Below are 72089 nucleotides of genomic sequence, written 5' to 3' on the forward strand. Positions count from 1 at the left end.
TCTGTCTCTCTCTGAGGAAAACATTTCATTGTCACTGCAACAGAAGAAAATACTAGGCATTCTGAGGACAAACTGATTCATGATTTGCTGATTTTCAACAAATTATACTTCTTTTATTTTGAATATTGTGAATCGACGTCACCAAGTTGAAGGACAAGCCTGAACAATCATCCTCAGTGGTCCCCATTTAAGTTCAAGAAGCTTCCTAGCTTCATAAAAATTAATATAAAAATACAGAAAATTTCAGAAAAGTTTACCGACTTTGATCTTTCTTATCCGATGTATTTGCTTTCTGACTCAGATGTTCTTTAAATAATTGGGCTCTCCCATGGGTGTCTGAAGGTCTAGTGGCTTTCTTCCGTGTTTGTGACTACTTCAAATCAAGCCTCACAGTCACTATCTCAATGTCTCCCACATGAGGCACAAAAAGAAGGAGACCTAACACATTAGAACATTGCATGATGATTTCTGACATTCATTTCCCAATTTGTGGGTAACTTTTTTCCAGATTTGAGTAAATTTTTTAAAAAGACAAATATATATTTTTCTATCTAGAAACAGTCTAATCAAACTTTTCACAGTATTCCCACAATCCTAAAATTCAGCTTCAGCATTTATTGATCTTACTAGACCTCAAAATGTCCCTGTTAGTTTCTAAAACCAAAAAGTTGAAGAAGTAGGATTGAAAATAAATAAATAAATAAATAAATGTGAATGACCACGTATGGATCGCATATTCATCAGACATTGAATAATCACTTACTTTTAGTAAAACAAACTCCAGCGGCAATGATAGGGAAATTATTCCTGCCACGATAAAAATATGATGCCATTTTATGACGCAAATTTTTCCAGAGTTGGCAACATTCTTTTTTTATTTTTAACACTTTCCTTACTCTTTTTCCTCATTTCCACTTGGCAGTGGTCCTGAATGCTGAAAGCTTAAACTCCAAAGGGTACATGTATACTTAGCCCAGAATCAACCTGAACTCAGTGTCCAGCCAAGGGCTGATTCTCTCTTACACATGAAGACACTCAAATCCCCAAGTTCCTGCATTCCTCCCTTACCGTGTAAAATTAACTTGGTGGAGAATGGACAGCTATGTTTATTCCTCTAACACAACCCAGATTTGAAAAGCCCTTTCACTGAGAGCGCTGAAAATGTTATGCAGCTTAATAATAAAAAGAAAACAAGGAGAAAATATGGTATTTGTGGGTCTCATACTGACTTTTATAAAGAAGTTGGAAATTATCATTTTAAAAAATAAACGAATCAAAGTGTTTTGCATGTTTAAAAAAAAGCACTCTTTATGCAATTAAATCTCACCATAGGTTAAATGTCTACTGCTTCTTTAGCTATTATGTGAAGCTGGACTTATTTATATCTTATACACTTATTTTAAACCAATATATTAAACTAAAGTAGGTTCTAGATCTGTGCTAATTTTAAAAAGTCAAAAAATGTCCAGAGTAAAAAGAAGACAATTTCATAGATTCCCTGTGAGGAATATTCCCCTTACAAGGCTGTGTTACAGAGCAAAAGAAAAATTGGGAATTGAGCAATGGTCTTCTGAGGTCATTAATTGCGTTAGCTACTTGAAAAATATACAGTTAATGGAGTCTGGTTTTTCTTTAATAGCAATACTTGGGGGCCAGAAATATCCAGGTATCAACGTTTTTCTTTGCTGTACATGTAAGCCTACACTGAAAACATTCTAATTAGGGATCTGTCTTGCTCCTTTGCGCCACAGGTAAATGTCTCAAAAAAAAAAAAAATCCAAAAGAGTTCCTTTGCTGCCCTTTCTCTCTTCCAAGCTGGACAACCTGTTTCCCTCACAAGTTCCTTCAACTGCCCTCACAGATGTTACCAGTAACCAACTTGTTACTAAATTTGTGAGCACCTCACAGGCTGTCCCTTCCCCTCATCACTTGTCCCACAAGCCTGCACAAGTATGACCTTCTCCAAGAAGGCTTACCCAACCCATGCCCCACCAGCGACCTTGGGCGTTCCATCTTCTGTCCTCCTGGAGCACCTCTGAATGCTCTAAGAGAATTTCCATGCAGCAAGGTGCCCATTTACTTGTCTCCCCCACCTCCCCACTGACTATGAGCCCTGCCAGTACAGGTTTTAGCCTTATTTATCTTGATACCCACATCGCCTACCCAGTGTCTAAACCTTGGCTGGCCAACTGTGCTCTCGTTCCAATCTCAGGAAACAGAGCAGCAAGTCCTGAATGCTGCATGGCGGTTACCTCTCACGGCATTAAGATAGAGAGGTTTTGCCTAATGTCTTTCCAAGCAAAGTTCTCATCCACACACTCCTCATTCCGAGCCAAGAGGATCCTGTTTCAGACCGCCGTGTCATCAAATATCCCACAGCTCTGTTTGTACCCGAAATGGAGCCACACGGAAATGAGGTGCGTGGTGGTTAGGGCAGAGGAAGGACCGCCGAAGCCTAGGAAGTTTCCAAAATGAATCCACTCTTCCTGCCTCCTTCCCCTTCTCTATGCTTTTTCATCATTTTCAGAAGCACTGACACCTCCTAGCCATCTAATCAAGACAAAGCTTTTATGCGGTAATTAAAATACAGCTCATCTTCAAGGGGAACAGAAAAACAAAGGCTGAAACAATTAGCTGACTGCGCCAAACAGCATGGTTCGCTCCCCCCCTACTTCTCCCTCCTTCCTCCAGTTGCTTGCTTTTAAGTATTTTCACAGGAAGGAAAACTTCATTTTGCTGAAAGGTGAGAAACTGAACAGACACTTAGACTAGGAAATAGTTTAATTGAATTTCATATGAAAAATGCTTAGGACTGTTTAAGACAAACGTCAGGTTCCCTGCTCGACTGGCATGGCATTAGGCAAGAAAGGGAATCAGAGATACTTGCTAATCTGTTGTGGTCAGGTTAGAGCAGAATATTGCATTAGCATGCAAAAGGACGCAGGCCAGCAATACAGGGAGAGACAAGTCTTCCCAGAATAAAGACTGCAGCGTAGAGACAGGTAAATTGTACTAGTAATAACTCAGAAGGTGGAAAATGAACTTGTGCCTCGTAAGGCTGTGTGGGCCTTGATTACATTAGCGCTACTGGTGATATTATGCAGTATATTCATTTTTATTGTATTAGTTTTTGAATAGTCTGTAAAAGGCCAGTGTTTTATTTGGCACCCTGAGCCACCTGTCTTTCCTACAACATCCCCTACCAGCACGTTCAAGCATTAGCATTCAGGTTTTCTGAAATCTTTTAACCATTGATGGCTGCCAGCAGTCAAATTAAATTCAAAGGGTTTAGTATAGCTCCAGGTTTTAGCTATATAATTTACTAAGAATGCCCAAAGCAGTTGCAATCTAATTTGCAGTTCAGCAATGAATACCATTTCCTAAAGAAAACTACCTGAGATTTCCTTTTGAGGCTCCGGAAAAAAAAAAATACACTTGTGACACCTGTGTGTCTTCCTTCTGGCATCAACTCAAAAAACCAACCTGCCAAGCGAACACTGTACCTTGTGCAAGGGGGCACAGGAAAAAGGAACCATGGGAATGGATTTGTTTTTACTGCCAGGTTATCTGAACCAATACAGCCACCCTCTATTTCTTTTTAATATTTAGATATTTTTTCAACATCTTCTAAGTCTGATATTACTGCAATATCCATCAGAGCTTCCCTAGCAACCGGCATGGACTTTACCAAAATCTTGGCTCTCTGATAAATGATTAATAGACAGACAGACAGATCGATGATAGGTACCAATACAGAAAAACCCAGACTTGATCATTTCATAACTCGTTGGTCTATTTCCCGTGGCAGACCAGAGTGTCGATTCCTAATCTTAGTGCTCATTTCATTTCTGTCACTTACTCTGGAAGCACCACTGTCTCTATTTCATCCTTATAGAAGGGAAAGAAAGCAGATAGTTACTGTTCATAGTCTACAGCTAACATATAGAATTATTTTATCTTATAAAAATGTAGCTCTCTCTTACCTGAGATTAAGGCATGAGGAATCCTTGAAAAGTGTTTTGGGAATCTTCTGTGAAAGCCGAAAATATAAAATGTTATTTAACTTTTATTTTTAAATCTAATCTCTCTTCCTGCTATATAGGAATTCCGATTCCTAGTGTCAAGGTGATAATGACAAAGCGGGTAAGAGAAATTGCAGCTAACAGTTGCCAGGTGAAATCTAAAATCTTACAAGCATTCCCTATCACAGAGACAGCACTCACCAGTGAAGGAGGCTGGAAATAAAATCACCAGGCTGAATTAATTTAGTTAACAAATGCCATAATTTGGAAGCCTGTTAGAAAAGCCAGAGGTGCTAGCTATACACACACAGCGTTAATCACTCACCATCGAGCCAACTTGAGGTAACTAGAAATCAAGCCATTAAGGTATAAACCGGAAAAAAACAAGTTTGTAATGACTCAAACGATCTAAATCTAGCTGTTGATCTCCCCTTTCATTTTCCACTCAATAGGCCCCCTTATATACCTTACAATAAACTCTATAGTTTGTAAAATTTGAAAATACTAATGGAGAGGCATTTTTAATGTTTTTAAAGCCTATCAAAATCTCAGCAGTTGAAAGGGAACAGAGGCATCCCAAAACAAGGAGCAGAAGCTAAGACCGTATGGGCACCTGCCCCCAGGTCACACCTCCCATTGCTAAGCCCTCTCCCCCACACAGACTCTGAAGGATGCCTCAAGTATCCCAAAATGTGGCAGAATGTTCAACGAAAGAGAATGCCACAATATTTTGATTTTTCATTTCTATTACCATGGGATACAAAACATAACCTATTGAATAAAAATGAAAATGAATCTGTTTTTCAAGCATCACCTTGCTCCTCAGTCCTCATGGAACAGATCTCCACCCACTTCAGCTAACAACAAGAACCTGTATTTGTTTGTAGAGCCCCAGACAGAAAATTAATGTAGTCAGCTGTTCACTTTCCAATTAATTTAGTGAAGCGGCAACTAAATAATCCAATTCTATCAAGTCTGAACATAAAACTATCAGCTGCACAGCACTTAGAAAACAGGAGAAGGAAGAAAAGTAACTAGCATTTTCAAATGCCCTCTACATCAGGCACTTTGCTAGGCCCTTGCTCCTATTTTTTTATTTTCATCCTCACAGGAACACCGAAAGGAAGGAACTCTTATTTCCATTTTACATAAACTCCCCTTACATACAAAATTTAAATAACTTGCCCCATGATCATGGAATGAGTGTGTGGTAACACTGGGACGGTGCCCAAGGTCTCTCTGACTCCTTGAGTTAAAACGGAAATAAATGAATGAAAAAATCATGATGACACTTTTTGTATGATTACGCACTGGATGTCTCTGTGCTTAATATTTTTAATAATTCTGCTTATTTTTAAGTATTAAATTGGCTTTGCTGCTACCTTCCTGTTCTCTTATTCTGGGGCAGAATTATTTACTTCTTCAGAAACAAGAAGTTCATCTGCACCTTCCCCTTCCTTCATCTGCACCTTTCCTTTCTTCCCCGACTTGCTTATATATCCCCCAAAGATCCAGGCAGGCAAGAGGACAAAGAGTATGACTTGATGGGAATTAATGAATTGTGTTTAATGAAAAATTAATTCTGAATACAGATTGTTACACTTTAAGGATACTTAGCGTGTGCATTTGTGATTAGAATAACTTTACAGAGGATTAAGGCCCAATAAAACCCCACAAGATGTACAGTGTATGTGTCAGACATCTAAAAATTCTTGAGAAAGCAATTATGCTGAGTGCCGTCTAATAATAAATCCAAATGGACAGCTCTGATACGAACGGCGTACCCTGACAACACTACCCCCACCTGACTCTGCCTTGCAATCTTTGCTAGACTCTCTGCAAAAGAACAGATGTTCTGCTTTGGGTTGAGAAATCAACAGTTACCATTCATATGTTCCAAAAATTCAAGGGCCTAGTGCTGCTGTTTTAAGGATGCTAATTAATTCTAGCCCTTATGCTCCAATATTCTTGCAGTTTCAATCAACCGCATTCTCGCAGGACTTTGGGCCCAGCATCTCCTTTGAAAGCCTATAGGGAAAAGCAACTAGGAAATGTACACTTCACGGACCCAGGGGGAAAAAAAAGGATTAATCTGATATGCTCTGATTTCGTCTATTTCTCATAATGTTCTCATGCCTGCCCTCTCTGTTGTATTGATTTGAACAGGTAGGCACAGCCCGGATGACAAATATAATTGAAATCAAACCTGGAGATGCCTTTGGTAATACTTTTTCCATTTATTTACCCCTGAAACACAGAAACACAGACTAATTTTGGAAGCTGCATAGAAAGAGCTATTTACTGAATCTGTTTCTGGGTTTGTTTGTTTGTTTTTATGTCTAGTGTTGACTGTGCATCATATCCAGCTCGGAGCATGGTACAAATGCAGGTTCCTGGGCTTCAAAGCACACAGATCTGCGGATCTGTGAGAGTTCTGGGGTATCCACAATCTTTAAATAAATGCCCTATTCTGAAGCAGATGAGCCTGGGACCTCAGGAAATGCTGTGTTCATCCACATGCACCCCGGAACACGGATGTTAACAATCGGTGTGACCTTTGCCCCAGATGGAAGCGCTCAAGCAAAAACGAGGGTATAAAGATCCCACTCCATTTACTTTAACAGATGCTGCTCTGCTCCCGCCCCCACAGACATCCTTCACAACAGAGCTTCCCATAGTGTCCTGGGGTTTGAATCACCTGCGGTGATGACAATCCCTGGGACCTCGGATGGAGTCTAGTGACTCGCATTTTTAACAAGCATGCCAAGCAAATGTCACGCATCCTAAAGTCTGCTGCACCACTCCATAACACCAAAGCAAGTATCAGGAGAAGAGCCTTAGCTGAGGCGCCAGCCAGACCTGGGTTGGAATCCCAGATATTTTACGTGTAACTGACATGGGCAAGTTCCTGCACCTTCACTTAATCTCTGGGGGGTTTTAGTTACCTCTCTGTAAATTTGGGATGATATGTCACCTTCCAAATTGTTGGGAGAATTAAGTATGATCGTGTATGTCAAGAGGGAGGACACAGAGTGCGACTCTGAAAACAGCAGGAGCGAGGGGTTTCACATTTGTGTGGTGCCCACTCATCTGAGGAACAAGGTCTGTCACCCTTTTCCAACAGTTATTTGCATGCGTTGGTACGAAAGATTCTTTTGGTGTTTTGCTGAAGGAGAGCAAGGAATGATTTTTTGTTTTAGGAGACTTTGGGAGGGGTCTGGGGAAAGAAGAGGGAGAAATGAAGAATACAGGGAAGATGATAAAGAATAAAGAACCTGTCCCCATCATGCCACTTGTCTTCATATTGTACTCAAGTCAGGGAGGACAGAGTCTGAAGGAGCGGGGTTTTTTTCAAGATTTTATTTATTTTGGAGTGCCAGGGTGGCTCAGTCAGTTAAGCAGCTACCTTCGGCTCAGGTCATGATCTCAGGGTCCTGAGATCAAGCCCCTGCATCGGGCTCCCTGCTCAGTGGAGAGCCTGCTTCTCCCTCTCTCTCTGCCGGCTGCTCTGCCTGCTTGTGCTCTCTCTCTATCTCTCTGTCAAATAAATAAATAAAATCTTTTTAAAAAATAAAAAGATTTTATTTGTTTATTTGAGAGAGAGAGACAACACTAGCGGGGTCAAGGGCAGAGGGAGAAGTAGGCTCCCTGCTGAGCAAAGATCCTGATGCCGGATTCCATCCCGGGGCTTTGGGATCTTGATCTGAGCCGAAGGCAGACACTTAACTGACTAAAGCCACCCAGGCACCCTGAGAAAGCTGTTTTCTAAAGAGACTTTTGTGACCCTATCCCCAGGTTGTGATGTTTAAGGGCCCAAGAGAGGCAAAACAATGAAGAGAACCATTCTCCATTTCTGTGTAGAATTCATTGACACTCAGAAGCCCAAAGATGGGCATCATTAGAAGAAGCAAAAGACAGCTCTGGGCATCAGCATCCGTGGCCTCACAGCTGCCACCATTACAAGTGGCAATGAAGAGACCCCCTTGGGTGGCTTTGAGGGCTGAGGGTGAGGGGATCACCCCAGAAAGCAAGAAAACAGTCAGTCGTGCTGCTTAATTCCTAAAGCTAAAAATTTGGTTGTCAGTACACACCCGACCACTCGGGAACCCCCCACACACCTGGAGAGGTCTGTATGGGGAAGCTCAGTGCCCTGCGGGGGCGGTCAGGGCCGGGAGCAGGAGCTCCGGGTCTTGCTATCACCTGCCTTGCTTCGCCTCCACAGATGGGTGAGTAGATAGAGTAACAATTTTCATTATAAATGCCCATTATCAGTCCCAAGGGGGGCTGGTCTACCAACAGCAGAGAGAAATAAATGTGTTTTTTTTTTCCTCTGCCAGAATTAAATGTCAAATTAAAAGCTTAAATGGTGGTAACTCTGGTTTCTGCATGGGCTTAGTTATCACTGGCCTCAAAGAAACTATCTTAACCTATATATGATACAGTCTCCTCACCTGTGAATTAGCCTACTTGACAGAGACGTTCGAGGCTTAATACCTGAAGATAAAAATGGCTCAAGCCGATTTAGAGAAAGCATCTAAAAGAGTCCAAAATGAAGGGTTTGGTCTCTATCTGATGCTCAAATAGCACAGCCATCTGATTTATATTGTATTCAGATGGGTAGTAGGAAGGATACAGAAACTCTGCGAGTTTGCTCTGCCAAGAACGAGCCAAGCGACCTTGAGCAACTCCTTTACACTCTGTGAGCCTCCCTTTCCTCCTCCGTAAAGGCAAGAGTTCTATTTTGTCCTCAGGGTTCAAGGTAGAAGACATCAGGTCTTGAGAAGAGCAACTAAAAATATGATCTCCTTGTGCCGCCAAGGGAGTTACATCACCCCACACTTACAAGAATCCAAATGTTGACTGAGATCTTCTGTAAGCAAAAAGAAACACTGAAAAGCCTTGTCAGGCATTCTGTAGTCAGTTGGTAATGCAGATTGAATGTGTCTATCTTGAGCACACCCAGATGTTTATACCATTTGGATGCGTGTTAAAAAGTTAATGTTTCCCTTAATGAGATGCACCCAGGCCCCTTCCTGGCACTAGAGCCACAGTAAAGAGTGGAGGAACGGGGTAGCATAGCGTAGTGAGAATGACATACGGTAGTCACCAGCTTGTTGATGACACTGGTCATTTGAGTTCAGTCCTCTGTGTTCATTCATTAGTTTGTCAACAAATATTTACTGTGTGACTTTCCTAAGTGAGGCACTGTGCAGAGATGTGGGAAATGTAAAGGTGTTATCCTGGCCTTCCCTGAGTGTGAAATCTTGTTTGAAGGGAGAGGTATCCAAGCAATTATAAAACCAGATAGTTGATGACAAATGTCTCACGATTCTAGGCAGTAAGTATCATTCATGCAGTGCGTTCTAAATTTATTCAATGCCTTCTTTCAGCTGAATGAGGCATCAACTGTAGATGGAGCACTCCAAGGTTTTTCCAATGAAAGAGAAATTTGAGCTGGATAGAATGGATGAATGTGGAGAGAGGAATGAACTGGAGGACGCTTGTGCTAGGAAGGGAAATTAGCATAAACAAAGGCACTGAGGTGGGAAATCCCAAAGCCACCAGAACAAAGCAGGTGAAATCCCACACTGTTGTTCAGTGTGGGAATTTCGACAGGTCCCTACTCACTATTTCCATGCCTCCCAAGGAGGAGGATCCTATCAGATCGATGATTATAAAGAGTTCCCTGACACCAAGTGCTTGTTTCTTTAGCCAGTATTACTCATTTCATTAACTTAAGTGGTTAGTTGCCAGACAACAGTCTAGAGATCGTAGATCCAATCTTTCAACTAACACAAGAAAAAAAGAGAAAAAAACAACTTCTCATTTTTGCTCACATCCCTAGTAAGAATAGAACAATGGGTCGCCCCCACCGCCCTCTCAGCTTCGGTGGACCTTCTGCCTCTAGTGAAGCCATCAGGACATGTCAGGAGCAAGAGCAGTAAAAAGCCAAACCATGGGGCTTCCCAGTGGAAGACAGATTGACATATCCGGATGGAGCAATATGTCATCGTTCTGCTGAGCCCGTAAGAAATGTTGCTAACCATTGGCCATGGGTGATACCATATCCCTACTATGAACTGTCTTTGCAAATTACAAAGACCTTTAAAATGACATTAGCAGCTACTGGGGCTAGAAATAAACTCAGGATTAACACCAACCAGAAATGTAAATATTAAGATAAGCGAATATGTTCCCTGAAAGAGACAGCTTTCAGACTATACATCTAGCCATACCCTCCCTCCCAACTGAGTTGAATTCATCGTATTTAGTAAGTGGGAGCCTAAAATAATCCTCATTATTTTATATATTTTTCAGTAGTTTGAGTACTCTAAATTATACAAAGCTTTTTACAAATAAATGATCTCCCAGTGAACTTCTGTGACACGGCAGGTCTGTCATTTTAAAGTTTTGTATTTGTTCCTTCACCTTACGCATTCTACCCTCTGACAAGTTTCTCTCAATTGGTAGTTTCTATTCATATTTCAACATATTAGTATAACAAATTTAAATAAAATCCTCCACTTGTATCATTAATTAGCATTTGGCAATGGGCCTGATTATATGCCCTTGGCAGCAAAATGATTTAAGTACCTAAAAGGTTATTTTTATCATTTATTAAGAATGCCTGTTAGCAAACTATTACCGCCAACTTCTCAACACAGGGACTGTGCAGACTAGCATGGATCCTAACGCACCTCTCCAGGTGCTGAGGAGTAACTGACAGTCAGTGTGGTCAGTTTTTCTAACAAAATAGGAAGGTCTGTGTGAATAAAAGGGCATTTAAATGATGAAAATTTTTCTAAGTTGAAAGGATTTACAATAATTTTGTTAATCTGTGCTGGAATTTCAGAAAACAAAGTTTTCTCCTTATCATCAATAGTCTAGTAAACTATGCACAGGGATTTTGTTTGTTTGTTTTATTTCATTTTATTTTATTTGTTTATTTGACAGACAGTGAGAGAGGGAACACAAGCAGGGGAGTGAGAGAGGGAGGAGTGGGCTTCCTGCCAAGTAGGGAATACGATGCGGGGCTCCATCCCAGGGCCCTGGGATCATGACCTGAGCTGAAGGCAGATGCTTAAGGACTGAGCCACCCAGGTGCCCCCACAGGAATTTATTTAACCAGCAGAAGTCCTTGTCTGGGCTCTTCTAACTAAGAAGCTGAATGGACTTCTTCAAACACCTTGACTGAACATGAACTGCAAGAAACCTGGAAAATGTTTGCTTTATAATCATGAACTCTCATTCCTAGGTCTCCTGCTCACTACGTATTTCCAGCAACTAGCCCAGTGTCTGGATTATAATGAAAGCCCAATAAATATCTGGTGATGCAGGGGCGCCTGGGGGTTCAGTCTTGATTTTGGTTCAGGTCTCGATCTTGGGGTCCTAGAATCGAGCCCCGCATCTGGCTCCCCAAAGAGTCTGCTTGAGATTCTCTCTCTCCCTCTCCCTTGGCCCCTCCCCCCACTGGCTCTCACTCTCTCTAAATACGTAAATAAACAAAATCTTTTTTTTTTTAATCAGTTCCATAACAAAGGGAAGAATATCAATTTACTGTATGCCTCTTAAGAGAGAGAATGACTTAAAAATGAAGTGAATTGGGGCACCTGGGTGGCTCAGTCAGTTGAGCTTCTGACTCTTGATTTCAGCTCAGGCTATGGTTTCAGGGTTGTGCCACTGAACCCTTGCTGTGCTCCATGCTGAGCATGGAGCCTGCTTGAGATTCTCTCCCTCTCTCTCTCTCTCCCTCTGCCCACTGCCCTATGTTTTCTCTCTCTCTCTCACTCCAGAAAAATAAATAAATAAGTAAATAAAAAATGAGGTGAATTGCCATAAGTTTGCCCTTGTTTGTGATTTCATTTAAACATGAGTTACAGCTGTAAGGCCTGAACAGTATGGAGGATACATTTTTGGAACAAGCAATGTAGTGAATCATGGAAAATCTGCCATGCTGACAGTGTATTTTCAAGATCTACAAATTAATATGCGTCCTGTATAAAATGAAAAAAATATCCATTTGCTGTGATTCTGCAGGCACAGTGTTTTGTGTTTTTTTCTGACCCATCAGGGAGAATTAGAAACAATGTTCCATGAAGACAATGCTTTGGTCACTAGAATAAAGAACCTGAGTGTTGTAAATAGAGAATTTGATTTACCATATACTCTTCTGGGCTGTGGGCATATAAGTATTTCTTAAGCAAAGAGATTTAAGACAGATAGACTTTCTACAGGGAGCTTACAATCTGGTTGTCTTCAATAAGAATCTTAGAATGGAGAAAAGGAAAATAGGGATGTGAAGAGAAATCTATGTTTCAAGGAAACCTTCAGGAAAGAAAGAGAACCTAGAAACTTCCAAGATAGGCCAGAAGGAGAAACTATGTACTAGAATGCATTTAACACCTGGCAGAGCCTCAGACTCCAGGGGGAAAATAAAATGTAATCCACCTCCACCTTCAGTCAGAGGTATACTGTCATTCAATTCTAGCAAAAAAGAAAAAAAAAAATCCAAATATGGAAGGAAATGAAAATAGGCCTGTGCCTTATTGTGAATAAAATATTCATCAGTCAAACAAATTCATAATCAGAAGCGGGCTACTTTTCAAATATAACTCAACAGTGAATGAGGTGAATTTTAGATCATGTGTGTGAAAGAGGCTTGAAATAACTCCCCGAATAACAACACTAGGTCTTGTAAACACAGACAATACACTCTTCCCTGTATTGGGTCCCCTTCATCTTGGGAATTGCCTGTCTCATTAGTCGCAGGTTCTTAGTTTTCTTAAGTTTCTTTAGGGCTGCTGAAAATAAACAGTTCAGGCAAGGCAAAAACAGCAGACTAATAGGCTGACTTGTGTAAGCTCACTCTGCGATAAAAGCAGAAAAGACGGAGAAGGGCGCTAATTCCACGTGCCAGATGCTGTATTAAGTACATTATATGTGTTATCTCTTTTCATCCTTCCAACAACCCCGAAAATTAGTATTAATAGGAATATCATTTCTATTTGTGGAGATAAAAGACTTAAGAACCACAGAGATTTATAGTCCTCACAATGCTAGCCATGCGTGGAAGGGGGATATGAACACAGGTCAGTTGGGCTAAAAATATGTGTTCACCCAACTAACCACACAGCACCCTTTAAAAAGTGAAAAGTTCAATAAAACCACCACATATGCTCCTTCGAGGCTACAAATATGCATTCAATCTTGTATCACCTTCACCGTGCCTAACTGAAGGAGTGCTCCCAGCGCCCACCACTTGGTTGCCCCTACAACCCATACTTGAGAAGTAATTTTCATACATCCGCATCATGGTCTTTGGGGATATCTTTTTGGTAGCTCTCCTGTAAGGCTAATATTACATGTTTTATAGATATGACATTTGTCTGAGGTCAGTCACCTCCACCAACAACAACAACACAACAACAGTTGTATCTTATGTCGCGGCCGGCACGACAAATCGACCAGGGTCGAGAGGGTAAGAGGATGCTGAAAAGAAATTAAAAGACAAAGAGATGGGGGCAGGAGGAGCACCAAGGAGGATGTCCAATAGTGCCAATTTTATTCAAGGCAACAAGGCATTACATAGCTAACAGAAACAATCATAAGAAAGGATCTATTTTTAGCTGATTACTAAAGAGTTTGCAACATGCACAGAAAATCCTTCAAGCTTTCCCATTATCTATTTCCCAAGCACCAATAGCAGACCCTCTAGCGCCAGATGTACTGACTTCAAGGCCACTCAAGACATAGTTTATGTAAGCACAGCACAGTCTTACGGTGGTGTAGTCTATAGACTGTGCAAGGACAGCAAGGACCAGCCAAGAATTTCTGACCCCTACCAAATCGTTTCTATCTGACTAGCAAATGTGTGGGAAGTCATGTAGGTGAACGCACAACACATAGCACAGACCCTTTCTCAGTGCTACTCGACTTTATCTACCTAAGCCTTTTGTTCGGCTATTCAGCCTTTAAAGGAGGCACAAGTCAGGGCCTGGTTTGGTTCTCGTCTCAAGCCTTACCGTGGCCTCCCACAATCTTATTATTCTCTACAGCCCCTGACATAGTGCCTTGCAAATAATTGGTAGTAAATGGTTGCTGAATTGAACTGAAATATACGAAGGACATTGTCCTAAATTATAGGATAAGGCAGCAGAGTCCACATTGTCTTTGATTCAGATCATTATTGAGCATCAGCTGTATGCCCAATGACATTGTATTTCATGAGAAATACATGTATGACACTGTATTTCATACATTCGTGGCATTTAGTTTTTCTACAACATCTTTTTTTTGTAAACATAGAATGTATTATTTGTTTCAGTGATGCAGGTCTGTGAATCATCAGTCTTACACAATTCACAGCACTCACCATAGCCCATACCCTCCCCAGTGTCGATTTCTACAACATCGTTTCAATAGTAAATGGGACCCCATCATTCATACTACCATTATGGTTCCCTATAACAGGGGACATAATGGCATTTGATACCTTTTTTCTTTAAAGATTTTATTTATTTATTTGACAGAGATCACAAGTAGGCAGAGAGGCAGGCAGAGAGAGAGAGAGAGGAGAAAGCAGCTCCCCATGGAGTGGAGAGCCTGATGTGGGGCTCAATCCCAGGACCCTGGGATCATGACTTGAGCCGAAGGCAGAGGCTTTAACCCACTGAGCCACCCAGGCGCCCCGGCATTTGATATCTTTAAATTTTGCCATTTAGAGCTATAAGTCAGTACCACAGATGAATCCAGGAAGTCTTTCCATGTGACATTCCCCCCACCACCCCATCGGGAAAGTGGAAGCGTGAACATTTTATCCCAGAATCTTTTCAATTACAAAAATTCAATTCTTGGGTTATGTGGGGGCATTACAGGTTTAGAGGAAAGGGAAATCTAAAACAGTAACAAGATGCTTTGTGATTTATTCCCTACCACGCTCCGATTTCCTCTCCACAGTCTATGGGAATTCTGAGAACCACGGTCCCTGAATAATTCAGTCCACCAGTTTCCCATCCTTCTCCCTTCTTTCCCACGTGGGCACTGCAATGTGGCCATTATGGTTGTTACGACAAACAGATCCTTGGGGACATAATTAAGGAGGCAGGAGATGCTTTCATCAAAGGGCAGTTCATCTGCTGTGGCTCTACTGCTGCTCATGCAGGTTAACTACTCTGTAGTCCTTTCGTGTCCCAGAGTCAATCTGTGTTTAAAGGATGGAGGTGAATGGGCAGCACGGGGTAGTTTATCTTTGCTGCCTCCTCATTTATGATTGCATTGCTCTCTCACACGGCACTACCTCAGCTGATCAAAATCAGGGACCACATATCACCAGAGTCATTGGGATGAAAGGCAAAATACATTCTTTGTTCAATCTACATAAGAGTATTCAAAATAATCATGGCAATAGATCTGATGGAAATGCCCAGACATCGAAATGGCTTATCCCAGAGCAAGAATTACTGTCTTCTCTTTTTGCTAGCTTCCCATGGCAGTTGGAGACATCTTTGCAATATATGATTATTCTCAATTATCAGCTCAGCCTGTAAAATTGTGTCAGTTCACACACTCTGCCTGCAATCAACACATCTGTGCTTGATTTCAAGCAGGGAATGGCCAGTTATCAGCAGGAGAGGCTCAATTCCATTCCACTTCCTGACATAAGGCCATAACCCTTTGAGAGACTTCGGCATAAAGAAGTGCTAGTAAAATAGTGTTCATCCGCATTGTGGATGAACTCTCTGTCCCTCCTAAAACTCAACATGATCAAAATTTACAAGGTATCTAGCATGTTCCTATAGGGTCAAAGTGAGAAGCTGGCAAAACAGAACAGAAGAGACAGAGGGTGGGTAAGACCTCAGGGAGCTGGGCTAGAAGAGATGCGACTCCGGAAGAAATCCCGAAGATTTCTCAAAATCCCAGAAATCAAACAAGAACAAAATGTGAAAGCAGAAAGTTTTTCCCCCATTGAAAGACATGAAAAGTTAATCAACATAAATGTGACAGTCCAGGACCCTTAACCCAGAAAACCTGAAGCAAAAATCTGTGCCAGGAAGACAGATGGAATTCATCATTCCTTTCAGTTTCCTGAAATACACAGAGCTTTGCAAACTGTCCCTCTGAACTATGAGAGTAAAATCATTTAGCACAGTCATTAAAAGCAAGAGCCATAACATGTATAACAACCATGTGTAGATGACATAATTCCACTGAAAAATACCCAGGACATCTCAAACTTTGCTGGCAGACTGAATGGCAACAACAAAACACTGTACAGGGTTTCCACATAATGCTGGAAAGCTGCCTATCTCATCTAAGGCTACTGAGAAAACACTCTCCGCCCCAACTTTGCATCATCTGATAAGCACGTGGTGGGGAACGACTTAGTAGAGAAGGGCAATCCCTGTACCAAGAGAATAGACATAGGTCTCGTTACAACAGTAGAGGTGGAGGGGTACAGAGGGCAGTGGGGGAGGGGGTGGTCTGAGTGGCTTATCCATTTTGAGAACAAGCTATGGTTTTTTTAGGGGTCTCCGGTATCAAACATTTTTGCTGCAATAAAATGTTGTCTCTGAACAAGTCATTCCAGCACACAACAGCGGGAACTAACAAAGCCTGGAGTCCAGAGGAGGCCACCTGGACTGTTATATTATCTGTGACCAGTGGCCAGTGTTGCTATGACAACTTTTCAAAGTAGCCTTACCGAGGACCAAAAAAAAAAAAAAAAAAAAAAAAGGAAAGCAAAACAAAACCGAACCTCCCAGCACAGATTATGCCTACCGGACATGAAAGAGCTGGTCAATTCAGTGAAGGGTAAATGGTCAGGACAGCTCTTAAGCATTACTTAGAAGCCCTCCACCCTCAATTTTAAAAATTGTCTGAAACCTTCACTTATATTGTCATGAAAGTATATAGAAGTTTCTTTATATACCTTAATACGATAATTACATAGGACCCCAAAAGGTTGCCCTTTCTGATTCCTATGATCGAATGTAATTTTCTCTGTCCCAGTACAAGTATCTCACATTGCAGGAGATTTTTATAGCCCACTTGATATTCAAGCCCCAAGAGAGAAGACCTTTGATGCACAGAACAAGTGGGAAAGGGAAGTGAGAAAGTCCCTATACCACAGTGACTCCATGGTCAAGGACAGGCGATCAAAATAAGACAGATGATAAAGGACTTTTCCTCCTTTTCCAATTCTACTAAGAAAAAAAATTACTTCCCTTAGTAATTATTTATTTTCCCGTTTCCACACATGGTTCTCATGATAATTGCTAACTTTGTGAAATGTTAGAACACTGACACTTATGTAAAGCAAAGTGCCTTTTGACATTTATGAAGTGCTGATTCTCTATAAATATAGAAAAGTGGTAATCATCACAAGAACTACTCAATGGAATAGATCAATAGTGAAGACAAATACTCTTCTTTCATTGAAATTCAGAAGGCAAAAAATAGGCCATTTTTTATCTCTTTGATAAACTAGTTCTTTCTGTGACTTGCCAAATAAGATTTAAGATCAGAGCTATGACACAGACACGGGAAATTTTAGGAAGAAAGGAATCATAGGTCAACTTGGTCTTTTTCCTCTCCTCGTATAGATCTATATATAGATATATGTGTGCAAGCACCTCTGGAGACAGATAGTGGCGACTATACTGTCATTCATTCACCTTATGATCTCTTATTAAAAAAAAAAAACACCGATTGTGGGTAGCTTGTAACACAAAATAAGCAACGATATCTATCACAAAATTGCTGGAAAAGCAGATAAGCTTCGAAGTGTGATTCAGGGAATATTAAGTGTAAATTGTGCTTTCCTTTTCCAGTGACATTTCTTTTTTCCTCACAACCACAGAACAGGGCTGTGGAAGGCACAATGTCCATTGACACCTCCTTGCAGAGCACACGTAGCCCAGGTCACAAGCTTCTCAAAGGGCCGAAGGTGGACATTTATGCTGATTGGCCTGTTCCAGTCTCATTACGCTAGCCTGCAATCGGAGTGCCATCCAAATATCTATAACCAGAAAGCAAGCGCTATACCCGCAGAGGCTGTGCCCATCTGGTGAACTCAACTTGAATGCTGAGCTAACCTCTGACAGATCTAGTGTGGCTCTCTGACACCTCCTTCCACCACCTTTCAGCATATTTTAATAGTTAAAGGGATCAGGGATCTGATCACTCTCCATAAGGTTCCTATTCCCCCATGAGTGATATAGGCTTCTGAAAACATGTCAAGTGGCATCATTCATTTATTGAACAAATATTTATGGGCAACCTATGCTGCTGGTGTCTATGAGAGTGTGTGGTAAGGTTGTCAAGAACGTGGACTTTGGAGCCGGGCTGCCTGATTCAAATCTTGGCTCTGCCATTTGCTAGGCAGGGTGATCTTAGGCAAGGTAATACTTGACCAGTCTGTGCCTCAATCTCCTCATCTGTGAAATGGGGATAATAGTAGTGCCTACTTCATATGGATCCTGTGAAGATGAAGGAGTTAATTCATGTGCAGCATCTTGATAGTGCCTTGTAGACACTGGTATCAACTCTTATGACTTACCAAACAAACGCTGATGTCCAATAATATGGTGAATTAGGAGCTCGTGGTTTCATATTCCTCATCTGGCTGGTTCCATATGACTTCTGCTCATCACCAAAGAAATAAATCAAGTAGGGCATTCTTCTATTTTTTTTCCGCTTTGCTTAAGGTGCCCAACTAAGTGTTTAATAAACTGTTTAATAAACTGTCTCAGTGTTTCCAAAGCTATTTACTGTGACTAATCTCATAGTCCATCAGGAAAAATGGGGGGGGGGGGAGTAATTTGCTCCAACTTCAAAAAAGAAATACTCTAATCTTTCCATTTATTATTATTATTTACCATTTATTATTTACTGTATGCTAGACATTATTTCAAGCACTTTATAAACCTTACCTCTTTTTTAAAATTTTATTTATGTATTTGAGAGACAGAGAGAGAAAGTGACAGCACAAGCAGGGAGAAGCAGACTCCCCGCTAAGCAGGGGACCCCCTGCTCCCGACGCAGGACTCAATCTCCGGACCCTAGGATCATGACCTGAGTCAAAGGCAGATGCTTAACTGACTGAGCCACTCAGGCGCCCTAAACTTCACATCTTTTAATTCTGACAACAATCCCATAAAGTGGGTGTTAGTTGCCCCAATTTATAGGTGAGGAAAGTGAAGTTGATTAAGGACTATGTACTTCACCTAAAACCACATATGTAATAGAGTAACACTAGTATCATAACAAACCCTCAAATCTCAGTGGTTTGCCAAAATACAGCACTGTTGCTCATGTTGCTTATGCTGCAACATGATGCAACGGTGGCAGGAGAAGTGGGAGGGTATAAGTGTCGGGTGCAGGAAGTCAACCTCAGAAGGACCCAGGCAGCTTCTATCATCTCAGTTCTCTTCCAGCCCATCCCCCCACCGTGGCACTCCCCTGTCTCCCCTCCCATCCACCCCACCCAACCCCACCCCTGCCTTCTCCATTCAGCTGGCAGAGGGGGATGGGGAGTGGGGATCACAGATGGAAGGGTGCACATCTGGCCCATGCCTGAAAGAGGACAAGCCCTGCTCCAGGTGTTCTCATTCTAGTAGCCAGAACTCAGTCACATGGCCACCACTGGGCTACAAGGAAGGCTTAGAAATGTGACCACCTGTGTGCTTGTCCTCACACTGCCAGTTCCTGAGCCAGACCCACGGGGCTCCAGAGCCCATATTCTTGCCCACTACGAAAGTCACATCTGCAGAGAATTCCCTGCCTCACTCTGCCAGCTGACTGACTTCTCAACAGATTATAATGCTAATGTACTCAATCTAAACTCATACTTATAAAAATAAATTTTTTAAGTTTTATATATATCTAGTTGTATATAGCTATTTACCTGATGTGGTTTATTTAATTTCATCAAGAAAACGATGAAGGGGCAGCTGGTTGGCTCAGTTGGTTAAGCAGCAAACTCTTGGTTTCAGCTCAGGTCGTGATCTCAAGGTTGTGAGATCAAGCCCCACCATTGTCACCCCCATCTACTCCCCACCTCAGCTACCAGCACCCTCCCCGCCCCTGCTCGAGGCTCCCCCTGCTCGGGCTCTCTCTCTCCTTAAATGAATAAATAAAATCTTTAGAAAGAAAACAGTGAAGAATACTCTATGACTTATTTACGTACCTTAATCTCTCACCAGCCTTTCCAGAAACAAAGACCATCTCTGACTGAAACAGTATGACTTCCACAGGGATTCCAAATTATTGCTATCTATTCAAAGTCCATGTCAAATATTACTACTATTAAATTTAAACTTGTGACATATGAGATTCCAATTATGTGTATGATGTTTGCTTAATCATCTTAACAACCATACCATTGGATTATTATTTTTTAAATAAGGAAATAAAAAGACACATCGATGACTCATCTTATCAATAAGTAATAAACATTATGAGAGGACTTTAAAACAATATCTGAAATCTGGTATGTTGATGCTACACTCAAAAAAAAAGATATTGATGACAAACAGCAAAGATCATTATAGTGAATGCAGAGCTGCACAATAATTAAACATTGGGGAAGGCTTGGGCATATACAAAATAGAACCATAAAAGTCTTACAAACAGCCCATATATAATGTAAGAGCCTTGAATCTGATTGGTTAATTCTTCTACTTGAGCATCACACTATTGAAAACCAATTCAAGGGGCACCTGGGTGGCTCAGTGGGTTAAGCCGCTGCCTTCGGCTCAGGTCATGATCTCAGGATCCTGGGATCGAGCCCCACATCGGGCTCTCTGCTCAGCAGGGAGCCTGCTTCCTCCTCTCTCTGCCTGCTTGTGATCTCTCTCTGTCAGATAAATAAATAAAATCTTAAAAAAAAAAAAAAGAAAACCAATTCAAGAAACTTAATCCCTAACGATAGAAGGCGTTGTGTTCAACTATTGGAAAACTTCTATCAGTATCCTTATTTCCATTTCCCAAATACTTTCAGCTTTCTACTTTCCCAGTAAAGGATAGGAATCATTTCTCTATCCTCTTCGAGTTTGGCATGACCATATGAGTTGCTTTGCTTTATAAAATGTGAGTAAAAGTGACAATTGTCAGGTCCAGGCAAAAGATTTAAGAACAAGTACCTGCTTTTGTTACAATCCCATTTTCCTGCTGTGGTGGATTAAAATAGTCATAAATTCTCTGTGGTTGCATCAATCAAAAAGTGGGCTCTTCTACCCTATGACCCAGCAATTGCACTACTGGGTATTTACCCTAAAGATACAAACGTAGTGATCCGAAGGGGCATGTGCACCCGAATGTTTATAGCAGCAATGTCCACAATAGCTAAACTATGGAAAGAACCTAGATGTCCATCAACAGATGAATGGATAAAGAAGATGTGGTATATATATATACAATGGAATACTATGCAGCCATCAAAAGAAATGAAATCTTGCCATTTGCGATGACGTGGATGGAACTAGAGGGTATCATGCTTAGCGAAATAAGTCAATTGGAGAAAAACAACTATCATATGATCTCCCCGATATGAAGAAGTAGAGATGCAATGTGGGGGGATTGGGGGGTAGGAAAAGAATAAATGAAACAAGATGGGATCGGGAGGGAGACAAACCCTAAGAGACTCTTAATCTCGCAGAAAAAACTGAGGGTTGCTGGGAGGAGGGGATCGGGAGAGGGTGGTGGGGTTATAGACATTGTGGGGAGTGTGTGCTGTGGTGAGTGCTGTGAAGTGTGGAAACCTGGTGATTCACAGACCTGTACCCCTGGGTCTAAAAATACATTATATGTTTATAAAAAAAAATAAAGAATTTTTTTAAAAATTGGGCTCTTCCCCTCCTTTTGAATCTGAGCTGGCTCTATGACTTGCTTTGACCAACAGAAAGTGGCGAACGTGACCATGTGAGCACTATCCACAAAATAAATATTTGCCTCTCATTCTTTCTTGGAACAATCTTGCCATGTAAACAAGCCCAGGCTAGAGCCTTGGAGATTAAAATCTGGGTGGTAAAAGAGATCCAGCCCCACACATGTGACTAAGGCCACCTGGCAGCAGCCAGTCCCCAGCCAAGCCACCACCTAACAGCAGCTGCACAAGTGATCCCAGGCAAGAACAGCAGAACTGTCCAGCTAAGCACAACCCAAGGCACAAAACGGTGAGCAAGTACATAGTTGTTTATGTTTTGGAGTTGTTTGTTACCCAGCGGTAGGTAAGCTAAGACCCCATCCCAGGCAACTGGAGAAGCAGATACTGATCTTCCTTCAGCCTGGAGCTCTGGGTGAGGAATACAGAGCCGAAGCCCTTAAAATGTATAAAAGGAGTAAGAGATAAGACTTTGTCATTTAAGCCACTGCAATTTTGAAGTTGTCTTTCTTTCCCTACAGCATAACCTATCCAAATCCTGACTGATTCAGAAATCAGTACCAACAAGTAGAATTCTGCTCTACCAGAAGAACACTTAACTGTAAGGTCAGGGAGAGGACAGAAAGGAAACCATTATCAGAATCTCCAAGGATAACCATCTCTAGCACATGGTGGCACAATATTTAGTAAACTCTCCGCCTGTAAAAACTCAGAAGGCAACAATGTGCCAGATGAATACAGTAGCTTAAGGAAGAGTGACGAGGACGTGGGACACTGAGCACTAAATTGTTTGTAGTTGATTGCAATTGATTGTAGTTGATTGTTATCAAAGCATGTCCTGACTAATACAGACTATGAGACATTCTTAACACTGAAGTAGCATCTGTCAGCACTGAAAGAAGAAAGACACCAAGTCACTGCTTTACTTTGGCCTACAGAGAAATGTTCACCAGCAAAGTGAACAAAAGATACTGAATGGGGACATAAAGCATTTGGCTCTGGAAAACTGTGAAAAGGAAATAACACCCAAACCTTCAAAACAACCTGACTTTCTTAACTTAAAACATCTCGTAGAAATAATAGGGCTCCAAATAGGGAGAAGCCCAGAGATTGGGATTTTCTTCCCTTTTTTATATTCTTATGCCCTGGCTATTGAAAGTTCTTTGTTATAAGTGACAACAATGGAGAAAACACAACTCAAAAAAAAGAAGGAATTAATGAATGTTTAAGACTGGTACAATGAAATATACGGTTAGGGTGTTACGTAGAATATAACTCAAAAGAGATAGTTTCATTTTTTTTATTTGAATTTAGTGTTAGTTTAAATAAATGTGATTTTTTTTTTGTAATAACTAGAGAACATAGAGGAGCTCTAAAAATTTACAGTGATTCTTAGACCTACCCAAGCTTTCTCTGATATTTTTATAGACCTGACCTCCACTCAACCTTTTCTCCTTCTGGAACTGCAACCACCATACTTGAAGTGTGCAAAAGAGGACTTAGATATCAGCAGGAACTCCAGGTGGGGGAGTGAGATTTAAGTGCAATTGATATCAGGCATCAGATAAATCTCAACCAAGGGAATGAGTCTGTCCCTTCTCAAGCAGCAGGCTTAAACATGCCCAGATCTGGGATTGATAGATGTGTGCCGCTGTTTCACATACACCAAGGTGACCCCATTCACTCAGCCTGCCATAGCAATGATTCTTGAATAAATGTCCCCAACTGAGAAAGAAGTGCAAAAAGTGAATCTAACAAGCCAGACTCATCATCAGAATCAACATCCCTGAGCTCCAATGACTGAACCAAGCCAGCCAGCCCTGGGGAGCCCAGGACTTCATCAGTCCCACTTCATGCAGCAACAAATAGGAGTTACCTCCCTCTCAAAAGCCCTGCTGATTCTCATGGAAATGGGCATCCCAATATTAACACCAGCTGGGCAGCTAATAAAGCAAATATCAGTTATCCAAGAAGGCCGTTAGTACTGGCTACCAGTGGGGAAAGGGGCCCAGGATAAAACAAATAAACCCAGGGAGGAAAAATGTAAAACTTCAGAAGAAATATGAGCAGAATGGGTAATGCTAAACTATTTGGTCATTTAACTGGGAAAGAGTTGAACACAAGCTTAGTGAAATTTGAAAAGTAGTGTATTTATGATTCAAAGACACATTTTTTCCCAGCAAAATGGCACCAGCACAGAATCTTAACTTTCCCATTGAATGCAGATTGGAAAATACCTTTTATTTTTTTCAACAGCATTTGCTGCAGGCTGAATCACTGTCCTCTCATTAATAATACCGGTAGTGGAATCATATGGGACTTACTTATGCTATGCGGTTATCAACTTGTGAAGTATCTGATTCTGTTATTTACATAGCCTATAGAGATTTAATGCTATAATAATTTTCTGGCACTTTGATTCTCTCCATAGGTGAGTTTAAATATAAATACACAGGCAATCCCTACCTCCACCTCCATGTTCAAGAATATGGTAGTAGTGTGCAAAGTGAAGGCAGGGGGGTTGCTCAGTGAAAAAAAAAAAAAATGGACTTCTCCATTGTTATTCCTAGGGAAAGACTATGGCTTTCTGTCAAAAGGCCCTTGAAACCCATAAAAAAGGGGTAAGTTTCCTTGAACAGATTTTTGTTTCATTTCGTGTTTTCACAGATTTTTTTTTCCTTCCAGCTTTAAGGAGATATAATTGACATATAATATTGTGTCAGTCTAAGATACAGAATGTAATGATTTGATGTATGTATATGTTGCAAAATGATTACCACAATAAGGTTAGTTAACACATCCATCACCTCAAAACAGATTTTAAACATATTTACCCACACAAAAAGAACTTAATGAAAAATCAGACACTTTGAAGAGTTTTGATCAGGAAGGGATGCTGTACTTTGTCAAATGCTTTTTCAGCATCTATCGAGAATATCATATGGTTCTGAAGAAGTGGAGATGCAACATGGGGGGCTAAGGGGGTAGGAGAAGAATAAATGAAACAAGATGGGATTGGGAGGGAGACAAACCATAAGTGACTCTTAATCTCACAAAACAAACTGAGGGTTGCTGGGGGGAGGGGTGTTGGGAGAGAGGGTGGGGTTATGGACATTGGGGAGGGTATGTGCTATGGTGAGTGCAGTGAAGTGTGTAAACCTGGCGATTCACAGACCTGTACCCCTGGGGATAAAAATATATGTTTATAAAAAATAAAAAAATTAATTAAAAAATAAATAAATAAATAAAATTTTAAAAAATCAGACAAAACCATTTTAAGTATCAAACCAAATAATGTGACAATCTTTTAATTTGTTAGTTTGATATTATCTAGGCACAGACTATGAGAATGATAAAATATCAAAGGCATTTTTTTTTCTTGCCCTATATTTGGGCTCTGTGTTCTTCATACCTTGGTTGATACCAATTCAACAATTTCAATAGACACATTTTCAACCCAGAGTCCTTCATGTTATCACTGGTAAAAGAACCACTCCTACCATCTGAACTAATCTCTGCAGCCTCCTGTCCCACACATACTCTTACAGAGCCCCCCTCATTCACCTGTGATCCCGCCTCACTAGACTATCTGATGTTTCCCAAACATGCCATTTCTTCTCACACCTGTCCCTGCTGGTTCCCACACTTTCAGTCGTCTTCCCACTCTTTAATGTAGAGCAATCTTAATCAGGCCCAGTACCAGTAACTCAACACAATTTCCTTTAACAACACCTGGCCGAAGGAATAGCACTCTCCACTCCATCCTTAAAAATGCTGTTGGGGCGCCTGGGTGGCTCAGTGGGTTAAAGCCTCTGCCTTTGGCTTGGGTCATGATCCCAGGGTCCTGGGATCGAGCCCCACATCAGGCTCTCTGCTCAGCAAGGAGCCTGCTTCCCTCTCTCTCTCTCTGCCTGCCTCTCTGCCTACTTGTGATCTCTGTCTGTCAAAATAAATAAATAAAAATTTTTAAAAATGCTGTTCCTATAGCTACTCTAGAACCTACTCTAAAACCATGTGCTCCTTAAGAACAGATCATTCTTTAGCCATCATCCTATCCTCATCATCTGAGAGAGTACTATGTTAGTTATCTACTGCTTCCTAAAAATTATCCCACAACTTAGTGACTGACTTAAAGTATAATTCATTATTCCACAGTTTCTGTGACTCAGGAATCTTGTCATGACTTAGCTGAGTCTTCCAGCTCTGGATCTTTCACAGGCTGTAATCAAGGTGCTGGCAGGGGCCATAGTCTCATTTGAGGGCCAGCTGGGAGTGGACTTGCTTTCCAAACTCACTCCGGTGGTTGTTGGCAAGATTCAGTTCCAGGTCAGCTGTTGACTGGAAGTCTTCTTCAGTTTCTGACCACCTGGGCCTCTCCATAGAGCGGCTCACAAAATGGCAGCTGGTTTCACCAGCGCAAACAAATGAGAAGAGGAAAGGATGCCAGCAAGAGACAGAGGGCTAGCAAGACAGAAGTTAGAAGTTTTTTGTCATGGTAGCAACATCCCAACAGTTGTGCCATGTTCTCTTTATTATGAGTGAGTCATTAGGTCCAGCTCACACTCAAGGGGAGTGTGCTACACAAGGGTATGAATACAAGAGTTGGGATCATTGAAACTTTTGTCAGAAGCTACCTCCCATAAATGTTTTACACAGTAAGATTTCAGCCAGGGTTTATTTATGAAAGTAGAAAAGAAATGAGATGCTATCTTCAAATTACTTTTATGGTCAATTCCATGAACTTTTAAGGTTACATAATAATAAATAATTACACTGGTCTGTTAGCTGATGGGTTTTATTTCTGTCCACACGCATTTTTTTTTTTTTTAAAGAGAGAGAGAGTGTGTTCACGAGCTGGTGCAGGGGAGGGATGGGAGCAGAGAGAGAATCCTAAGGCAGGCTCCTCATCCAGCACGGAGCCCAATGACAGGCTCAATCTCACAACCCTCAGATCAGCAACCTGAGCAGAAATTAAAATTCAGACACTCGACCAACTGAGCCACCCAGGTGCCTCTCAGTCCATGCTTTTAAGAGATTCAAAAATTTAGAATTCTCGTGTAAGTGGGGTGGGAAAGTGTAAAAATATTCTACTATGTCTTTTTATAGCTTACAATAGAAATAGTCAATGCAAAAAAAAAAAAAGTGTGTGTGTGTGATGTGTCCAATAAAAGAAACCCTGTCTGCTAATATTGAACAAATTGGTATAAAAAAGAAGAGCTTATAGGTAACCACTTTACCTTATGGATGGTCTGCATTAGCACAGCAAGGAAAGGGGAATCATGTCTCTGCATCATGAATAATGTATGCAGCATACTGCGCAAAGCAATCTCTCCTTAATTGCTAGCATCTCTTTCACCAATAGAAATATCAGAGACAGGAAACTCATAGAAAAAGTAACCAGACTTGTGGTTACAGGTGTGGACAGTGGGGCAAATAGGAAATTGGAAAAAGGTGGGCAAAAGGTACAAACTTCCAGTTATAAGATAAGTGGTAGGGAATACAAGGTACACCATGATGACCAGAGCTAACACTGCTATAGGATATATAGGAAAGTTGTTAGGAGACTACATCTTGTGAGTTTTCATCACAAGGAGAACTTTTTTTTCTCTTATCCTTTTTCCTTTTTTTTTTTATCATAACTGTATGAGAAGATCGATGTTCACTGAAACTATTTTTTTAAGTATGAGTGATTTTTTTCTAAGATTTCATTTATTTATTTGAAAGAGAGAGAAAGGGGCGCCTGGGTGACTCAGTAGGTTAAAGCCTCTGCCTTCGGCTCAGGTCGTGATCCCAGGGTCCTGGGATCAAGCCCCACATCAGGCTCTCTGCAGGGAGCCTGCTTCCCTTCTCCTCTCTCTGCCTGCCTCTCTGCCTACCTGTGATCTCTCTGTCAAATAAATAAATAAAATCTTTAAAAAAAAAAAAAGAAAGAAAGAAAGAGAGAGAGAGAAAGAGAGCACACATGAGTTGGGGGAGGGAGCAGGGAGCCCAATGCAGGGCTTGAACCCAGGACCCTGGGATCATGACCTGAGCTGAAGGCAGCTTAATGGACTGAGCTTAATGGTCTTAATGGACTTAGTCACCCTTAAGGGAATGAGCCACCCAGGCACCTACACTGAAACTATTTTGGTACTCACTCCAATGTACATGTAAATCAAACCATTAGATTGTACATTTTAAACTTATACAGTGATATATGTCTGTGATTTGCCCATAAAACTGGAAAAAGGAGAAATATCAGAGATAAAACTCAAGGACTCGATAAGCACATATTTTGTTATACTTGGAAGAATTTGAGGCCAAGGAATATCACCCAGGTATTAACTATGTTTGTACTAAGGGCGCTTAGCTGGCTCAGCTGCCTGAGCAACTGACTCTTGGTTTCAACTCAAGTAATGATCTATGGGTTTTGAGATTGAACCCCGCATCAGGCTCCAGGCTCAGTGCAAACTCTCCTTGAGGATTCTCTCTTTCCTTGTCCATCTGCCCCTCTTGCCTCTCTAAAATAAATAAATGTTTTTTTTAAAGAAAACTATGCTTGTACCTTCTCAATATCACAACTATAAGACAGAGTTTGGTAGAAGGACAACATAATGCCAGCAGTGTTGCTGTATTACATCAGAACATGAACAGAGCATGGCCATCTAGAATCCATTGGCTTAAGTGGTCAAACACCAAGAGGGTTTCAAAGATAAAAAGGCAATCATTCCTACGGTATTTTTCTGTACAAAGCATGAACTAAGACCATTTTGCTATAATTCAGCAATCCTTTAACTTGCTAGAAGAACAAAAAATATATCCCTTTCAATTCCAATCAGATGATAAGTATACTTCTATTTATTTCCAGTTGTATGACAAAGAAGGTACTTAATTAAAAATACCTAAGACTCTGAGACATTAAAACCAAGGCTACTTGTACCTGCCATAGATATGATTTAAAATTGTAGGGAAGATTCCATGCCCCTAATGGTTCTCCCACACTTCTAAAAATTTCTACTTCATCCTTATGCTTCCCAAATTCCATTTATTTTGAGTAGAGCTTTGTAAATCCATAAATCTCCTGAAATTGTATAATTTTTTTGCGGGCTTGTGACATTTTCCTGAGGAAAGTGTCTAGGGCTCTCATAAGATTCCCCCAAGGGTCACTGAGCGCACTAAAACTAAGGCATTGGACACTTCTCTGGTTAACAAGCTCTTCAAATGCAAATTACCCTTGGAAGTAAATGGTGCTTTTTGCATAAATAGTTCCCAAAGACTGGTCAGCATTTGGCATATGCAAGCAGAAATGTTTCCCCATCTTTTATTTATTTATTTATTTATTTATTTGAGCGAGCGAGCGAGAGAGAGAGAGAGTATGGGCTGGGGAAAGAGCAGAGGGAGAGGCAGAAACAGACTACCCCCTGAGCAGGGAGTCCAATACCGAGCTCAATCCTGGGACTCCAGGATCATGACCTGAGCTGAAGGCAGGTGCTTAACCTACTAAGCCACCCAGGCACTCCAATGTTTATCCTCTTAGTTATATTTCCGATGACTCCAGGTTGGCTGAATAAGGCCCTCAGGTTCATAGACCTATTTGCCAGCAGATCCTGCATGGTGCTCACACTATAATCTCTTTTCAGAAAATTTGCTAACCAGACACCCTGCTCACGGCTTAATTTCTCAGGTTTCTCACCAGTTCTGCAAAGAGAAGTTGTGCAAAAGGACTGGGCTACTTGAAGACTGTGGTCCCTGGGCTTCTTTTACAGTTCACCCAGAACATTTCCTACTGAATGAACAAATTAAAAAGAAAACGTATGGATTTGTCAAGTTCTTCCAAGTGAAATTTGGTATTTGACAATGAGTATGCTTTCAAAAAAAAAAAAAAAAATTCCAGCTCATGTTAAACAACCTTGGTCTGTTCATACAGCTTGTGCAGTTGACCATTTTACATATAAAATGGTAAAATAAAAATGAATGTTGTCATATTACTTAATTCGATCTTCTAAACATATATCCCATTTAAAAAATATGTGTCACGGGCATTTGGATGGTTCAGTTGGTTAAGCATCCGACTCTTGGTTTTGGCTCAGGTCATGATCTCAGGGTCACAGGATCCCCTGCATCGGGCTCCAAGTTCAGCAGGGAATCTGCTGGACATTCTCTCTCCCTTTCCATCTCCCTCTACCCCTCCCCCTGCTTGCACGCTCTCTCTCTCAAATAAATAAATAAATCATTAAAATATATATACATATGTCATCATGAAGTTGCCAATTGTCCTGTATTAGGCTAAAATACCTTCTATTATAAGACTATACGTAACAAAATTTAAAGGTATTAAGCTGTCCTTTATTTTACTAAATTATTGTTATAGAAACTGAAAGGGAAGATGACAATTCAAAACTTTTTAAATTTCCCTAATTGGCAAAATTCAAAAGCTTAGCATTGAATTATACCATAATGTGAATTTACTTAACAACTTGATTTCCTACTCAGAGAGCTAAGTGCACTAGGGAAGAAAGCAGAAAGCAAGAAGAGAAAGGATAAACAGAAATAGGGTTGTTTTGAGGGTTAGAACCCTGAGGTGGGACTCTCTGGTGATGTCTAGGGAGGTCAAGGGCATTGCAAGGATGTAGGGATGTGGGTGCCAAAAGGGAAGCTGCAAGTCCCTCAAAACAAATTCTGTCACTTTTGTTATGTTACCAAAGAGGTTCCCTGGTCATCAGGGTATATTGGCGGTAATCACTACCTAACAAAGATAAAAGCCCTTCATGGCAAAGACATTTTGAAAGGTGTTGTATTTTATATAAATCTAAAAGTTGTATTCAGAAAAGATCATTTGACCTATTTATTTATAAAAACTTTTAAAATAATATTTTTTAATTTTTACTTTTGTAGCTCTATTGTTCTGGAGACATTTTAATAGCTATAGAAAAACAGAGATGTTGCTTAAGCACAGTCAAATCTAACAGAAACTAAAGAGCTTGCCTTCAGAGTTTGCTTGGGCCTAGAGACATGGCCACTTGCATGGAAAGTCCCCAAAGATACAGTCCCTGCCATTCTTTTTTTTTTTTTTAAGATTTTATTTATTTATTTGACAGAGAGAGATCACAGGTAGACAGAGAGGCAGGCAGAGAGAGAGAGAGAGAGGGAAGCAGGCTCCCCGTTGAGCAGAGAGCCCCATGCGGGACTCGATCCCAGGACCCGAGATCATGACCTGAGCTGAAGGCAGCGGCTCAACCCACTGAGCCACCCAGGCGCCCCCCGTCCCTGCCATTCTGAAGATTGTCTCAACCATCCCTTCACTCCTTCAGTGAAGAGTTATTTAGACTGGATCTTTCCACACCATACAATTCAACGGACTCGTATTCACCAGCTAAACAAGGATATTGGGTCTTTAAATAACAAAAGCCACATTTATATTAGGAGGAAAATATATTTTTACATTTCTAAAAGGCTTGGCAGAAGCCTGGATTTTGGTTTTTTGGTTTTTTGTGTTTTTTTTTAAGACTCGTGACCATCAGTCTGGGAAGTGACTGGTCACCCAGTGGCCTGCTATTGAAATCTCTCTGGGACACTCAGTACCTTTGGTTTACAACAAAGAAAGGCTCATTCTGTCACTACATAAAAGGATCTTCTAATAAAAAAGCATCTTACCTGTCTCAAAGGAATATTGGAACAATGAATTAGATAATACCCTCAAAAAATACATTTAAACAGTGCTGTAGAAATAGAAGATGCTATCTTATTGCTACTTTTTTATAGACGATGTTACTTATTTTTCTTGAAAAAGCTACCTTTTCATCAGGAAAAGTCAAAAAGCAAATATACTTAAAATGACCACTTTATGGACTTAAAAATGTATTTGTGGCTAGATGGACATTTCCCTCCTCCCTTCCTGCCCTCCAAGGCCAAGCAACCCCATGGGACCTGAGATTTCTGTAGTCACAGTTGGGAGAAGAACTGAGACAGGCAATAGCACATATAAGCAGAAAACAGCTGAGAAACAAACTACAGAAACTTATCAGAAGAGGAGACCTTTGACAGCATGGAATTCAAACTCCGTGCTATCCTAGTGAGAGGCTTGAACCCAGAAAAGTTAAGCAACATTCTGAACATTTTGCAGCCAGTTAGGAGCAGAGTCGTGGTAGTTCTTTAACACATCACCTAATGGCTGGAAGGAGAAAAGACAGTCTACACTACCTGTTTCAGCATTCCCACAGTCCCAGAACCTGTCTCAAGCTCAAGTTCACCAAGAGGGCACCCAAGCCCTGGGACTCTACTGCATGGGGGCTAGGCTAGCAGTTAGGACAGACCCTCAAGCCTAGTGACCTGGGCTCCTCCCTAACCCCACTCTACTCCCCAGGCAGGTAAGCTAAGGCAAATCCTTCCTCCAAGCTTAATTTCCCTCAGCTGTAAAAGTAGATCTCATCAGTAGGTACTCACCATAGGGTCGTGGAGAGGATTAAATGAGACTACAAAGACAGTGTTTAGCACAGTGTCTAATGATAATTGTTGCCTTTAATGTCTGTAGATAGCAAAATTAAATGAGGATTAAATGAGAAAATGTGCATAAAGTGCTCAGCAGGGTGCCTGACACCATAATAAGTGTTCAACAAATACTGGGAGGTATTATTGCTTCATACACCCACGTGAGCATTCACTTCACACATGCTCGTTGAGCCCTTCCGGAGTGCCAGGAACTATGCCATATCCTGGGGATTCCACTTCTCGAGCTCAACTTGCTCACAGTCAAAGGCAAGAGACAGACGTGTTCGAATAAATGCTCTGCATCAGGGGTGGGCAAACAAAGCCCATGGGCCAAATCGACTCCGTTTTTGGCATGGTCCATGAGCTGAGAACCATTTTTACATTTTTAAATATTTGGAGAAAAAATGAAATAAAGAAGAATATTTCATAACATATGAGGAATACATGAAATCCAAATTTCTGGGTCCATCATTAAGTTTTATTGGAGCACAGCCATACTCATTCATTTAGATATTGTCTATTATGGCTAACACCCTCTCACAGCCAAGGCGAATAGTTGCAACAGAGACCATATGGCTGGCGAAACCTAAAATGTTTCCTATCTGACCCTTTACAGAAAAACTTGCCAACCCCTGCCCTATATCCTGGTAAAGAATACAATATAGATGTGCAGTGAACGGTGCTATAGAAGCACGTGGTAGGGGATCAGGGCCCCTCCTCACTCCATCTGGGAACTTGTTAAAGCTTCACTAAGGAGCTGAATCTTAAAAAATGAGTATAGGTTTTCCAGGTGAAAACTTAGAGTCATGGCCAGCAAGGAAAGTGCCAGGAAAATAGTGCTTCTTTAAGCCAATCCTGACCTCACTGTCCTAGCAACATCCACAAATGCCATCACTATCCATCCTATGCAGGGTTTTAGCTATCTAGTAATCTCCACAACATTGTCCTAGATGCCAGAACAATTCTCTTCTCTCAGAAACATCACATAGAACTTTTCATCCCTCTGAGGTTTTCAACTTTCTGATGGAAATGAGATTTAATGGCCTCATTAGGAACATGTTCCTTCCTTGTGTCGACGTCCGGGCTCATTAGCAGGTGTCACAGGACTAATCTGTAACTGCGACTGGTTCTCACAACTGGTGTGAAAACCACACTGGGTAACGAAGTTTTAAACTGAGATGTGCTCCGTGGAGAAAAAAGAGAAAAAAGAAAACCAACAGCAAAGGGCAGGACTTAGCAGGTGCACCAAAATAACAAGGGGTAATGTGGGAAAAGCAGGCCAAGGGATGTGAAAGTCTTCTGATTTGTGGGCCAGAAAGTGAGCAGCACTGACAACTAGAGACATTCCCGAAACTTGAGACCTGGAGAAACAATGGCAAACATACAAGTGACTTCGGTCGCCAGGGCCTATGACACGGCCCTGGCTTCCCTCAGTGAAGTCATTCGAAGGCTCTGCTCTTGTCAACTCAGAGGTTTCCATAACCTTGAAGTCATGTAACAGAAACTAAGAGAGATAGACTCCAACCAAATGTGAAATGCATACTGGAAAAAAAGAAAAGAAAAGAAAAACAGAAGCAGAAACAAACAAAAAGCCCACGTATCAGTTTACCTTGTCCTCTCTGACTTAGAAGTAAGTAGAAGTTAATGATTGGGTGACAGCCCAGGGTAGCTCTACTCCCCAGTTCTTCCCACTTCCATACAATGCACATGAGTTCACCCCAGCTCTGCCAGGAAGCCCCAGGGCAGCCATAAGCATTATTCCATTCTTCCACCCAACTTCCCACCCAACCTTCATCTATCCAACAGCATATTGTTGGAGAGCCTCTATGAGGCAGGCACACCAGCACTGGTGATACTATAGGAAATAAGACAGGAGTCCTCCCTGTTTGCATGGAGCTTTCTGCAGAGCATGGATGACAGAGTGATTGTCAATGAATTGAATGTTCTAGAATGAGACAATCAAAGGACCTAATAGAGCCAAGCTGGGCAGGGTTTACAGTGAGGAAAAGGGAGAAAGGACAACTTTTCTCTGTGGACGGTTCTTTAGAAGTAGCTAAGCAGCATGATTTGTAACCATTATTTGGTAGTGTCAATTAAACAAATCTGGCTTTCGTTTATAGCCACAAGGGCAGGGGGGCTGTGTCAAGGAGACAAATCCAAGCCCCACAACAGTACTCAAACCACTCCCCCTGCTCCTGACTCACGCCTTCACATCTGGCTCTCTCCTCACTTAAGACAGGCGCTTTCCCAGAAGTCTCCATGGCACCCTGCAAATAGACTTCAGTGGGCATCCCACCAGGTCAGTGGAAATGCCCAGACCCATCTACACGCCAGCAGGGGACACTGCTTGTGTTCTATCCTAGGAAGCTACAGAGCCTCTGATAAAACAAATGGAAAACTTCCATCTGTCCAGTCCCAGGTTCATTAGCTATGGTTGGACATATCTAAACCATGCATGTATAAACCAGTACAAACCTATCCCAACAACAGGCATACAAATCTCACTTACTGAGTGACCCAGGATGCAAAGAAATTGTGCGGTTTGGATTACTGGGATAAAGATTGAAGCCACTGCATATTTATGTCCCCCAAACAATATTCACACATAAATCAAGCTCTATCATTTTGTAGAAATGCTTTCAGCTACAAAGCCCCTCACTGTTGCATTCTTCACTCACAAACTGTGTATTTTCTTAAATACAGAGACAAAGACAGCAAACCATTCAACTACACAGGGAAATATTCTTAATACAACTAGTATTCTCTACGCTGCCAAACTCTAATGAAGTCAGAGAGGAAATATTCTTCCTTTGCCTCCCATTGAAAGAATGAGCATAAGTTTGAGAAAAGATGAGTGACCCACTTAGAACCTCTCTCACAATAGCCATCGAACAAGCTGCCTGCTTTTTTGTAAGGAATGGCCACCTATAAATCTCTTTCCATAGAAATGAGTAATACTGTTTTTTTAATATTTATATGTGTGCCCAAAGTATACAAGACCTTATATAATAAATAATACTGTGCCAAACAAACAGTGAAGTCTCTGCTCTAAGGATCTTTACAATCAAACATGTAAATAAAACAAGCAGGAAAACTTCAGATGGAGTTGGAAATGGGAATTGAAAGTGGAATGCTTCAGTCATTATGGGGGCTCCTTCTGGTTTCAAGATTATACAAGGAGCAACAGTTGTAGAAAGAAGAAAGAAGAAAAGTATGAAAAAGAGAAAAGAGACAGTGACCAGTGGGAAAGTGAAATGTCTCTCTTCCCGGCCTCCATCACTCGGGCTATTGTTCAACAGAAACTCCTTCACTAGGTGACCCAGAGCAAAGAGACTGGAGCAAAGGAGAGGTGTTTCAGGTGGGGGTTGAGAGCGGAGTCTCAGAGATAAGACTGGGTTGCAATCCTGGCTCTCACAGGGTGTGTGTTTTGGATCAAGGTCATTAATCACCTCCATAAGCCTCAGTTTCCTTATCCGTTAAACAGAGGAGCAATAGTGCAGTATAGTACTTGGACTTACAGGGGTTCAGGAAGATTAAATGAAATAATAGAGAAAGTGCAGTGCCCAATATACAAAAAAGTTCTAAATAAATTTCATCTATGTGATTTTTATTTTACATAAATACATTTGTTTTCATCTTGAAGGAAGAAAGGAAGTAGTTGAATGGTGTGGTGGTGAAGCACTGGCTGGCATCTGAAAGACCTCATGTTGGGCTTCAGCACAGGCAAGTCATCTAACCACTCTAGAGCCAGTTTCCTGTAGAAGGGAAATATGTTGGACTAAACTATCTTAGAGCTCCCTTATATCCCTAAAATAACTCCATAATTCTGAGATTAAAACCAGTAAGTTCCTATACCACATTTCTTCCAAAATGCCAGGCACCATATGGGCTCTCTTGTTCTCTCTAATCTGGATTCAGTGTCGCCACAAATCAAATCATGTCTCTTAAGACATAACTGATGAATTTAGACTAGAGTGTGGGTGTTTGTCCTGTTTCCCCAACGAGAACTAGAAGAAGGGGGTCAATCTCTTTCTTCTTATACTTCAACATCAGTCACAAGAAGACCAGGCTCTCTTGGTTCCAAAAGCCAACTGACTTTGACCCTGCTCCAGGGATGAGATGGCAACCATTACCTTCTTCTTTGGCGGGTGGGGGGGGGGGGATGCTCCATGAGCTGGAATTATGGCAATATATCCAGTTTACTTTGTGACATTTTCGCAAATTTGATACCACTGAAATAAAAAATACAATGCTTACTCGGAACAATAAAATGAGGTTGGAACTGCATGAGTAGTCACAAAAAAAGGAATCATGGAAATGTATCTTTTCTAGGAAAATATCTAACAATGGGTGCTCTCTGAAGCTGGGGGTTGTGTTTCTGAGTGGCATATATGCAATTTCAAGATATCGCTTGACTCATGTTTCTCATAATCATCAATGTAATACTCTGGCTCCTTGGTAAGAGTTAGATATCGTTTCATTTCCTTACTGTTTCACAAGCATTTTGAAATCCTGTAACAAAGGTGATATGAAACGGATGTATGAGATTTATCTTAAAATCCAATTGTGTTTAGTAATAATACTCCTTATAGAAATCCCCCTTGTATAAGACCCTATGTGATATATTTATATAGCAATATACAGTCGCCACTCCATGATGTGAGAGATTACCTAAGCTGTGAGTGTTAATGTTACCCTCCTCTCCCTTTCCTCTGGCTACTTGAGTCCCTTTTGAACATAGCTCATTTCTATGTAATCCACATCCCTTTGTTGAATGTGCTCCTTCTCTCCCATATAAATTAAATTAAATTCCCTAACAGCTAAAGACGGAACACAAACCAAGAGAAAACAGACTCTGTGTGTCTCCGCTGTGCTTATAATAATAAATGTTGATTTTTGTTCGGCTTCAGTTACTGAAGAATAGCCCCAACTTCTGAGAAAATACAAAAATAGTTCTATCATACTATATTAGCTTATAACGACAAGCTAATTGGTTGGCAGGATATTGGTAAGGTAAGTCCAAAAATCTGGGTTCCCATCCTAGCCCCACCACCTACTCTATGTATCTGAGGCCCCATGGCTCATCAGTAAAATGAGAGATGGGATACTCCCCTTACAGGACCATTATGAGAGTTAAATAAAGTAATTTAGATCAATGAGAGAACACTATGCAAATATTAGCTGTGATTCTATAATTTAATCAATGTCATCTCAAATCCTTTGTGGAAAGAGGTAGAATGGTTAAACAGAAATGATAGATGGAAGGATAGATGGAAAAATAGATAGAGACGGAACTTAATAATAATTCCCAATACATGTATGATATTTTGTCATCACAAACTGAACTTTAAAAGTCATGGACCCTCTGCACACAGTTGTACAATGTGTGGCCTGTCCCCCGGCACCCTTCCAGCTGAGAGGCTGAGTGTGGGGACCCAGCCCACACTTGCTCACATGGGACACATCCTGATGCAGGACTGTGTCTCCCCCAAGGTACGGACACCTGTTTCTAATTTTCACAAAGCTCTCCTGTGTACCAGCAGGGAACCTGACAAGAATTATTGTATGAAATCCTCAGACAATTCCGAGAGATACTATTGCTACTCTCTTACAAATTAGAAACCTGAGACGGAAAGAACTGAAATGAACTGCCCAATTGCCCAAAGGATTGAAGCAAGAATCAAGATCTTCCAGCCCTTTAGCCAGTGCGATGTCTAGCACACAATGGAAACCTAAGAGCAAAGGAACTCCCACTTAAGTGAGGAGAGGACATATATAAAGTTGGACAAGACATTACAGACTCCATCACAGAGGTTAAACTTCTCTGCTTATTTCCATCAACAGATCCTAAATCCATAAATGGAAAGAAATCATGTCAAGAAACTGTAACACAAATCGGGAACAGACAGACACAAACTCCACCCCATACAACACAAACACACGATGCTTTCCATCAAAATGCTTTTAATGCAATTAAAGGGAAGTGTTAATAGGAACTATGATGGAAACACAGTATGATGTGTTTTCTAATTTGTGTCTATAAACTGATGGAGGATTCAGATGAATGCTCCCAAGTTGGGGTGGGATGGGGCCTCAGACCTGACAGGATCAGAGTTTGGGAGGGTGACCTTGAGGTGTGCACTTTAGAACTCTTCATGGCGACTCTGTCAGAGCACACTGGCTGACATGGATCACCAAAGGTATGGCGAGCAGCTACCATTCCTGCATCCTGCGGGTGAAAACAAGCAGAAAAGATCCAAGAAGTGCAAGCTGAAAGTTGAACAGAGCAGATCAAAGCCTGTAAACTGAAGAAATGATATCAAGGAGCTATTGATGGAGGCAAATGATCAAGGGTCCAGAAAGAATGAGAACAAGGAATGGCGTGTGAGTAAGGGGGATGTCTGAACAAGCAGCAAGAAAAAAAAGAAGAAGAAGGTGAGCCCTCCATGTTCTTACACATATTTTACTGTGGATGAACTAGTTTCATTTAAATGATCAAGGTCAGAAGGGACAAGAGGACCTAAGCTCTGGAGCTCTGGAAGGCCAAAGAGTGAATAAAATTAAATGTGGATATGGATAAATCTTCAGGCCAATGCTATGAAAGAGTCCTTAGGGGGTATGGGATCTTCCAAAGCTAAGGTGAATGGAGTTGGGAAGTAGAAAAATTATAGGAACATATATAAAAGGGGAGATCTAACACACAGCAGAGTAGCAGTCATTCACCCATCTGTTCATTCAACACACTTCACTGGGTACCCATTAATAGTATGCAGTAATAGTAGTAGCTAACACACAGCACTTCTTCGGGGCCACACATTATTCTAGGGACTTTCAAACTATTTAACTCTTGCTCCTTTCTGTCATCATAGAGAAGGAAACTGAGGCACGGAGAGGCTAAATAGTTGGGCTGGAGTCACTCAGCTAGTGAATGGTGTGAGCAGGGTTTAAAGCCAGGCTCTCTGGATCCAGAGCTCATGCTCACGTCCTTACCTGTGATAACCTGCTACATTCTGACTCCCTGCTGGCTTTCAAAGCTGGGCAAGGCCTGCCTCCTTTTGTTATAGGCATTGACCATCCAGTCAATAAATAGGAACACGGAGGACAAAGTCCTATGTAAATCTCCAGTCAGTCACAATTTTCCTGGGTAGACCCAGATTTCCTTCTCCTCATTTGGGTCCCAACTGTGGAGACTTTGCCCATTACAGGAGCCTAAGAGCAGTATAAATCAGTATTCATCACTCCTCTACCCATCTAATAATGGATTTGAATGATGCACATATAGTTTGAGCTCTTAGCAGGCATTTGGAATTTATTTCTGGTTTACCTGAAATCCTTTCTTGAAAAAGGAAGTCTAGGACATCCTATAGATTGCCAGTAAATAAATATAAGCCTCTACCTGGGAACGGTTGAAGTTTTATGTAAGATGATCTCGGCAAAAGTTAAATGGACTTTAAGAAGAAACTCTGAATAGTCTTATGTTAAAAAGCTTTTTTTATGAGCTGAACACACTGTAGGCATACTACTAAGAAGAGGAACACAGGTTCCAGAAAACTGTGCAGGACAACTCAGAGACACTCAAACTGTTTTGCTTCAGAACCCCACATCACTGTTTCACGGACAGGCTCTGTGTCTTCTGACTTCAGCGCATACAGAGTACCCTTGAAAAAATAGCCCTTCACCCCTCATGCCTGTGTATGTGTAGCCCACAGATGTCATAAAGGACCATTCACAGATCTTAAATGCTCTTTAAATAAACTGTTCCAGTTATTACTGCTACATAACAAAGCACCCTAAAACGCAGAGGCGTAAAGCAACAAGCAAAGCTTCTTTTTGCTCATAAGTAGGCAACCAGAGCAGGACTCAGTGAGGAACCCTGGTTGGATTCTTCATCTCTGCTAGGGGATCTCTCTAGTATGTCAGTTCAAGGTCAGCTCAAGGCTACCAAGGCCCATGTCCCAAGAAAGAGAGCCAAGGGAAAGCTGTATTGTCTTTTATGGCCTTGCCCCAGAAGTCCTGCAGCCTTACTTCCTCCATATTCTATTAATCAAGGCAGGCAGTCACAGCACCAACTTTAAGGGGGTTGGGGGGAGGGGGAGATAGACTACACCTCTTGTATGGAAGTGACGAGGAAAATCACATGGGATGGAAAAGATCATACCTGTGATTTTTGCTGGAGTCTACCCTATGAACCCACAGGAAGAATTTGTTTCAGATCCTACACCAGGAATTAATGTGATACTACCCAAGAAAATGTTGGCTGAGCTTATGAAGCTGTGGATCTTGTTTCTCTTTTTTCCATTGGCTTCCAGAAAACTCAGAGACAAATATGTTGCCTTCCTCTAGCCAGACCTCCTGGCAAGCTTCATACATAATAACTTACCTTGTCTTCATTTTTGTTTTCCTACCATTATTCTCCTTTGGCTCCAATTTTCCTCACTTTTAAAACACCCTGTTGTTGTGTACATATTTTGCTAGGCTGCCTTAAACAAAGTGAGATATAAATTTTAAAATATTCTAAAAAACCAGAGAATCCACACAATAGGAAATAAATCTAGCTTTAAAAAAAGACACCAAAGGAGTATATACCTCACTAATAAACAAAGAAGTGCACATTAAAACAAGGCTTCATTTTTTTACTTATAATTTAATGTGGATCCAAGCTTAGTGTTTAGTCCTTTACTAATACTATGAATTATTAAACTGACTTTCTTTCCTGTAGTCAGGGTTAGAGGTCAGGGTATCAATACTTTGACCATATATCAGGTAAATCTCATATAATTTATTGTCCTAACCCTACCAGAATCATGTGGAGTTGGGAGGGAGAATGATGCAAGTTTCTCTAACGGTTGCCAATGCTTTATATGTACCTGAGAGAAACGTGAACTTGCACAACAGTTTTCACAAAATAATTTGGTGATATTTATCAAGTACCATAAATCTTGAGTAAGAGCTTTTTTTTCTATAACAATAAGGAAATAATCCAGGTTCTGGGAAATCTGTATTACACAAAAGGACAAAGGCATTTCCTATACGCATTAGGACATCATCCAGTTTTGTTTTGTTTTGTTTTACTGTGGTAAAATATACACACATAAAATTTACTATTTTAACAATTTTTAAGTGTACTCATCAGTAGCATCAAATACATTCACATTGTTAGGCAACAACTAACCATCTCCAGAACTTCTTCATCATTCTCAACATAAACTCTGTACCCATTAAACAATAACTCTCCATTACTTCCTCCCCCCAGCCCCTGGTAACAGCCATTCTACTTTCTATCTCTATACATCCGACTATTCTAGGTACTTCATATATGTGGAATGGCACAATGTTTGTAGTTTTGTGTCTGGTTTACTTCAAATAGCCTGATGTTTCTAGATTCATCCATATTGTAGCATGCATCGTCAGAACGTCATTCCTTTTTTATGCTAATATTCCATTGTATGTATATACCACATTTCATCCATCCATTTGTTCATTCTGAATGCTAGTATACAAATACCTGCTCAAGTCCCTACTTTCAGTTCTTTGGGGTGTATACTTAGAAGTGGAATTGGCTTTGGTTTGTTTTATTTCAATGAATAATTAGAAGGAATCATCATGTATAACAAATAAGGGAACTGCTAACTAAATTATGGTACATATTCTTAATATCTGTCTTCTTTCAAAATGAGGACTCTGGAGACATCGCAAGTTGCTTCCAGCCTGCCTTCCGGAGACCCTTGTTCTCTAATCCCTACACCTGCCTCCATCACAGAACAGGTCCCACCATCTTAGAGTTCCCTTGAGTGTTTCCCCTAGTAAGTCTCTGTCAAGACAGAGATTTTCTCTTCCATCTCTGGTCTCAGTTCTTCAATAACTGGCACATAATACAAGCTTGAGTAGTGTTGATTGGATGAAAGGTAGATTAGCTAGAAATGGGAGGTCAGAAATTACCTCATGGTAAATATGATTCAGACATTTACCAGTTGATTGTGAAAACCTTATCAAGGACATGAACCTGGACCCTAATTTGGAGAATACAAACTGAAAATCTTAGAAATGATAGGAAAATCTTAGAAGTGTGACTCTACTTAACATCTGAAAGCACTAAAGTGGGTTGCTTTATTTTAGCATTTAATATACAAAGAGAGAGAGAAAGAGTGAGATTCTTGAAAGATCTGGAATCTTTTAGGAGGGCCAGGAGACTCGTTCTCACCCAGAAGCATTCACATATACACATTACTCTTTCCTGTCTATTCCAATGAATGTGCACACAAATATACACACCTATATCCAATGATAATAAATGTGTCCAACATTCTAAAATGCCAGAGCTACTAGAGATTTAATAGCCATAATATATCTAACCCACTCTTAAGTCTTAAAGAAGTAAATTGACTTTTAGTAGTATATATCAGTAAATCCCAAGTCTTATTCAATCTAGATCCTCCCTTTTTTCATTTAATAGCCCATCTTCTTGAATATTGAGTCAGGCCTTTATTTAATGTCACTTCTTCCAAGAAGGCTTCCCTGATCCACCCACCTCCCCAAGCACACCCACCAGTCTTCTTCAATGGATTGATTTACTCTTCATGTCCTTGATTATCCCCTGACATGTCATGTATTTAATCTTTCTTTTGTTTCTATCCTGTCCCTTGTTTTAGAAGGTATACTCCTTGAAGGCAAAAGCTTTTATTTTTATTATTTTTTTATTTTATCCTAGGTGCCTAAAGCAGCATCTGGAATATAATAACAATTCAATAAAAATTTGTTAAATGACCATATATAAAGCTAAACTTAAAAATCAGGAACTAAATTATGTATACAACACACACATACACACACACACACACACACACACTTATGTGTAAATACACCAATAGTTAATAGTAACATCAAAATTGTAACATTGGTGGGATGCCACTGGTTTCTTCTGTATTCTAATGCTGTAATGTAGTTACATTACTTTTAACCATGGGCTATGTACCTGGGCAGGGTATTTCCAGAGTGGGCAGTTTGCTACCAAGAATTCTCATGTTAGAACTTTGGTAAATGCACAGCACTCTAGAATCTTTTCTTCAACTTTGTAATCTCAAATAGTTGATCTTTTTCACAACCTGAGAGATCACTCCTCTATGGAACACCCATTAACCTTGCCTTCAAGAGACTAATATATAAACCCAAAGGCAACTTATGTCTTTAAGAAATTTAACTGCCAGAGGAATCGTACTGTATCTCATTGATTTGGTGATTATAGAATCAGATCAATAATATTTGGTTTTAAGATTCTGATGTTTAATGTGATTGATTGTTCTTTGTGGGGTCAGGGAGAGGAAGCCTGTTGGCCAAGTGATCCCCTCCTAGTCAGAGCTGGGATGTAGAGCAGAGTGTCTCTGTGACTTTGCCAGCTTCCATTACTGACCATCTACTTCCTTTTCTGATTGCCATGTGTTTTCTTATAACATGTTAATACAGCTTAACCCACAATAGCTTTTTGACAAGCTAATAGAGCCAGTTTTCTTGTACTTTCTGTTTCTGGATCTGAGCAATATCTGTAGTTAAGTCATGTTTTGCATATATCCAATGTCATTACTATGCTTTGATTTTATAGATAATTCCCAGAGACTGAGGAGTACCTTCTTTTCACTGTTGCCTACATTAGATTTATAAAAAATAATTTCTAAAATGAGGAAGGCAAATAATCCACATTATAAGAAGTTCCTTTTTTTATCATGTTTTTAAAAATAGAAATGTTTCACAGTCCAAGTGTCCATCAAATGATGAGCAGATAAAGAAGAGGTGGTGTATATATACACAATGGAATATTGCTCGGCCATAAAAAAAGAATGAAATCTTGCCACTTGCAACAATGTGGATGGAGGTAGAGAGTATTATGCTAAGCGAAATAAGTCAGTCAGAGAAAGACAAATACCACATGATTTCACTCATGTGGAATTTAAGAAACAAAACAAACAAGCAAAGAGAAAGTGAGAGAGAGAGCAACAAATCAACAGACTCTTAACTATAGAGAATGAACTGCAGGGTACCAGAAAGGAGGTGGGTGGGGGGTGGATGAAATAGGTGGTAGAGATTAAGAAGGACACTGGTGTTGAGCACCAGGTGTCATATGGAAGTGTGGAATCACTAATATTGTACACCTGAAAGTCATATTACACTAATATTACACTAACTGGAATTAAAATTAAAACTTTTTAAAATATGCATAAGTGCTTCAGAACTTATAACAGGGTCCCAGCTTGAATCTGAATATGTTCTCCTCAAATTTAGTCTATCTGGACATTGCAAAAGGACTAGCAATGCAGGCTCACCAGTGATCTCATTTAATGATGACCAATGTCTTTCCTAGGAAAGAACTCATCCTCAGGATAATGTCAATGGTCTGGACTGGAAGGAAGACATGAATGAGAACATAGCATGTGACTGTCACTCAGACTTTCCTCCAGCCCTACCCGTGGCAGGTTGCACCCATAGAAACCAAAACACTTCTCTTTCTGAAGCTTCCATGTGACCTCTAGACTGTGACATAGCAGCAACATTGGCACTAGTGGTGTCCAGGTGGTGGCAGCTCTGTGCACATTATCTCCATGGAGGGTGACAGCTTCAAAGCCTACATATCAAGGGCATCGAGGTCAGTATCCTCATTGCCAGGCATTGAACATTGGCAGCTGTGGTACTTGAGGTGGGCACTGGTGTCATGGCTGAGTGTGGCATCCACAGTAACTGGAGTCATCATTACAGAGAGTCAGGAGAGAAGATGTTTCTGAAGGCTACATGACAGAGATTTCTTAGAGATCTTTAGACTAGGTCACCAAAACTGAGAGAGTTGAACTTTCTGTGGACCAAGCAAGAACAGATACACAGAAACATTGCTCTGTGACTATTGTTTTAGCCTCCTTTACCAAGGTAGATGTAGCCTGGGAAATTCGGATAACACACTTAGAAGTTCCATCTCAGTTGGATAGCATCATTTCACTTATGGAAAATGACTCATTCTCAGATGATAGAAGACCAAGTAATCACTATTATTCCTATTAACATCAAGCTATATCTATCTACTAAAAACAGTTATTTCAAAATTTGGGAAAATTTATTTTAAAAATGCTTAGTACAAATGACATAAACATCCTTCCTGCCACTCAAAAAGAACATTAATATTTTGTCATATGTGCTCTAAACCTTTCTCTATTAAGAAAAAGCATTACTGTCAAAGATATTGTCCCCTACACTCTCTTCTCCAATGCCTTTCCCATCCCTCACCTTCTGTCCCAACAGGAAACAATGGACGCAATTTCTAAATACACAACAAATAATATAACACATTATTTATGGATACAGAAATACAAAGCAAAAGTATAAAGACAATGAACAGATATACACCAAGGTGAAATTCTAAAATAAGGGATGGGAACAGAATGCTTTACTCTTCCTATAAATACTGCAAAGTGTAAAGAAACTCATTTCTTTTTAATTCAAGGAAAAGTAATCAAGGACAGTCGAACACTTTATAGAAAAGTATTGCACAGCCATAATCTCACTCCTCCTTTTCAGCTGAGTATGAGAACATGATAGAAGGAAATTGGGAGCTGGGAACCAGAGATAAAATACTTTCTTCCTTCGGCAATTCTTCCTTTTCAGAACCTGGAAGAGGAGGAGACCAGGAGACACCTGTAGTCAATAGAGCAGTGAGTAGCTGGAGGCACCATGACACCAGCCAAGCCTAAAGGATAAAGCAAATCCCAGGGCATGGCTTTTGATTCCAAGCCAAGAAATTCAAGGTCATCTACAAAAGGCATTCTAATCGAGGCCAACATGTGTCTGATTACCATAAACAGGTATATCAGTAAAGTTAGTTAAAACGTTACCCAGTTTTTCCATAATCTTTCCATAGTCTTTATTTGCTTTAAGAGTGGCTACTAAGCTTCAGTTAAGCACAGTAGTCGTTAAAAGTATTGAATAAGGTTTTCAGTTGAAGAGTAAAAATATACAAATTGGGGATTATATATCAGGGGTCAGATTTCTAATTAAACAAGAAGATTAAGCCTTTTATCTCTTCCTAAAACCCAACGAATATTAATATTAAAGGAATAAAAATATATTAACTCTTGTGTTTTCAGAGCATGGGTAAGGGCTTGGCAACTGACCCTAGAGTGAGAAGAGAGAAGGCAAGTCTCCCAGCAAGCAAATCGCAGAAAACAAGATAGCGGAGAAGAGCAGAGGAGAAGTATCAGTATAGCTCTGGAAACTAGAAAAGAGGTGACCTTGTGGTAACTGAGTTAGTTAAAGAGAAAGGGCTGGAAAGTACCATAGTGGAGAATATGGGGCAAAGACAAAAAGTACTATCTCTTCACACCATAGGATTCCAGAAAGAGTCAAGATTTGGAAGTGCCAGGAGACAAGGCTGACTGATAAATTAAACTCCAATCTTTTTCGTTGGAGTAGATAATCATTTAGGACCTAGATGTGGGAGCCAGACAACTGAAGATCAAAATGTCACCTTTAAAGGAGACTCCTGGATTGCATCCTGGACCAGAAGGATGTGTGGAAAAGCTGATGAAATTCAAATAAGGTCTGTGGATTGGTTTACTGTATTGTGCTGTGAATCTCCTGCTCTCTATCTTTGTACCATGGTTAATAAAACATTAACACAGGGGGAAGCTTGACCAAGGCTATATGGGAACTCTCTACTATTTTGGCAACCTGGCCATAAGTCTAAAAATGACTTCAAAACTTAAATGTTTTTTAAATGCCTCTTTTATTACTGATAAATCTCTTATTAGAAAATACAGGCTATTCTGCCTGAATCAGATGAATGAGTTAATTCCAATCCTGAACAAGATCTGCCCAATCACAATCATGGGCAATGAAGTGCCAATTCCAGCCCCACCACAGGGTAAACCAGCAGGCCCTAAGCTGACCTATGGCTGAAAGCCAATGAGAAAGCACACTCTATACAAGAGCAAACTTTAAATTTAAGATTTTAGATTTTAGGATCACCTAAAAGAAAGGAAAGAGGAAAAGACTGTTTGCCTACTTTTCCCCTACTGTACAATTAAGTCACTCTTGTTGCCTTGGGAGAAGCAAAGGAGGGAGAAGGAAGAACCCAGGAGTATTATTCTAATGCAGTAATCTCAGACTTTTGGGTCTCAAGACACTTTCACACTATAAAAAATTATTGAAGACCTGGAAGAACTTTTGTTCATGTTGGTATTATATATATAAATATAGATACAGAGATATTTACTATAAAGCTGGTACTTACTTATTAATTTATTTAAATAATAATAGTAAAACCAGCACATATTAACAAAAATAACATATTTTGTGAAAGATAATTCTATATCCCAAAACAAACAAAAAAAATACAGTGAGAAGAATGGCTTTATTGCACATTTTTACAAATCTCTGTCATGTTACATGCTATTATGGCAAAGCAACACATTCCCCCAAAGGAGAAGGCTGGAGGAAGGGTGAGTCTGAACCAAAGCAGTGTTGGTTGAAAGCCTATCTAGAAAGCACTTAAGTCCCTACTCCTAGGTCTCCTTTCTTACCTCTGGTGACTATCTCTTTTATGCTTTTCATAATCTTTCCATAGTCTTTATTTGCTTTATTTGCTACAAAAGCAAATAAAGTAAATAAATGTACTGAGAGGCAAAGCCAGACAAGCTCCAGACTCAGGGTGTCAGCCAGAGCTGAGAAACACCCTACTAAAATAAGAAAACTGGATGAAATCATGCATAAGGTGCAATGAGATCCCAATTGCCTTGACCCCATTTGGTTTTTAAATCCTGGCGTCCTAGTTTGTTATCCACTCCCCAACATGCACATCCAAAGCAAAGAAAAGATTAATTTTTCTCTGAGGAAATTGAACAACCCAAGAAAAAAAGACCTATAAATCCTGATAGTTGGGATATCCATCAATGAAATAATACCAACCAATTACCCTAAATTAAAGCCCACATTTGACAAGGCCTGCCCCTGCACACTGTTCCAATCTGCTTTTGATGCATCACTCTTCAGTGTTAAGAGACAGTCCAGCATTACTGAGCTAAACATTTTCAGAAATCATCCAATGGGGAAAAAATAGACCAAATAATAACAGTAGAATTAAAGGGCAAAAAATTTGAAAAAAAAGAAAAAGAAAAAAGAAAGAAACCTTCATCAAACAACAAAGGACTTTTTGAAAGTTAAAAATATCAAAGCAGAGGAGTCAAGATGGCGGAGAAGTAGCAGGCTAAGACTACTTCAGGTAGCGGGAGATCAGCTAAATAGCTTATCTAAAGATTGCAAACACCTACAAATCCAACAGGAGATTGAAGAGAAGAAGAACAGCAATTCTAGAAACAGAAAATCAACCACTATCTGAAAGGTAGGACTGGTGGAGAAGTGAATCCAAAGCGACTGGAAGATAGACCGCGGGGGGAGGGGGCCGGCTCCCGGCGAGCGGCGGAGCAACGGAGCACAAAATCAGGACTTTTAAAAGTCTGTTCCGCTGAGGGACATCGCTCCAGAGGCTTAACTGGGGTGAAGCCCAGGCGGGGTCAGCGCGGCCTCAGGTCCCACAGGGTCGCAGAAGGATCGGGGGTGTCTGAGTGTCGCAGAGCTTACCGGTATGAGAACAGGGAAGCCGGCTACAGAGACAGAGCCGAGGAGTAAGCTCTAAGCTCGGGGTTACCTTGAACCGGTCACAGGCACGGTCAGCTCGGAGCGCGGCCGGAGGCCAGGGGGACGGAGTCATTGGGCGCTGTTCTCTGAGGGCGCACTGAGGAGTGGGGTCCCGGGCTCTCGGCTCCTCCGGGCCGGAGACCAGGAGGCCGCCATCTTCATCCCCGTCCTCCAGACTCTACGGAAAGCGCTCAGGGAACAAAAGCTCCCGAAAGCAAACCCAGCAAACCCGAGCAGATTACTCAGCCCGGCCCCGGGTAAGGGCGGTGCAACTCCGCCTGGGGCAAAGACGCTTGAGAATCACTACAACAGGCCCCTCCCCCAGAAGATCAACGAGAAACCCAGCCAGGACCAATTTCACCTACCCAGGAGTGCAGTTTCAATACCAAGGAGAGCGGCGGAATTCCAGAGGAGAAGAAAGCAAAGCATGGAACTCATGGCTTTCTCACCATGATTCTTTAGCCTTGCAGTTAATTTAATTTTTTTTTCTTTTTCAATTTTTTTTCAATTTTTTTTTCTCTTCTTCTGCTAAATTTTTTTAACTTTTACCGTTTTATTTTTTAACGTTTTTTAAACAGTTTATCTAATATATATATTTTTTTTCCTTTTATATTTTTTCTTTATCGGCTTTCTTTTTTTAATAGTTTTTTTTTTCTTTCTGAACCCCTTTTTATCCCCTTTCTCCCCCCTCACGACTTGGGATCTCTTCTGATTTGGCTAAAGCATATTTTCCTGGGGTTGTTGCCACCCTTTTAGTATTTTACTTGCTCCTTCATATACTCTTATCTGGACAAAATGACAAGGCAGAAAAATTCACCACAAAAAAAAGAACAAGAAGCAGTACCAAAGGCTAGGGACCTAATCAATACAGACATTGGTAACATGTCTGATATAGAGTTCAGAATGATGATTCTCAAGGTTCTAGCCGGACTTGAAAAAGGCATGGAAGATATTAAAGCAACCCTCTCGGGAGATATAAAGCCCTTCCTGGAGAAATAAAAGAACTAAAATCTAACCAAGTTGAAATAAAAAAAGCTACTAATGAGGTGCAATCAAAAATGGAGGCTCTCACTGCTAGGATAAATGAGGCAGAAGAAAGAATTAGCGATATAGAAGACCAAATGACAGAGAATAAAGAAGCTGAGCAAAAGAGGGACAAACAGCTACTGGACCACAAGGGGAGAATTCGAGAGATAAGTGACACCATAAGACGAAACAACATTAGAATAATTGGGATTCCAGAAGAAGAGGAAACAGAGAGGGGAGCAGAAGGTATGTTGGAGAGAATTATTGGAGAGAATTTCCCCAATATGGCAAAGGGAACAAGCATCAAAATCCAGGAGGTTCAGAGAACCCCCCTCAAAATCAATAAGAATATGTCCATACCCCGTCACCTAATAGTAAAATTGACAAGTCTTAGTGACAAAGAAAAGATCCTGAAAGCAGCCCGGGAAAAGAAGTCTGTAACGTACAATGGTAAAAATATTAGATTGGCAGCAGACTTATCCACAGAGACCTGGCAGGCCAGAAAGAGCTGGCATGATATATTCAGAGTACTAAATGAGAAAAACACGCAGCCAAGAATACTATATCCAGCTAGGCTATCATTGAAAATAGAAGGAGAGATTAAAAGCTTCCAGGACAAACAAAAACTGAAAGAATTTGCAAATACCAAACCAGCTCTACAGGAAATATTGAAAGGGGTCCTCTAAGCAAAGAGAGACCCTAAAAGCAAGAGATCAGAAAGAGACAGAGACAATAAACAATAACAGTCACCTTACAGGCAATACAATGGCACTAAATTCATATCTCTCAATACTTACCCTGAATGTTAATGGGCTAAATGCCCCAATCAAAAGGCACAGGGTATCAGAATGGATAAAAAAACAAAACCCATCTATATGTTGCCTACAAGAAACTCATCTTAAACCCGAAGACACCTCCAGGTTTAAAGTGAGGGGGTGGAAAAGAATTTACTATGCTAATGGACATCAGAAGAAAGCAGGAGTGGCAATCCTTATAGCAGATCAATTAGATTTTAAGCCAAAGACTATAATAAGAGATGAGGAAGGACACTATATCATACTCAAAGGAACTGTCCAACAAGAAGATCTAACAATTTTAAATATCTATGCCCCTAACGTGGGAGCAGCCAACTATATAAACCAATTAATAACAAAATCAAAGAAACACATCGACAAGAATACAATAATAGTAGGGGATTTTAACACTCCCCTCACTGAAATGGACAGATCATCCAAGCAAAAGATCAACAAGGAAATCAAGGCCTATGACACAGTGGACCAGATGGACATCACAGATATATTCAGAACATTTCATCCCAAAGCAACAGAATACACATTCTTCTCTAGTGCACATGGAACATTCTCCAGAATAGATCACATTCTAGGTCCTAAGTCAAGTCTCAACTGGTATCAAAAGATTGGGATCATTCCCTGCATATTTTCAGACCACAATGCTCTAAAGCTAGAACTCAATAACAAGAGGAAATTTAGAAAGAACTCAAATACATGGAGACTAAAGAGCATCCTTCTAAAGAATGAATGGGTCAACCAGGAAATTAAAGACAAATTGAAAAAATTTATGGAAACAAATGATAATGAAGCTTTGCGCAGTGGCAGTATCGTAGCCAATGAGGTTTATCCGAGGCGCGATTATTGCTAATTGAAACAAATGATAATGAAAACACAACGGTTCAGAATCTGTGGGACACAACAAAGGCAGTCCTGAGAGGAAAATATATAGCGGTACAAGCCTTTCTCAAGAAACAAGAAAGGTCTCAGGTACACAACCTAACCCTACACCTAAAGGAGCTGAGAAAGAACAAGAAAGAAACCCTAAACCCAGCAGGAGAAGAGAAATCATAAAGATCAGAGCAGAAATCAATGAAATAGAAACCAAAAAAACAATAGAACAAATCAACGAAACTAGGAGCTGGTTCTTTGAAAGAATTAATAAGATTGATAAACCCCTGGCCAGACTTATCAAAAAGAAAAGAGAAAGGACCCAAATAAATAAAATCATGAATGAAAGAGGAGAGATCACAACGAACACCAAAGAAATACGGACAATTATAAGAACATACTATGAGCAACTCTACGCCAACAAATTTGACAATCTGGAAGAAATGGATGCATTCCTAGAGACATATAAACTACCACAACTGAACCAGGAAGAAATAGAAAGCCTGAACAGACCCATAACCAGTAAGGAGATTGAAACAGTCATCAAAAATCTCCAAACAAACAAAAGTCAGGGCCAGATGGCTTCCCAGGGGAATTCTACCAAGTATTTAAAGAAGAACTAATTCCTATTCTCCTGAAACTGTTCCAAAAAATAGAAACGGAAGGAAAACTTCCAAACTCATTTTATGAGGCCAGCATCACCTTGATCCCAAAACCAGACAAAGATCCCATCAAAAAAGAGAACTACAGACCAATATCCTTGATGAACACAGATGCAAAAATTCTCGCCAAAATACTAGCCAATAGGATTCAACAGTACATTAAAAGGATTATTCACCACGACCAAGTGGGATTTATTCCAGGGCTGCAAGGTTGGTTCAAGGTTGGTTTATCAATGTGGTTCAACACATTAATAAAACAAAGAACAAGAACCATATGATACTCTCCATAGATGCTGAAAAAGCATTTGACAAAGTACAGCATCCCTTCCTGATCAAAACTCTTCAAAGTGTAGGGATAGAGGGCACATACCTCAATATTATCAAAGCCATCTATGAAAAACCCACCGCAAATATCATTCTCAATGGAGAAAAACTGAAAGCTTTTCCGCTAAGGTCAGGAACACGGCAGGGATGTCCGTTATCACCACTGCTATTCAACATAGTACTAGAAGTCCTAGCCTCAGCAATCAGACAACAAAAGGAAATTAAAGGCATCCAAATCGGCAAAGAAGAAGTCAAACTATCACTCTTTGCAGATGATATGATACTATATGTGGAAAACCCAAAAGACTCCACTCCAAAACTGCTAGAACTTGTACAGGAATTCAGTCAAGTGTCAGGATATAAAATCAATGCACAGAAATCAGTTGCATTTCTCTACACCAACAACAAGACAGAAGAAAGAGAAATTAAGGAGTCCATCCCATTTACAATTGCACCCAAAACTATAAGATACCTAGGAATAAACCTAACCAAAGAGACTAAGAATCTATACACAGAAAACTATAACTAGTAACTATAGTACTTGCTCATGAAAGAAATTGAGGAAGACACAAAGAAATGGAAAAATGTTCCATGCTCCTGGATTGGAAGAATAAATATTGTGAAAATGTCTATGCTACCTAAAGCAATCTACACATTTAATGCAATTCCTATCAAAGTACCATCCATTTTTTTCAAAGAAATGGAACAAATAATCCTAAAATTCATATGGAACCAGAAAAGACCTCGAATAGCCAAAGGAATATTGAAAAAGAAAGCCAAAGTTGGTGGCATCACAATTCCGGACTTCAAGCTCTATTACAAAGCTGTCATCATCAAGACAGCATGGTACTGGCACAAAAACAGACACATAGATCAATGGAACAGAATAGAGAGCCCAGAAATAGACCCTCAACTCTATGGTCAACTCATCTTCGACAAAGCAGGAAAGAATGTCCAATGGAAAAAAATACAGCCTCTTCAATAAATGGTGTTGGGAAAGTTGGACAGCCACATGCAGAAAAATGAAATTGGATCATTTCCTTACACCACACATGAAAATAGACTCAAAATGGATGAAGGACCTCAATGTGAGAAAGGAATCCATCCAAATCCTTGAGGAGAACACAGGCAGCAAGCTCTTCGACGTCAGCCGCAGCAACATCTTCCTAGGAACATCGCCAAAGGCAAGGGAAGCAAGGGCAAAAATGAACTATTGGGATTTTATCAAGATCAAAAGCTTCTGCACAGCAAAGGAAACAGTGAACAAAACCAAAAGACAACTGACAGAATGGGAGAAGATATTTGCAAATGACATATCAGATAAAGGGCTAGTGTCCAAAATCTATAAAGAACTTAGCAAACTCAACACCCAAAGAGCAAATAATCCAATCAAGAAATGGGCAGAGGACATGAACAGACATTTCTGCAAAGAAGACATCCAGATGGCCAACAGACACATGAAAAAGTGCTCCACATCACTCGGCATCAGGGAAATACAAATCCAAACCACAATGAGGTATCACCTCACACCAGTCAGAATGGCTAAAATGAACAAGTCAGGAAATGACAGATGCTGGTGAGGATGCGGAGAAAGGGGAACCCTCCTACACTGTTGGTGGGAATGCAAGCTGGTGCAACCACTCTGGAAAACAGCATGGAGGTTCCTCAAAATGTTGAAAATAGAACTACCCTATGACCCAGCAATTGCACTACTGGGTATTTACCCTAAAGATACAAACGTAGTGATCCGAAGGGGCACGTGCACCCGAATGTTTATAGCAGCAATGTCTACAATAGCCAAACTATGGAAAGAACCTAGATGTCCATCAACAGATGAATGGATAAAGAAGAAGTGGTATATATACACAATCGAATACTATGCAGCCATCAAAAGAAATGAAATGTTGCCATTTGCGACGACGTGGATGGAACTAGAGGGTATCATGCTTAGCGAAATAAGTCAATCGGAGAAAGACAACTATCATATGATCTCCCTGATATGAGGGAGAGGAGATGCAACATGGGGGGTTAAGGGGGTAGGAGAAGAGTAAATGAAACAAGATGGGATTGGGAGGGAGACAAACCATAAGTGACTCTTAATCTCACAAAACAAACTGAGGGTGATGGGGGGAGGGGGGTTGGGAGAGGGGGGTGGGGTTATGGATATTGGGGATGGTATGTGCTATGGTGAGTGCTGTGAAGTGTGTAAACCTGGCGATTCGCAGACCTGTACCCCTGGGGATAAAAATATATGTTAATAAAAAATAAAATTAAAATAAAAAATTTAAAAAAAATATCAAAGCAGAAATTTAAAAATCAATAAAAGTTTTGGAAGATACAGTTGAGGAAATCCTTCAAAAAGTAGATCAAAGAAAAATAGAAAAAATAAAAACACTAAGAAAACCAGAGAAGCAATACAAATTAAATAGGCAATAAATTTGGCCCCCGAAAAAGAAACCTGAGAAAATCATCAAATAAATAAAAATAAAAACTTCACAGAATTAAAGAGCTTGAGCTCCTCAAATGAAAGAGGCTGTCACATAACCAGGAAAAAGTCTGTCTCAGAAACAATTAAATCCCTATTCCTAGGTCCCCTCTCTTAGCTGGCACAAGCAAGTGATCTCTTTCTATGTTGGCGATTTACCAAGAGGGGAAGCCCAGGCAAGCTACAGAAGGAAGCTTGATATATGAAGAAGAAAAATACACACACACCTAGATATGAAGGTCCAGAATACAAAGGATAAAGAGAAGAGTCGCAAAGTTGTTAGAACAAAAGAACAAGGAATAATGACAATGGAGATTCAGAATGGCTTGAACTGACAATAATAACTCAGAAAACAACATGATGATGATAACGGAACAATGCCTTCAGAATTCTGAAGAACAATAATAATATCAACCTAGAATTCTAAACCCAAACCTTTGTTCAGGGATGAGAGTAGATTAAAGATATGTTCACAAATGCAAAGGCTGAAAAAGATTACTTCCCAGCCAACCTTTTTTAAGATGCTACTAGAAAATGTAATGCAGGGCACCTGGCTGGTTTAGTCAGTTAAGGTCTGGCGTGGGCTCAGGTCAAGATGTCAGGGTCCTGGTCTCAAGCCCTGCATCAGGCTCCCTGGTCTGCATCTCTCTCTCCCACTACCCCTCCTTCCTCTTTCTCCCCCTGCTCAATCTCTCTCTCTCTCTCTCACAAGCAAATAAATAAGATCTTTTTTTAAAAAAGAAAAAAAATGTAATGCACCAAAAGGAATTAGTCAACTAAAGAGAAAAAATATGGAATCCAGGATAAAAGATTTGTAGCCCATCTTCTAAATGAGCCCCTCCTCCTGGGACTCACACCATTGTACCGTTCCCTCACATGCTTGACAAGGATTAGTCTGTGTGACCAATAGAAAATGGCAGAAGTAAGAATCTGCCACTTCTGAGATTAGGTTATGAGGGACACTGAGATTTCCATTTCGGTTGCTCTCTTGCACTCTTTCTCAAGTCACTCACTTTGGGGGAAGCCAGCTGCCATGAGGTGAGCAGCCCATAAAGAGGTCCCTTCAGTGAGAGATCAGATCTTCCTGCCAAGAGCCACAAGAGCAAGTTTAGAAGCAGATTCTCCCTTGCCAGTCAAGCATCAGCTAATTGCAGACTCTTGAGAAACCCTGAACCAGAACTTTCCAGCTAAGCTTTTCCCGGATTCTTGACCCACCGAAACTGTGAGAAAATAAATGCTTATTGTTTTAAGCTGCTAAATTTTGGGATGATTTGTTACACAGGAATAGACAATCCAACCCAGAGGAGAAGTGAAAGGAATTCCCAAGATAAGAAAGCCCCAGGGGAATAGCCCTGGAGCAATCTTAGCATCCAGTCCCGGGTTGAGCAGGAAGCCAGAGGGCTCTAAGGAAGGATGTCTCCCAGCCTAAAAAAATCAGAACTGATATAATTGTCTTATATAGCTTATATAAGACAAGCTTATATAGTTTTTTTGATGTAGAGACATGCATTCATTTACTTCAATACGAATATACATTTAGTTACATTCACAAACACTTCATTTCAGACTGGAAGTGTTAACAGGTACCCAAAAAAGCTGAGCAGAAGAAAAATTGGAATAATTATTAACTCTATGGGAGGAAGCGATTGTTAAAGAAATGTTAACTAAAGTACATGTGTAGCCCAGCTGTGAATGATATTTATAAAGTCCTAGTAATGTAGACACCAAATACCGATTTACACCAAAATTATAATAATTCCACTGAGAGTACAAAGAAATGAAAGTGTGCATAGCAGGACGTGGGTAGTCGTAGGGTGTGCCATTTAAGAAAGCTAAAACTTAGCTTCTATAGTAGGAAGTCAATAGATACTGTGTAAAATGTAAAGATCAAAAAAATTGCGTGTAAGAATGTTACGGAGAAATTCAAAGGTTAATACCAAGATAAGAGCTAAAAGCATTGGAAATTGTTGGCTCTGGGAAGCAGAAATTAAGGGTGAAGGGAATGGGGCCATATAGTGCTCTTCCACTGCAAGCCTGATTATCCTCTTTGCCTTAAAAACAAACAAAAACACTAATTAAAATAAAATTCTAACTTAGCAATATGCACTCACCATAGGATAAAATCAAGATACAATGTCTATAATTAATAAATCACAAAACAGAAAATTTCTTCAGCTATTTGTCAGTAGCCACAAGAAGATACCAAAAGAGAAGTAATCAAATGTGCTTTCCTCTGGGAGGCAAGACTGGGAATGGCGGTCCAGTATTTACTATGGCATTACAAACTACCCCAAAACTTAGTAGCTTAAAACAAAAAGAATTGCAGGTCTCCTGGGTGGCTCAGTTAGTTAAGCACCTGCCTTCAGCTCACGTCATGGTCCCAGGGTCCTGGGATCAAGCTCAAATCCAGCGCCTTGCTCAGCGGGGAGTCTGCTTCTCCCTCTCCCTATGCTGCTCCCCCTGCTTGTGCTCTCTCTCTTTCTCCCCATCTGACAAATAAATAAATAAATAAAATCTTTAAAAAAAATTTTTTTAATATAATAAAAACTCAGGACCCGAAACAAAAACAATGCGGGGCTTGGTAGACAAGGTTTGTCTCAGCTCCCTGGCAGCCAGCTGGAATCCCTCAGCAGGGGTCTAAGTGCCACTCACCCCCTGCTCCAGCAAGGAACTGCCTCTGAGAGCCAGCTCTTAGACTCTTGACTCCTGTGTTCCGCCCTACGCCCACACTAAACCCCTAATGCGACTTTACTCATTCATGCTGTTTTGCAAACTTGCTGTCAGCCTCTAGGAGTAAGAGAACATCATCCAGATCAGAGAGACAGAGGCCCACAGAACATGTGGGGAGCCCTGCCTGAAGGGCTCCACTCTCCCCAGAGCCCAAGTCAAGAAAGCAGCAGGAGATTTGAAAAGCGTTAGTGAGATGCTGCTTTCCCTGCCCTGGAGTAGCCCTCAGCATTCAGGTTTCCTCTTTGAGCCAAGCAGAGATGGTCGATTTGTACATTTCAGGATGAGACGGTAATGAGGCAGCCTTTTCCTGCATTTCTCCTGCATGTTTTGGAAGAAAAAGAACTGCGTTTGACCCTGGCCTTTTACCTCATCTGCAAGAGACCCAAGTCACACGTCTGAACCGTGAGCTGAGTGACAAGGATGTTGTCTGTCATACAGAGTCCTGCCAGGAGAAGAGCAGCTCTGAATGAAAGAATGAAGAAAGAAAGGCCATTCCTAGACCTCTTTGAAACTGTCCCAAGACTGAAGCTTGACTCTTTTGTGTCTCAAGTCAAGTGACTCAGTCAGTTTGGGTGACTATTAAGATTGGACATGGGTGATATTTTTAAGGGTTACATCTGAGAACACCCCATTGCTTCGACACCAAGTTGGGAAGAGGAAAACAATATAGTCCCACGTGTCACAGGTCTTTCTTTTTGAGAAAGGAGCCTATCTTAAAACAATTTTACTTCATGTAAGTTATGGTGATTTTGAAAACTAGTTTCCTTTTTTCTTTTTTTCTTTTTGCCTTGGTTTGCTTTTGTCTGAAATTCTACTATAGTAATAATATAAAATGTAAACTGGGCTGGAGCTCTTCTATTCACTGGGTGAGTAACCATCAGCAATGACAATTGGGAAGTAATACAGTAAGGCTAATAGCAATCAACAGGTAATACAAAGACCTTAGCTTCGTGCTCATGAAAGCCTTTTCTCTAGACTTACTCTCATTCTCTCTGTTGAAGAGGTTCACATATAATGAAATGACAAAAAAAAAAAAGGCTGAAAAAGGACTATTTGTTTAAGTCTCCTATTCGTTTACCTTCCTTTATTCAAGTCTTGTGAGTTGTCTACTCTTTATTTATGTATTTAAAAATTCAAAGGAAATTGCTAACCTGAAATTTCCAAACATACCACAGTATGTACATCAATTAGTCAAGAGTTACCATTCAGTTACCGAAGACTGGAAGAAGTCTCCAGCAAGAAACCAGTACTCTTTCACCTCCAGAGTTCTGCATCATTTGGCTAATCAGAAAATATTTATTGAGGGGAGGAGTCAAGATGGCGGAGAAGTAGCAGGCTGAGACTACTTCAAGTAGCGGGAGATCAGCTAAATAGCTTATCTAAAGATTGCAAACACCTATAAATCCAACGGGAGATTGAAGAGAAGAACAGCAATTCCAGAAAGAGAAAATCAACCACTTTCTGCAAGGTTGGACTGGCGGAGAAGTGAATCCAAAGCGACGGGAAGATAGACCGCGGGGGGAGGGGCCGGCTCCCGGCGAGCGGCGGAGCAACGGAGCACAAAATCAGGACTTTTAAAAGTCTGTTCCGCTGAGGGACATCGCTCCAGAGGCTTAACTGGGGTGAAGCCCAGGCGGGGTCAGCGCGGCCTCAGGTCCCACAGGGTCACAGAAGGATCGGGGGAGTCTGAGTGTCCCAGAGCTTACCGGTATTAGAACAGGGAAGCCGGATACAGAGACAGAGCCGAGGAGTGAGCTCTAAACTCGGGGTTACCTTGAACCGGTCTCAGGCTCGGTCAGCTTGGAGCGCGGCCAGAGGCCAGGGTGACAGGAGTCATTGGGCGCTGTTCTCTGAGGGCGCACTGAGGAGTGGGGACCCGAGCTCTCGGCTCCTCCGGGCCGGAGACCAGGAGGCCGCCATCTTCATCCCCGTCCTCCGGAACTCTACGGAAAGCACTCAGGGAACAAAAGCTCCCGAAAGCAAACCCAGCAAACCCGAGCAGATTACTCAGCCCGGCCCCGGGTAAGGGCGGTGCAACTCCGCCTGGGGCAAAGACGCTTGAGAATCACTACAACAGGCCCCTCCCCCAGAAGATCAATGAGAAACCCAGCCAGGACCAAGTTCACCTACCAAGGAGTGCAGTTTCAATACCAAGGAGAGCGGCGGAATTCCAGAGGAGAAGAAAGCAAAGCATGGAACTCATGGCTTTCTCACCATGATTCTTTAGCCTTGCAGTTAATTTCATTTTTTTTCTCTTTTTCAATTTTTTTTCTCTTCTTCTGCTAAATTTTTTAAACTTTTACCGTTTTCTTTTTTTAACGTTTTTTAAATAGTTTATCTAATATATATATATATATTATTTCCTTTTTAAATTTTTTATCGGCTTTCTTTTTAATAGATTCTTTTTTTTTTCTTCTTCTGAACCCCTTTTTATCCCCTTTCTACCCCTCACGACTTGGGATCTCTTCTGATTTGGCTAAAGCATATTTTCCTGGGGTTGTTGCCACCCTTTTAGTATTTTACTTGCTCCTTCATATACTCTTATCTGGACAAAATGACAAGGCGGAAAAATTCACCACAAAAAAAAGAACAAGAAGCAGTACCAAAGGCTAGGGACCTAATCAATACAGACATTGGTAACATGTCTGATATAGAGTTCAGAATGATGATTCTCAAGGTTCTAGCCGGACTTGAAAAAGGCATGGAAGATATTAAAGCAACCCTCTCGGGAGATATAAAGCCCTTCCTGGAGAAATAAAAGAACTAAAATCTAACCAAGTTGAAATAAAAAAAGCTACTAATGAGGTGCAATCAAAAATGGAGGCTCTCACTGCTAGGATAAATGAGGCAGAAGAAAGAATTAGCGATATAGAAGACCAAATGACAGAGAATAAAGAAGCTGAGCAAAAGAGGGACAAACAGCTACTGGACCACAAGGGGAGAATTCGAGAGATAAGTGACACCATAAGACGAAACAACATTAGAATAATTGGGATTCCAGAAGAAGAAGAAACAGAGAGGGGAGCAGAAGGTATGTTGGAGAGAATTATTGGAGAGAATTTCCCCAATATGGCAAAGGGAACAAGCATCAAAATCCAGGAGGTTCAGAGAACCCCCCTCAAAATCAATAAGAATATGTCCATACCCCGTCACCTAATAGTAAAATTGACAAGTCTTAGTGACAAAGAAAAGATCCTGAAAGCAGCCCAGGAAAAGAAGTCTGTAATGTACAATGGTAAAAATATTAGATTGGCAGCAGACTTATCCACAGAGACCTGGCAGGCCAGAAAGAGCTGGCATGATATATTCAGAGTACTAAATGAGAAAAACACGCAGCCAAGAATACTATATCCAGCTAGGCTATCATTGAAAATAGACGGAGACATTAAAAGCTTCCAGGACAAACAAAAACTGAAAGAATTTGCAAATACCAAACCAGCTCTACAGGAAATATTGAAAGGGGTCCTCTAAGCAAAGAGAGACCCTAAAAGTAGTAGATCAGAAAGAAACAGAGACAATATACAATAACAGTCACCTTACAGGCAATACAATGGCACTAAATTCATATCTCTCAATACTTACCCTGAATGTTAATGGGCTAAATGCCCCAATCAAAAGACACAGGGTATCAGAATGGATAAAAAAACAAAACCCATCTATATGTTGCCTACAAGAAACTCATCTTAAACCCGAAGACACCTCCAGGTTTAAAGTGAGGGGGTGGAAAAGAATTTACTATGCTAATGGACATCAGAAGAAAGCAGGAGTGGCAATCCTTATAGCAGATCAATTAGATTTTAAGCCAAAGACTATAATAAGAGATGAGGAAGGACACTATATCATACTCAAAGGAACTGTCCAACAAGAAGATCTAACAATTTTAAATATCTATGCCCCTAACGTGGGAGCAGCCAACTATATAAACCAATTAATAACAAAATCAAAGAAACACATCGACAAGAATACAATAATAGTAGGGGATTTTAACACTCCCCTCACTGAAATGGACAGATCATCCAAGCAAAAGATCAACAAGGAAATCAAGGCCTTAAATGACACACTGGACCAGATGGACATCACAGATATATTCAGAACATTTCATCCCAAAGCAACAGAATACACATTCTTCTCTACTGCACATGGAACATTCTCCAGAATAGATCACATTCTAGGTCCTAAGTCAAGTCTCAACCGGTATCAAAAGATTGGGATCATTCCCTGCATAGTTTCAGACCACAATGCTCTAAAGCTAGAACTCAATAACAAGAAGAAATTTGGAAAGAACCCAAATACATGGAGACTAAAGAGCATCCTTCTAAAGAATGAATGGGTCAACCAGGAAATTAAAGACGAATTGAAAAAATTTATGGAAACAAATGATAATGAAAACACAACGGTTCAGAATCTGTGGGACACAACAAAGGCAGTCCTGAGAGGAAAATATATAGTGGTACAAGCCTTTCTCAAGAAACAAGAAAGGTCTCAGGTACACAACCTAACCCTACACCTAAAGGAGCTGAGAAAGAACAAGAAAGAAACCCTAAACCCAGCAGGAGAAGAGAAATCATAAAGATCAGAGCAGAAATCAATGAAATAGAAACCAAAAAAACAATAGAACAAATCAACGAAACTAGGAGCTGGTTCTTTGAAAGAATTAATAAGATTGATAAACCCCTGGCCAGACTTATCAAAAAGAAAAGAGAAAGGACCCAAATAAATAAAATCATGAATGAAAGAGGAGAGATCACAACAAACACCAAAGAAATACAGACAATTATAAGAACATACTATGAGCAACTCTACGCCAACAAATTTGACAATCTGGAAGAAATGGATGCATTCCTAGAGACATATAAACTACCACAACTGAACCAGGAAGAAATAGAAAGCCTGAACAGACCCATAACCAGTAAGGAGATTGAAACAGTCATCAAAAATCTCCAAACAAACAAAAGCCCAGGGCCAGATGGCTTCCCGGGGGAATTCTACCAAACATTTAAAGAAGAACTAATTCCTATTCTCCTGAAACTGTTCCAAAAAATAGAAATAGAAGGAAAACTTCCAAACTCATTTTATGAGGCCAGCATCACCTTGATCCCAAAACCAGACAAAGATCCCATCAAAAAAGAGAACTACAGACCAATATCCTTGATGAACACAGATGCAAAAATTCTCGCCAAAATACTAGCCAATAGGATTCAACAGTACATTAAAAGGATTATTCACCACGACCAAGTGGGATTTATTCCAGGGCTGCAAGGTTGGTTCAAGGTTGGTTTATCAATGTGGTTCAACACATTAATAAAACAAAGAACAAGAACCATATGATACTCTCCATAGATGCTGAAAAAGCATTTGACAAAGTACAGCATCCCTTCCTGATCAAAACTCTTCAAAGTGTAGGGATAGAGGGCACATACCTCAATATTATCAAAGCCATCTATGAAAAACCCACCGCAAATATCATTCTCAATGGAGAAAAACTGAAAGCTTTTCCGCTAAGGTCAGGAACACGGCAGGGATGTCCGTTATCACCACTGCTATTCAACATAGTACTAGAAGTCCTAGCCTCAGCAATCAGACAACAAAAGGAAATTAAAGGCATCCAAATCGGCAAAGAAGAAGTCAAACTATCACTCTTTGCAGATGATATGATACTATATGTGGAAAACCCAAAAGACTCCACTCCAAAACTGCTAGAACTTGTACAGGAATTCAGTCAAGTGTCAGGATATAAAATCAATGCACAGAAATCAGTTGCATTTCTCTACACCAACAACAAGACAGAAGAAAGAGAAATTAAGGAGTCCATCCCATTTACAATTGCACCCAAAACTATAAGATACCTAGGAATAAACCTAACCAAAGAGACTAAGAATCTATACACAGAAAACTATAACTAGTAACTATAGTACTTGCTCATGAAAGAAATTGAGGAAGACACAAAGAAATGGAAAAATGTTCCATGCTCCTGGATTGGAAGAATAAATATTGTGAAAATGTCTATGCTACCTAAAGCAATCTACACATTTAATGCAATTCCTATCAAAGTACCATCCATTTTTTTCAAAGAAATGGAACAAATAATCCTAAAATTCATATGGAACCAGAAAAGACCTCGAATAGCCAAAGGAATATTGAAAAAGAAAGCCAAAGTTGGTGGCATCACAATTCCGGACTTCAAGCTCTATTACAAAGCTGTCATCATCAAGACAGCATGGTACTGGCACAAAAACAGACACATAGATCAATGGAACAGAATAGAGAGCCCAGAAATAGACCCTCAACTCTATGGTCAACTCATCTTCGACAAAGCAGGAAAGAATGTCCAATGGAAAAAAATACAGCCTCTTCAATAAATGGTGTTGGGAAAGTTGGACAGCCACATGCAGAAAAATGAAATTGGATCATTTCCTTACACCACACATGAAAATAGACTCAAAATGGATGAAGGACCTCAATGTGAGAAAGGAATCCATCCAAATCCTTGAGGAGAACACAGGCAGCAAGCTCTTCGACGTCAGCCGCAGCAACATCTTCCTAGGAACATCGCCAAAGGCAAGGGAAGCAAGGGCAAAAATGAACTATTGGGATTTTATCAAGATCAAAAGCTTCTGCACAGCAAAGGAAACAGTGAACAAAACCAAAAGACAACTGACAGAATGGGAGAAGATATTTGCAAATGACATATCAGATAAAGGGCTAGTGTCCAAAATCTATAAAGAACTTAGCAAACTCAACACCCAAAGAGCAAATAATCCAATCAAGAAATGGGCAGAGGACATGAACAGACATTTCTGCAAAGAAGACATCCAGATGGCCAACAGACACATGAAAAAGTGCTCCACATCACTCGGCATCAGGGAAATACAAATCCAAACCACAATGAGGTATCACCTCACACCAGTCAGAATGGCTAAAATGAACAAGTCAGGAAATGACAGATGCTGGTGAGGATGCGGAGAAAGGGGAACCCTCCTACACTGTTGGTGGGAATGCAAGCTGGTGCAACCACTCTGGAAAACAGCATGGAGGTTCCTCAAAATGTTGAAAATAGAACTACCCTATGACCCAGCAATTGCACTACTGGGTATTTACCCTAAAGATACAAACGTAGTGATCCGAAGGGGCACGTGCACCCGAATGTTTATAGCAGCAATGTCTACAATAGCCAAACTATGGAAAGAACCTAGATGTCCATCAACAGATGAATGGATAAAGAAGAAGTGGTATATATACACAATCGAATACTATGCAGCCATCAAAAGAAATGAAATGTTGCCATTTGCGACGACGTGGATGGAACTAGAGGGTATCATGCTTAGCGAAATAAGTCAATCGGAGAAAGACAACTATCATATGATCTCCCTGATATGAGGGAGAGGAGATGCAACATGGGGGTTTGAGGGGGTAGGAGAAGAATAAATGAAACAAGATGGGATTGGGAGGGAGACAAACCATAAGTGACTCTTAATTTCACAAAACAAACTGAGGGTTGATGGGGGGAGGGGTGTTGTGGGGGGGTGGGGTTATGGATATTGGGGAGGGTATGTGTATGGTGAGTGCTGTGAAGTGTTTAAACCTGGCAATTCGCAGACTTGTACCCCTGGGGATAAAAATATATGTTTATTAAAAATAAAATTTAAAAAATAAATAAATAAATATATGTAGTAATATAAAAAAAAAAGAAATATTTATTAAGGAAGTATCTTTCCATTAGTCTTCTAGACTCTGGGGGACATAGCAATGCTCTGGATGTCTATCACTGTAAAATGAGATATCCAAAATATAGTGGCTTAAAAATAGCAGTTGTTTTATTATTAAGCCACATAGTTCTAAAGGTTGACTAGGATAACCGAGGCAGTTGTCTCTTGGGGTCTCTGTAACAGTTTGAGTCAGATGGTGACTTGAGCCTGGAGTCAACACAAAGGCTTCCCTCAATGACATTGCTGGCAGTTAATTCTGGACCTCAGCTGGAGATGTCACTGTATCAGTTAAACATGGCTTATTCTTGTAGTCTGGCTTTCCTCACAGCATGATTGCATGGTTCCAAGACTGAGAATCCCAAAGGACCAGGAGGAAGCCATATTGCCTCTTATGAGCTAGCCTTGGAAAATCACATAGCATCACTTCTGCCAATAGCCACAGGCCTGCCAAGATTCAAGGAGAAGAAGCATAGACCCACACCTCTTTTGATGGAGGAGTGTCAATGTCACATTCTGAGAAGAGAAGAGCTCTAGTGGCCATCTTACAAATCCATATATGTTATGAAAAGTAAACAAAAAACAGTCTCTGCCCTTGTGCATATGTCTAGAGACAAAGGGACCCTAACAATAAAAAAAGCAAGAGATAAATGCAGGAAATATTAAGTGATGATAATTCTATGAAAAAGAATACAGAAAAGGAAGGGGTATTGAGAGTATCGTTTATTTTATAAAGAATGGTCGCAAAAGTCTTCTCTCATAAGAGGCCATTTGTGCAGAGATTCTGGAGCAAATGAGCCATGCAGATGGTAGAGCAAAAATATTCCAGAAGGAAGAAATAGCAAGGACAAAGATCACAAGGGGAGAGATTGCTTCATGTGGTCAGGGAATGACCAGGAAGCCAGTGTGTTCAGAACAGCAACAACCACTCAAGAACATGGCAAAGAGGTTGCTGGAGACCAATCTCACACAGCCTTTGGCCACAGCGAGGACCACTGTGTTTGCACGGAGTGAAATAGGAAGCCATGGAGAGTTTTTAGGGAAAATGATAAAACTGACTTGCATTTCATTGGAAAACTCCAGCCACTGTGTGGAAAGTAGAAAAGCACAGCAGCCAGATTAAGGGTGGATGAGGTAGACCAGTTGAGAGACCTGCAAACACCCAAGTGCGAGATGATGGTTCCTTCAACAGGTATTAGCAGTGGACACGGTGCAAAGTGATCAGATTTTGATGCTAAAAATATTAAACTCCATTTTTTTCATTCAGATAACCCATTTTTATTTATTTATAGCCATTATTTATTGTTTATTTATCTAAATATTAAAGCCTGGGCTTAAATAATGAGTACTGAAAGATAAAAATGCATCAATTATCATGGGACTGTACAACACAAGCAAATTTTCTTTGGTGTTATGGGTTATCTCAAACATTTTGGAAAACTTTCCCTTCTACGACTTTAATATATTTCCCTCCTTTGACATAGTCTAGTCCCCGTATTCAAAGTGAAATGTAAGCTTAAGGTAGTCCTCACTGAGGCCAAAAACCATTTAACTGAAATATCTAGGCAACTGAAGAGAAAGTGTTTCAGGGGTCCATATGATCTAGGTAATTACCTCAAATTTCCATTTCCTTCTACATATACAGATAACAGTAGCAGCTGGGGTGAAATTCATGGGTGAGAAAAATGTCACCCCTGTGAAGTAAATGGCTTTTTGTAGGACAAGAGAGTAAATCTCTCTTCAGGGTACTAGGCACCCTAAAGGAGGTCGTTCCCTCCCACACATCAGATCACTTTATTCCCAGGGTGTTTTCAGTTCATGCCGGCTCATTGACCACACAGTCAGGATGGTTAGGCAGCCCTTAATAGATTATGGGTTATTTCCTTATTATGTTTGTTAAATGGTGGTGCATCTAATCATTTTTCTCATGTAGGGAAATTTCGTGAGGTCTCTCTGGCCTAGCCAAATCCCAAAACAGGATTCCCCATTTATTCCCTACTGCCGTAACTAAAAGTTAGTTGAACCAATTAAAGAGTACATAATAAGCCAATTAGTTGTTCCTCACTTTTCTTAATGAGTGTATAATGTGTGCTGCTCAAATTATAGCTCGTTTGATAAGATTCTTTGCTATGCTGCTGCTACTACAATTTGGCATTATTTCATTTCTTTCAGTATCCACAGCATCAATCCAGCAGCTGAGATCTCTGTTGAGATTCCATAGGAATTAAGCTTGGTTGGTTTTTTGTTTTGTTTTGTTTTGTTTTGTTTCTTACAAGATAATCATTCACCCTTTAAATCCAGCATCATGACCAGCAACCCAAATTGCTGCAACACAGCCCCTCAGCAAAGGGGCCTCAGTTAGCTGAAACCAAACCACATCCTGAAGATGACACACTTCCCTGGGGATTCAGCTGACCCTTCAGATATAAGGGATTGTTATTTCCAAACTTACACTATTATCTTGCTGCTGCACCAGAGGTTAATCACCACATTCTGTTAGGTTCTCTTTGCCACAATTCATCCACCAAGATCAAGCAGGAAAGACCTATCTAAGGCCAAAATCCTATCTTTAGATTATGAGGAAAGAGAAACTCTTAGATTATTGTAAAGCAGCCAGCTCTAGTATCCAAAGAGAAAACAACAAGCTTTAGGGGGGTTAAAAAAAAAAAAAAAAAAAAGGAAGGAAGAAAGAAAGAAAATTTTGTAGCTTTGTCAACATTTATTTTCACCAAACAACTCATTAAATCACTATAAAAGTCAACGCATATGGTTGGATATGACAGTTTAAATTCCAGAAAGAGTTATAAGTCAAGTTAAACTCATAATACATAATGCAGTCTGGGTGTCTCATCTATGAATTATAACATTTTTATTACATCCCAACTGCAAATTATCAACTTGTTCCCTGTCCTGCCAATCTCTTGATTAAATGAGGGACTGTTAGACATTATGAAAATATATTATGGTAAAGGATGACGCTATCATTTGTCTCGGTTATTTCAATATCCTTATTTAAAGCTTTATCACCAGAACAGCTGGCCCAAACTGAATTGTTGATTTAGTAAAGTGATAGCAGCAGGGACAAAATAGAAAAAAAAAATTGTTTTTGGCCAAAAAGGCCCGTTTTCCATCGTCATTATTTTCCTGTGTCTCCTCATATCTTTCTCTAATATTTGTGTGTCTTTGATACTTTGGTGTCCATTTTGATCACTTTAGTTCCTTCTCTTCAAAGTTATTCTTGCTTTATAGGCCTCATTCCCACGGGCCCAACTGAAGGATATTTTATTCTGTATCTTACACTGATAATGGGACAATAACTTGTACCCATCAAGTTTCCCCATAAAATGGTTTAATGTCTTGAAGCAGTGCCAATATGTCAGCTGAAGAAGTGAATCAAGTAAATATCATTTCACATTTATCAGAGACCCACAGTGTATTAGGCTCTTGTAAGGAGCTCCCTTAAAAAGTATCCTCTTTGAGATGTTTAGTTTTTTGGGTTTTGTTTGTTTTTTTTTGTTTTTGTTTTTTTTTAGTTTAGATTCTAAAACTAAAGGACACATAAATATTACAAAACATAAATAAGTACCTATAAATTGATCGATTTTAATAATGTTCCTGTTATTTTTATTTGTTTTGATCAAAGTGATTCATCTCCTTTTTTCTAGTTGCTAAGAAACACATATTCATTATAGAAAGTTTTGAAAATAAAAAGTTCTTAAAAAAAAAAAAAGAAAGAAAGAAAGAATCACCCATGGTCCCCAAATCCAAAGAATGGAGTAGCAACATTTTACAGCTTTCACAATTAATTCTGATTTATGTTCTCCATTCATAGTAAAAGAGAAAAAAAATTCATACATTTCTAGCAGAACTTTTCTCAAGGAATAAACTATCTCTGTTTTGGAACATACCTAAATAGATGGGTTTGGTGATAAACTTGAAGTCCACAGGCTTGGCTTGAATCTCCTAAGAAAAGACAAAAGAATATCTAAATGGTTTCCCCCAGAAATGGACAAGAATCACAATCTAGGAGGAGAGAGAAGAAACTAAATTAGAAACGGTGCCCCTGACATAGTAAAAGAAATGACCAGTAATTCTTAAGGTAGGTCCATCTGAAGGGTAGAACAGGAATGTCTAATTCCTGTTTTAGTGGAAACAATAAACACAGACCCTCTGACCCTCCAGATCAACTACTATCAACCCCAAAATTTTCAGTAAAGTCTGCCAATACATAGCATCTTAAGTTGGTGGGACTTTGGGGAGAAAACACATTGGATGAAAGCAATATGCAGCAGGATAACATTGTGCAGGGGCAAAACACAGCATCCAAGAGGGCAAAATGCAGATGGGAAATCAAATAGGGAATCGAAGTAGGAACTCACAGCCAGAAGCAATTACAAAAAATGTCACTTCCCTAAAATCCCAGAGATAATGGAAGAAACATTGAGTTTCCCACTAGGATGGGGACATAAGCCAAATTTTATTTAAATATCAAAACAGATGACTCCCAGCAAGCTGGAAGTTTCAAACCCAGTATGTGGGTTACATTTTTTTTAAAAATACTGGAACTTTTAGATAATGCTGTTGATGCTTACATACTTAAAGGTAGATGTGATGGGGAACACTATGGGAGTATTCTAAAAAGACTGTTCGGGGGGCACCTGGGTGGCTCAGTGGGTTAAACCTTCTGCCTTTGGCTCAGGTCATGATCCCAGGGTCCTGGGATCAAGCCCCGCATCGATAAATAAATAAAATATTTAAAAATAAATAAATAAAAAATAAAAAGACTGTTCAGTCAATCAAGTAGCCAAATAAAATTCCAATATTTGCCAAGCACTTCCAGAGACAATTTATTAGGTAGGTAGGACACAATCCTGATTGCATCCAGGTTTCAGATCGGTCCCATTAATAGCTTCTATTTTTTTTTAAGGTTTTATTTATTTATTTGAGAGAGAAAGAGAGGGCACAAGAGTAAGTGAGCACAAGTTGGGGGAGAGGCAGAGGGAGAAGCAGACTCCCTGCCGAGCACGGAGACTGATGTTGGGCTCCGTCCCAGGACACTGAGATCATGACCTGAGCCAAAGGCAGATGCTTAATTGACTGAGCCACCCAGGTATCTCCCATAAACAGCTTCTAAATCTCCCTATCCACAGCTAGATCTTTAGGGACTTTTTGGCATTGGTTACATGGTAATGAGGGAGGAATACAGAAGGAAGTAGAGAATGGGGTTGACTAAGTATAAATGCATTTGCATTATAACATTGTGCTGTGCCTTAAATCATAGGCAAAAGGGACTATGGGATATAACATTCAAATCACAAAGAAAACCACATAGGTGGTACCAACTACAGTCCAGTGATCAGGTGAGGGAAAGTCAGAGAGGGAGGGAGAGAGTGGAGAAAGAAAGAGAAAGAGAGAGGAAGTGAGAATGAGAGGAAGGAAAGGAAAGGGAAGGGAAGGGTAGGGAAGGAAAAGAATAGAGAAGAATGAAAGGGAAAGGGAGGGGAGAAGAGGAAATGGAAGGAAAAAAGAAACAGAGATGAATGAAGCTCATTCCAGTCTGGACAAGTGTTTGTTAAGACATGGGAGATGTGAGAGAGAGGAGAGTAACCCAATCAAGCAGAAAGTTTAAGCTCTGGTTAGAATTCAAAGCTAAATTAGACTATGAAAGCTAAAAAGAAGACTGAGTCTCAGTTTATTAGGAAATGGAAAGCCAGTGCAGATCCTTGATCAAGGATTGCCATGACCAAAGTGGCACGTGAGAAAAATCATTTGTATCTAGCGAGACAGATGAAATACAGTATGGAGAACACCCAGGAAGGTTGCTACAGTAATCCAAGTTCAAAGCGATGAGAGATGTGACTTAAATGGTGACAATGTCACAGTGACAATGGCTACATGGAATAAGAACCTGAGAGCAATCACACAAAGAACCAAGAATTTAAGTGCCTATTTCTCCTTTATTGTCTGAAGTTCCAAAGGATTAATAAGAAAGAATAAGTGGGGACAAGAGGGAGATGCTGAGGAGTCATACGGAATAGAGTCTAAGTAGGAAAACAAGCAAACCCAGTGTATTCATTCCCTACTACTGTTATAACAAGTTGTTACAAATTTAGTGGCTCGAATAACACAAATGTAATTACCTTCTGTAAGTCTGTAAATAGTGTCCTCTGTTCACACTCATGGGCCAGAACCTTGTCATGTGGTCACACTTAGCTGGGAGATGGAGGTATGTGGATCTGAGATGGGCCAGCCAGCCAACAGTGTCTGTTACATCCATAAAACTATTTCCTTAGTGGAATCAGAGAGCTTTCAAATATAACTAACCAGTGCTTTCACGATTAAGCACCAACAATGAAAAAAAAAAGAAAGGAAAGGAAGGACAGATGCAGGTAGAAAAACATTTCCTCTTGGAGCATTTTCTTGATATTTGATAGCATTTATG

The 72089-nt window shown here is 40.3% G+C and overlaps 1 long non-coding RNA gene and 1 pseudogene across 1 annotated transcript; one reads left to right on the forward strand and one right to left on the reverse strand.

The window, feature by feature from the left end:
* Positions 1–3982: 3982 nt before the first annotated feature.
* On the reverse strand, positions 3983–43375 carry LOC125093464 (uncharacterized). The gene is made up of 3 exons (XR_007125250.1): positions 43343–43375; positions 42310–42380; positions 3983–4030 (listed from the first exon to the last, which is right to left on the reverse strand). It is a non-coding gene; the product is annotated as an uncharacterized LOC125093464 (long non-coding RNA).
* An 8287-nt stretch (positions 43376–51662) lies between these two features.
* Positions 51663–51744, forward strand: LOC125094465 (uncharacterized; annotated as a pseudogene).
* The last annotated feature ends 20345 nt before the right edge of the window (positions 51745–72089 follow it).

The sequence above is a fragment of the Lutra lutra genome, chromosome 2 (assembly GCF_902655055.1).
Source record: "Lutra lutra chromosome 2, mLutLut1.2, whole genome shotgun sequence".
Taxonomy (NCBI): domain Eukaryota; kingdom Metazoa; phylum Chordata; class Mammalia; order Carnivora; family Mustelidae; genus Lutra; species Lutra lutra.